The sequence below is a fragment of the Littorina saxatilis genome, linkage group LG9, assembly GCF_037325665.1.
Source record: "Littorina saxatilis isolate snail1 linkage group LG9, US_GU_Lsax_2.0, whole genome shotgun sequence".
Classification (NCBI taxonomy): domain Eukaryota; kingdom Metazoa; phylum Mollusca; class Gastropoda; order Littorinimorpha; family Littorinidae; genus Littorina; species Littorina saxatilis.
In genome coordinates this window covers 7130970-7185969 of record NC_090253.1, presented here as the reverse complement: position 1 = coordinate 7185969, position 55000 = coordinate 7130970, and the positions used below count along the sequence as shown (strand labels likewise).

General features: G+C 42.4%; 3 protein-coding genes and 1 long non-coding RNA gene across 4 annotated transcripts; 2 read left to right on the top strand and 2 right to left on the bottom strand.

The window, feature by feature from the left end:
• The first annotated feature begins 6148 nt into the window (after window positions 1-6148).
• LOC138975168 (uncharacterized) lies at window positions 6149-10365 on the top strand. Its single transcript, XR_011458534.1, has 4 exons — window positions 6149-6204; window positions 6715-6837; window positions 9189-9302; window positions 10029-10365. It is a non-coding gene; the product is annotated as an uncharacterized lncRNA (long non-coding RNA).
• Window positions 10366-13950: 3585 nt separating this feature from the next.
• LOC138975165 (uncharacterized) lies at window positions 13951-18064 on the top strand. Its single transcript, XM_070347828.1, has 3 exons — window positions 13951-14018; window positions 15289-15463; window positions 17386-18064. The coding sequence occupies exons 2-3, from the start codon at window positions 15355-15357 to the stop codon at window positions 17676-17678; spliced, it is 402 nt and encodes a 133-aa protein (XP_070203929.1). The 5' UTR covers window positions 13951-14018; window positions 15289-15354; the 3' UTR covers window positions 17679-18064.
• Window positions 18065-19080: 1016 nt separating this feature from the next.
• On the bottom strand, window positions 19081-33083 carry LOC138975181 (uncharacterized). Its single transcript, XM_070347840.1, has 6 exons — window positions 32243-33083; window positions 30763-30912; window positions 30201-30377; window positions 21186-21395; window positions 19477-19590; window positions 19081-19264 (listed from the first exon to the last, which is right to left on the bottom strand). Exons 1-6 carry the CDS (start codon window positions 32301-32303, stop codon window positions 19143-19145), a joined length of 834 nt encoding a protein of 277 aa, XP_070203941.1. The 5' UTR covers window positions 32304-33083; the 3' UTR covers window positions 19081-19142.
• Window positions 33084-36754: 3671 nt separating this feature from the next.
• On the bottom strand, window positions 36755-54485 carry LOC138975164 (uncharacterized). Its single transcript, XM_070347827.1, has 4 exons — window positions 53178-54485; window positions 42365-42795; window positions 41639-41815; window positions 36755-39323 (listed from the first exon to the last, which is right to left on the bottom strand). Exons 1-4 carry the CDS (start codon window positions 53932-53934, stop codon window positions 37710-37712), a joined length of 2979 nt encoding a protein of 992 aa, XP_070203928.1. The 5' UTR covers window positions 53935-54485; the 3' UTR covers window positions 36755-37709.
• Window positions 54486-55000: the final 515 nt, after the last annotated feature.

The following is a 55000-nucleotide window of genomic DNA, read 5'->3' as shown; positions in this document are numbered from 1 at the left end:
CTGATGAAACCATTCACAGCGCAGCGGCACGGTTGGCCTAGTGGTAAGGCGTCCGCCCCGTGATCGGGAGGTCGTGGGTTCGAACCCGGGCCAGGTCATACCTAAGACTTTAAAATTGGCAATCTAGTGGCTGCTCCGCCTGGCGTCTGGCATTATGGGGTTAGTGCTAGGACTGGTTGGTCCGGTGTCAGAATAATGTGACTGGGTAAGACATGAAGCCTGTGCTGCGACTTCTGTCTTGTGTGTGGCGCACGTTATATGTCAAAGCAGCACCGCCCTGATTTGGCCCTTCATGGTCGGCTGGGCGTTAAGCAAACAAACAAACAAACAAGCACAGCGTCCCCATTTCACTGCTGTACAGCAAACATCGTCCCCAAATACCTGTGTCTGTGTGTCACCGACTTAGTTGCTCTGCAGAGTGTGTGTGTGTGTGTGTAATACTGCCTTGCTGCAGAGTTTGTGTTATACCGCTTTGCTCTGCTGAGTGTGTTTGTGTTAATTACGGTCTGTCTGTCTGTATATTCTTTTGTCTGTCCGTCTGTCACTCAAGGGTAAGGGGGTGTCCTTAACCTCTCCTTTGTTGTCTCGGTCTGTCTCTCTGTCTCTGTCGCTCTTTCTGACTCTCTCCCTCTCAGCGGAGATCAAAGCCAATGAAAAACACACATCTCTGAAGCAGTTTTAGCTTGTGCCTCCAAATGACTGCTGTACAACAACCAGACCCCATCTGACTGCTGTTTGGGAAACAGTCCCCAATTCACTGCTGTACACCATTTACGTATCATACATGCTGTTTCTCTTTCGAAACTTGTAAAGCACTACTTCTATTTTGCAGCTGATACTGGTAAAATGTTAATACACTATGATTGTATTGAAACATTATTGTACATAAAGCACTGGGAACATTTTCAAACATAATGTGGTTAACTTCTATTTCAACTCAATGGGCGAGGGCGGGATGAAAAAAAACATTTTAGCATTTCTTGTTCTGTTACAGTGTTAAGAGAAAGATAAATTCAATTCAATTTAATTCAATTCAATTTAATACAATTCTCTCTCCCTCATTCTCATTCTCATAAATCAGACTCAAACCATCCGTTGTCAGGGTCGTGAATGCTAGCTACTGACTGGATTGGAAATACTCTTATGTCGCCTAGCGCCATATGTAACTGATGAAACCATTCATAGCACAGCGCAGAGCTATCGGTTTTTGGACGTCCCCATTTCACTGCTGTACAGCAAACATCGTCCCCAAATACCTGTGTCTGTGTGTCACCGACTTAGTTGCTCTGCAGAGTCTGTGTGTGTAATACTGCCTTGCTCTGCTGAGTTTGTGTGTTATACCGCTTTGCTCTGCTGAGTGTGTGTGTTTGTGTTAATTACGGTCTGTCTGTATATTCTTTTGTCTGTCCGTCTGTCACTCAAGGGTAAACCGGCACGATTAGCCTAGTGGTAAGGCGTCCGCCCCATGATCGGGAGGTCGTGGGTTCGAACCTCGGCCGGTGTCACGATTTCATCTTTCGCCTGTGTACATATTTCCCCCTCGATATTTACTCGAGACCGAAATGTTGTTTCCTGGTAAAATTAAGAAGAGAAATTATTTATGGACGAAAAGCATGTCAGTTTCTTGCATGTGAAAAAAATTGGTTGTGAAATTAAATAGATTTCACTCCCAAAATCGAATTCTTCGAAAACGTGTGCCGAGTGGTTACGTCCCTTGAGTAAGAAGGGAAACATTTTAGGATGAATCAAATTTCTAAGTTAAATAAAATAATTGGTTGGACAAATTTGGCCCCATGAATGTAAGGTACACAAGGTCGCTCATCAGTATTATCGAAGGGTGTTTTTTTTGTTCAGTGTAGAGTTTATACTAGATCAACGAGGCCGAAAATCGAAATATCAACACGGCGAAAGATGAAAACGTCACACCGGGTCATACCTAAGACTTTAAAATTGGAAATCTAGTGGCTGATCCACATCCCATTTTGGTGCAATCCCATTTTGCCGCCGTCCCATTTTTTTCCCCATCCCATTTTCGCGACATTTCACAAGCCAAGCGTCATTTTATAAAATTTATAATTTTGGATGATTAATGAGATGAGGATGATTATAATGATGATGCTATGGATTTCCAATTTGGATTGAGACTACGTGACAGGGCATTTTACTAACATGTCATAACAATAGCGCGACATCCCATTTTGACACCATATCCCATTTGGCCGCCATGCCGTTTCACCGTATTCCATTTATCCTCCATCCCATTGTCGCGACATTTCACAAGCCAAGCGTCATTTTACTACCGTGTCATAACAATAGCACGTCATCCCATTTTGACACCATCCCATTTGGCCGCCATCACATTTTTTATTTATTCTTCTTGCCAAGCCTCACTATACTACTATACTGCGTTATTCAACTAGGAAGACATTCCGTTTACGCCAAATTCCATTTTTGCCACAATCCAAAATGTCGCAAAATAGAGATGGCGGCAAAATGGGATGACGGCAAAACGGCATGGCGACAAAATGGAATGTGGCGCTAGTGGTTTGACACGCTGGTAAAATGACACATGGCCTATGAAATGTCGCAAAAATGGGATGGGGGCAAAATGGGATAACGGCCAAACGGGATTGCGCCAAAATGGGAAGTGGAGCTAATGGTACATGACATGGTGGTAAAACGACACTTGGCCTGTAAAATGTCGCAAAAATGGGATGAGGGCGAAATGGGCTAACGGCGAAACGGGATTGCGCCAAAATGGGATGTGGAGCTAATGGTACATGATATGGTGGTAAAATGACACTTGGCCTGAGAAATGTCGCCAAAATGGGATGGGGGCGAATTGGGATAACGGCGAAACAGGACTAATAGATCCCTTGACTTGGGGTAGTGCGACTCTGTCACTGCTAGCTTTTCACTCGGAGGAAGCGACCGGAATTTCCCAACGATGGGACATCCTAGTAATGAATTTTTTTTTTTTTTAATTCTTAAAATTAACAGAGTCGCGCTACCCCAAAAGTCAAGGAATTTCGTGTTTGTCCCTTGACTTTGGAGATGACAAGAAAATATCGGGCGCACAAACGTGATTTGTAAAATTTTTCACAACATATGTCGCCTAGCGCCATGTATGTGATGAAACCATTCATATAGCTCTGCGGGAGCTCTGCACTTTTGGACGTCCCCATTTCACTGCTGTACAGCAAACATCGTCCCCAAATACCTGTTTGTTTCTAAACAATCACGCTGGAGGTTGCATTTTATGTAATAACCTCCTGAAATGAGTTTTGACACTTTAGAATGGCATGTAAAATGACACATGGCCTATAAAAGGTCGCAAAAATGGGATGGGGGCAAAATGGGATAACGGCCAAACGGGATTGCGCCAAAATGGGACGTGGAGCTAATGGTACATGACATGGTGGTAAAATGACACTTGGCCTGTAAAATGTCGCAAAAATGGGATGGGGCGAAATGGGTTAACGGCGAAACGGGATTGCGCCAAAATGGGATGTGGAGCTAATGGTACATGATATGGTGGTAAAATGACACTTGGCCTGAGAAATGTCGCCAAAATGGGATGGGGGCGAATTGGGATAACGGCGAAACAGGACTAATAGATCCCTTGACTTGGGGTAGTGCGACTCTGTCACTGCTATCTTTCCACTCGGAGGAAGCGACCGGAATTTCCCAACGATGGGACATCCTAGTAATGAATTTTTTTTTTTTTAATTCCTAAAATTAACAGAGTCGCGCTACCCCAAAAGTCAAGGAATTTCGTGTTTGTCCCTTGACTTTGGAGATGACAAGAAAATATCGGGCGCAAAAACGTGATTTGTAAAATTTTTCACAACATATGTCGCCTAGCGCCATGTATGTGATGAAACCATTCATATAGCTCTGCGGGAGCTCTGCACTTTTGGACGTCCCCATTTCACTGCTGTACAGCAAACATCGTCCCCAAATACCTGTTTGTTTCTAAAAAATCACGCTGGAGGTTGCATTTTATGTAATAACCTCCTGAAATGAGTTTTGACACTTTAGAATGGCATGTAAAATGACACATGGCCTATGAAATGTCGCAAAAATGGGATGGGGGCAAAATGGGATAACGGCCAAACGGGATTGCGCCAAAATGGGACGTGGAGCTAATGGTACATGACATGGTGGTAAAATGACACTTGGCCTGTAAAATGTCGCAAAAATGGGATGGGGGCGAAATGGGCTAACGGCCAAACGGGATTGCGCCAAAATGGGACGTGGAGCTAATGGTACATGACATGGTGGTAAAATGACACTTGGCCTGTAAAATGTCGCAAAAATGGGATGGGGGCGAAATGGGTTAACGGCGAAACGGGATTGCGCCAAAATGGGATGTGGAGCTAATGGTACATGATATGGTGGTAAAATGACACTTGGCCTGAGAAATGTCGCCAAAATGGTATGGGGGCGAATTGGGATAACGGCGAAACAGAACTAATAGATCCCTTGGGGTAGTGCGACTCTTTCCACTCGGAGGAAGCGACCGGAATTTCCCAACGATGGGGCATCCTAGTAATGAATTTTTTTTTTTTTTTAATTCTTAAAATTAACAGAGTCGCGCTACCCCAAAAGTCAAGGAATTTCGTGTTTGTCCCTTGACTTTGGAGATGACAAGAAAATATCGGGCGCACAAACGTGATTTGTAAAATTTTTCACAACATATGTAGCCTAGCGCCATGTATGTGATGAAACCATTCATATAGCTCTGCGGGAGCTCTGCACTTTTGGACGTCCCCATTTCACTGCTGTACAGCAAACATCGTCCCCAAATACCTGTTTGTTTCTAAAAAATCACGCTGGAGGTTGCATTTTATGTAATAACCTCCTGAAATGAGTTTTGACACTTTAGAATGGCATGTAAAATGACACATAACCTATGAAATGTCGCAAAAATGGGATGGGGGCAAAATGGGATAACGGCCAAACGGGATTGCGTCAAAATGGGACGTGGAGCTAATGGTACTCGACATGGTGGTAAAATGACACTTGGCCTGTAAAATGTCGCAAAAATGGGATGGGGGCGAAATGGGCTAACGGCGAAACGGGATTGCGCCAAAATGGGATGTGGAGCTAATGGTACATGATATGGTGGTAAAATGACACTTGGCCTGAGAAATGTCGCCAAAATGGGATGGGGGCGAATTGGGATAACGGCGAAACAGGACTAATAGATCCCTTGACTTGGGGTAGTGCGACTCTGTCACTGCTAGCTTTCCACTCGGAGGAAGCGACCGGAATTTCCCAACGATGGGACATCCTAGTAATGAATTTTTTTTTTTTTTATTCCTAAAATTAACAGAGTCGCGCTACCCCAAAAGTCAAGGAATTTCGTGTTTGTCCCTTGACTTTGGAGATGACAAGAAAATATCGGGCGCACAAACGTGATTTGTAAAATTTTTCAAAACATATGTCGCCTAGCGCCATGTATGTGATGAAACCATTCATATAGCTCTGCGGGAGCTCTGCACTTTTGGACGTCCCCATTTCACTGCTGTACAGCAAACATCGTCCCCAAATACCTGTTTGTTTCTAGAAAATCACGCTGGAGGTTGCATTTTATGTAATAACCTCCTGAAATGAGTTTTGACACTTTAGAATGGCATTTAACGCTCATTGAAGTTTTAAAAAACTTTTTAACACCTAAAACATTCATAGCACCAATAACGTAATTCTAGCTCTGCACTTTCTGGCCACATACGTCCCCATTTGACTGCTGTACAGCAAACATCGTCCCCAAATGCCTGTTTTTCTAAAAATCACGCTGGAGGTTGCATTTTATGTAATAACCTCCTGAAATGAGTTTTCACACTTTAAAATGGCATTTAACGCTCATTGAAGTTTTAAGAAACTTTCTAACACGTAAAACAAAAGAGACCCCAAATGCCTGTGTTTTGAGCAAGATGGCATTTTGATACACAGCCGACCCCAAATGACTGTAAAACCACCTATGTGTGTTGTGTGTGTATGTGTGCATGTGTGTGTGTGTTTATGTGTCTGTGTGTGTGTGTTTGTGTGTGTATGTGTGTGTGTGTTTGTGTGTGTGTGTGTGTGTATGTGTGTGTGTATGTGTGTGTGTGTGTGTGTGTGTGTGTGTGTGTTTATGTGTGTGTGTGAAGCTGGATGAAGTGGGTCCCACTGTTCTTACCGGGCCTCACTACTTGAGAGGTTGGTGTGTGTGTGTGTGGGTGTGTGTGTATGTGTGTATGTGTGTGTGTGCGTGCGTGTGTGTGTGTGTGTGTGTGCATATGTGTGTGTGTGTGTGTGTGTGTGAGTGTGTGCATGTGTGTGTGTGTGTGTGTGTGTGCGTGTGTATGTCACAATGATATAAAATGTAGAAATTAATGACTGTTTTTTTCATAATTTGTTTCTTTCTATTAAACAGGGAAGGAGTTTTTTGTTGAGATGGTTTTGCCTTTATAGCATATCTTGTTGTTGTTGTTGTTGTTGTTGTTGTTGTTGTTGTTGTTGTTGTTGTTGTTGTTTTTGTTGTTTTTGTTGTTGTTCTGTTGTTGTTGTTGTTGTTGTTGATATGAATGTTGTTGTTGTTTTTGTTTTTAATGTTATTGTAGTTGTTGTTCTTCTTTCAACTGATCATGCTAAGAATATTGATTAATCAACGGCGTCATATTTTGCTGTTGCGATGCATGCTACTTATGCCTGTTATTACCTTTTCAGTCCACAAGCACAGTCCTATCAAGCTGACGTCATCTTCGCCCCCTCCCTGTGACTACTCAACCGTGGTCCCCGCGACATCCACCCCGGGAAGTACTAAAGCTACTGCTGTCTACGGGCCTACAGGTATGGTAGACATGGAAACAGACAGTTACAATGCCTATTAACAAAAATATATCGAGGGACTATAGGGTGACATATAATACAACTTGAACCTGTGATCACACAACAAGCTGTTCTTTTGAACATAGAAGGTCATGCGAACCAATAGTGTGGAATAAAAGAACTACAACATAATTTACTATGCCAAACACGTAAAAACAAATCATAGCCAAAGCACAGGAAAGAGAAACAAAATAGAAAAGGCCGTTCAAAAGAAAAACACCCTAATTCTCTGAATAATTCGGTATTTATATTGTGTGCATTCGTGTTCGTACTTTTTGAAGGTGGCCTTGGCGAATTATGACAGCGTTCTATTTCGATGTACACGTTGTCAAGGGTATACCCTCTAATAATGTTGTTCCCAACTCTGGGTGTCATGTTCTTCGTGGTTTTTACATAGAGGGAGAATCGAGACGAGGGTCGTGGTGTATGTGTGTGTGTGTGTGTGTGTGTGTGTGTGTGTGTGTGTGTGTGTGCGTGCGTGTGTGTAGAGCGATTCAGACTAAACTACTGGACCGATCTTTATGAAATTTGACATGAGAGTTCCTGGGTATGAAATCCCCGAACGTTTTTTTCATTTTTTGGATAAATGTCTTTGATGACGTCATATCCGGCTTTTCGTGAAAGTTGAGGCGGCACTGTCACGCCCTCATTTTTCAACCAAATTGGTTGAAATTTTGGTCAAGTAATCTTCGACGAAGCCCGGACTTCGGTATTGCATTTCAGCTTGGTGGCTTAAAAATTAATTAATGACTTTGGTCATTAAAAATCTGAAAATTGTAAAAAAAAAAAAAATATTTATAAAACGATCCAAATTTACGTTTATCTTATTCTCCATCATTTGCTGATTCCAAAAACATATAAATATGTTATATTCGGATTAAAAACAAGCTCTGAAAATTAAATATATAAAAATTATTATCAAAATTTTTTTTCGAAATCAATTTAAAAACACTTTCATCTTATTCCTTGTCGGTTCCTGATTCCAAAAACATATACGTATGATATGTTTGGATAGTGAACGACGAAGAAGAAGAAGATATGTTTGGATCAAAAACACGCTCAGAAAGTTAAAACGAAGAGAGGTACAGAAAAGCGTGCTATCCTTCTCAGCGCAAGTACTACCCCGCTCTTCTTGTCACTTTCACTGCCTTTGCCGTGCGCGGTGGACTGACGATGCTACGAGTATACGGTCTTGCTGCGTTGCATTGCGTTCAGTTTTATTCTGTGAGTTCGACAGCTACTTGACTAAATATTGTATTTTCGCCTTACGCGACTTGTTTACATTTAGTCAAGTTTTGACTAAATGTTTTAACATAGAGGGAGAATCGAGACGAGGGTCGTGGTGTATGTGTGTGTGTGTATGTGTGTGTGTATGTTACGTGTGTATGTGTGTGTAGATGTGTATGTGTGTGTGTGTGTGTGTGTGTGTGTGTGTGTGTGTGTATATGTGTGTGTGTCTGTCTGTCTGTGCGTGTGTGTGTGTGGAGCGATTCAGACCAAACTACTGGACCGATCTTTATGAAATTTGACATGAGAGTTCCTGGGAATGATATCCCCGGACGTTTTTTTCTTTTTTTCGATAAATATTTTTGATGACGTCATATCCGGCTTTTTGTAAAAGTTTAGGCGGCACTGTCACACCCTCATTTTCCAATAAAATTGATTGCAATTTTTGTAAAGCAATCTTCGACGAAGGCCGGACTTCGGTATTGCATTTCAGCTTGGTGGCTTAAAAATTAATTAATGACTTTGGTCATTAAAAATCTGAAAATTGTAATAATTTTTTTTATATAAAACGATCCAAATTTACGTTCATCTTATTCTACATCATTTCCTGATTCCAAAAACATATAAATATGTTATATTTGGATTAAAAACAAGCTCTGAAAATTAAAAATATAAAAATTATGATCAAAATTAAATGTCAAAAATGGATTTAAAAACAATTTCATCTTATTCCTTGTCGGTTCCTGATTCCAAAAACATATAGATATGATATGTTTGGATTAAAAACACGCTCAGAAAGTTAAAACGAAGAGAGGTACAGAAAAGCGTGCTATGCAGCACAGCGAAACCACTACCGCGCTGAACAGGCTCGTCAGTTTCACTCCGTTATGCACAAGCGGCGGACTACGGTCATTGTGAAAAAATGCAGTGCGTTCAGTTTCATTCTGTGAGTTCCACAGCTTGACTAAATGTAGTAATTTCGCCTTACGCGACTTGTTCTTTCTTTCTTTTATCGTTTATCTGTCTGTCTGTTTTCGCTTCATATCTGACAATGTACCTTGACTCCTTGACTTAATTTCACCCAGGGGCAAAGAGAACGGCCGGAGCGGGCTGTTGGGTCAAGGTCAGGTCATGTCCAGCTCACCGTGACCAGGAGGGTTTCTTCTTTGATGCCTGGGGTTCAACCAACCGTGACACAGGTAGGTACAGGGTTTCTCTGCGAATATACAATTACCCAGCTTGCTTAGTTTTAACTGCGATTGCATTTTTCTTTCGATCTATGTAGTTTCAAGGGCTGGATGTGTGTGTGTGTGTGTGTGGGGGGGGGGGGGGGAGCTGAATCGTCGAAATGACAACAAATCTAAAGTTCAACCAATCCAACGACGCGGCTGACTCCCACCCGGTTGGTAACTTTTTCGTGCACCTCGGCCCTTGCTTCCGGCCGGAAGCCACCCCACCCCCCCCCCCCCCCCCCCACCACCCCCTCCATTAGCCGGAAAATTTACCTTTTTTCTCGAGAAGAATCCAAGAATACCTCTTATCAACAGCATCCGGGGGTTAATGACCCCCCCCCCCCCCCCGACTCCCCATCTGGCCACAACTTGTATCCCTGCGTCATTTTGCATACACTAGGTCCAGCCCCGTTTTTTTGTGAAGGGTCAATTGCGAAGGTCTTCAGCACTTAATGCACGATTTTACCTGGGGCAACTTGACTTCCCAACAGCTTTTGCAAGAACTGGGGGCCGAACTATTTTGTTGATTGAAGGCTTTGACTACAACCTCTGGATACCCGGGGTTCATCGGGTGGTATTTTGTTTTCTCTTTCGTTCTCTTCACTCGCTTGATCATTGGGTAAGTTAGTTACTAGTGCGAGCTTTCTTGATAATATACACGCTCTTTTTGTCCTGCAACTTTGATTGATGCAGGGGCGGTAGAAGATGAATGCTTCGACCGTGCGCGAGACCACTGGACACAGTGTGGTTCCCATAGCAACGCTCCTGTCACCGCCTACTTTCGGCCCAATGGGACCAGTCACACCGTTCCCTGAAATCATGCCTCGTAAATGTACTCTGCTAACTGGCATTTTTCCGATTAATTTCGACATTGTCTACGATATTTTTGCTTAATTTGGTTTCAAATAGATTTGTTTTTGACATTTCTGAAGTCTCTTTGCGTGTTGTTTTGTGATGAAGCTCGTCAGAGACATCATCAATACTTTTTATTTGATCGTTTTATTTGATTATTAAACACTTCCTAACATTGCCTGCGATGTTTATGCTTGAGTTTGTGAAAATATTGCATTTGCCTTGATGGACTTCGATTAGGAATCGAACCATGTTTCACCACGTCTGGTAGCTTTCTGTTTGCGTTTCAACACAAACAAAACATGTGCGATCGAGTTTGTGTGTGTTTGTGTGTGTGTGTGTGTGTGTTGACCAAAAGTTTCTGCTGTCATTCTGATAAATAGGCTGTCCTTTTACAATTGATATGTGTAAAGCAGCAGACCTACAGTATTTTCGGATATATAAAACAAGATACCACACACACACACAGACGCACATCCTCTTCTCCCCTCTCCTCTCTATCCCCCCCCCCCCCCCTCTCTCTCTCTCTCGACCAACCACCTCTTTCTCTTTTTAGCAATACAACTGAAAGACAACACGTTCCAATAAGTGAATGACAAGATTAATTGTAATAGGTATCTTCACACAACACAGTGGGCATGTTTCCTTGGCGACCCTAGTCACTATAGGGGCGGACATGACGTCACTCTGGTTGCTCTAGTCCGACCCGAACACAGCCGAGGGTTTGTGTGGTTCCATATTGGCGTCGAATGTTGTGAGTGCGATCTGTCAAGTGATGTTTTACTTACGAGACGCATTTAAGAGGGTTATGTTCATTTCAAAGCACATTCTGCATTGACAACTAGTTTGATGTGTGTTGGCTATCTTTACGAAGAAGATGTGGTGGATATTGAGTTTGTTTATGTGAGTTTGTTTGATCGTTAAGTAACTCCAAGAACATCCATCTCAGGGGCGGATCCAGGGGGGGGGGGGGGGGGGTGGTTCCGGGGTTTCCGTACCTCCCCCCCTCCCCATCCAGCCTAAATTTAAAAAAGATAGAAAGAAAGAAAAAAGAAATAGATTTGAAAAAAAAATAATGGCTCAGATTGCACCAGATTGCTCCATTTTCCTTGTGTTTATCAAAAGTTTCCGGGGGGGGGGGGGGTGGCATGCCGGCCTTTGTCTTCTAAATGACGGTTTTTGGAAGGTAGTTGGGTAATTGGACGGCACAGGTTGCACCAGATCGGTCATTTTTCCTTGTTTTGATCCAAATTTGCTTCTTAAATTAACTTTTGGAAGGTGTATCAGGGGAACTTTCTTGGCTCTGATAGCACCAGATTGCTTTATTTTCCTTGTTTTTATCAACATTATCCCCCGGACCCCCCATTCACACCCTCAACTAAACGCTTCGCGTCGTCGATTAAAGAAATTTGGAACACCCCCCCCCCCCCCCTTAAAAATGATTTGATCCGCACCTGCCATCTAGCGACGGCTACACTTTTGCCCGGTTTTTGTTAATAACAGCAAAACTGTACGTAACGTTTTGTTTTGCGAATAATTACAGGTCCCAACATAGTTATTATGGGGGCGAGGACGCCCCCATTCTATACGGATAGTTTCGAGGTTGACCATGGGCAGCGCCATTTTGTTGTGAAATACGTCATCAGTTTGTGTACACAGGAAGTTGTGACATCCGTCACCCTATGGGAGGGGTGACGTCAAAATTGTTCATCTGTAGAAAGTTGTGAAATCCGTCACCCTATGGGAGGGGTGACGTCAAAATTGGTCATCACAGAGTTTGTGTAACACAGGAAGTTGTGAAATACGTCACCCTATGGGAGGGGTGACGTCAAAATTGTTCAACAAAAACATGATATGTCGCTTTGTGCAGGGTCAACTGCAACAAACTCAAACCGAGCCATTCATACCTAGCTGTATTTGAGTGACTTATATACCCGACATTTTTATTTCTTATCTTTAGCACAGGTGTAGGAAAAATCATGAACCAAAATGTTATTTATTTTCTAATTTAACATTTTTTTTACAAATATGACCATGGTCTTTTAAACATACAGTGACATTAAACATTGTTATGTAAAAAAAAAGAAAAAAGAAAAAAAGCTTTTGTGCACAAATCAGAAAATACATTGTACATTTTACCTACAGGCCAAACCGTGAGTGTCTGTGGCAAAGCCCGACCCAGGAAATTGCACTGATCTAAATTGTCAAGAACAGGCGCTTGCATTTGGATGTGTCCAATGATAGTAGGTTTGGTTGTGATCAATCAGAATAATGTAGGAATAAAAATGTATGACAGTTTAGTATGATGACATGTAATTCACATATGCTGAAATATGATATTATACATCATGTAATATTATTATGGCTGTTGCCATGACCATGAAACCCAACAAAGGTTTAATGTAATGTAATTCAAAATACCAAAACCGAGCACCTATTAATCTCGTCTTTGCGCGTGAAGATTGAGGCCGTCTGCCAGTAGCGGTTAGGTCATACAGTGGAACCCCTCTCTAGCGACCTTTAAAATGTTGACAAAAATCGGTCCTTGTGGAGGGGGGTCCTTACAGAGGGAGGGGGGCGGAGTCAGGGGGCCACAAAGAAAGTCAGATTTAAAAAAAAAAGAAAACAGAGAAGTTTGAGTTGCTGACGACCGTTCCCTCTGAAAGCAAACTGCTTCGATTTCATGTTTGTCCTTGGTGTCCACCAGTTCTGGTGCATGTACTACCCTGGCCAAGTTTCCTCTCAAGACATCAAAGAGACCGCCCCAGTATACTCTACAGCCTCTGGGCGAACCACCTCTCATAGCTAAAACTGGGTCAATGACCCCTGGGAAGAAGGTCAGTGTCTATAAAATTTTACTCCTAGGCCTGCGGCCAGGGGGGGGGGGGGGAGTATACCGGTACCATTTGAGAATCAGACCAAATGAGAATTGAACCATTTGAGAACATCCTTTTTTTTCAATCACTACATCGAAGGCCTGCGGCCCGGGGTTCACATGGGTTGGTTTGTTTGTTTGTTTCAAACCCACACCCATATACACACATTTCCCATTTAAACCATTTGTCGGCCCCCTGTCGATATTTATCGACTAAGTTCCTTGTCTTTCTTGTATTTTGTTTCTGAATGTTTGAACGTTGGCAGTCTATCTGTCTTTGGATTTCAGCGAATCTCAGAAGTAATATTTGAGGTCAGATGTTTTTCTTTGGGGTCACTTAGCTATGATATGACTGAAGGTGCCACCGAAAACAAAAATGCAAAGAACCGATCAGTGAATACATGCAACCCGAACGAACAGAGAGACGGACAGACGGACAAACAGAACGACAGAGAGGCAGAGAGACTGACTATAATATACATAATTATGATTGTTCATAGTTCCTCATCTACGTGATACATTTCTATAATATCCACGAGCTCCACACACACACACACACACGCACACACACGCACACATACACCGCACACACACTGCACACACACTGCACACACACACACACACACACACACACACACTCACACAACACACACACACACACACACACACACACACACACACACACACACTACGTCAGCTATTTAAATGTCACACACGAAAGTTGCTTAGCAGTAAACGTATAAACAGAAAGTAAAACTAGCAGTTCTCGGAAACATTGCGTAAAGTTCAACACTTTATCTCTGCGGTGGTGTAAATATAACGCAACGTGATTCATAACGGAAAAGCGAACCAATCCGAGAACCAATCAACGCAGGCCTCTGCCATATTGGTTTGTCTACAGGTACGACGCAATTTACTTTTCATTCTGCCGTCTCTTTTCTCTAGCTCTCAGACCGGTAAGTTGCTTCTCATATCCAATCTCTTCGATGCTTTTAACATTGACCTTACCATCTAACACTTTTTATCCGCCTCGTTTCTCTGGCTGTGTGACAGGTTAGTTTTTTCGGTAATCTTGAACCGTTTAGCGTGTTAAATTCATAGCTCAGAATCCAGTGAGATTACCGTTTTTTCTCATATCGAATCTATTCAATGCTTAAAATAATATATTGTCTTTGGTATCTAATATTTGAAACATTTCAAGCTTTTGCGATGTGTTGTCTGTTGGAGGATGCAACTTATTTTTATTTGCCGTCTCGTTTCTCTGGCTATGTAACAGGTAAGCTGTTCCGTACGTCATATGCATTGCATGGTTAAAGCTTTAAAAGACTTCAGACTTAAGTTTTAATACGTAAAACATTCCTGAAATAATACACGAACCTACAAAAACAGGACATGTTTGGTTGCACTTATTGTTGTGCCTTTCTTTGTTAAGTTTTGTTGTTGATATTTCGACCCTTACACAGGTTACTTTATCCAAGGTCGGTCGGGGTTGTGTTGACACTATTTAATTTTGACTTAGCAGCGTATAACAAGACCTGTTTGCGAATGTTTTCTGGTTAGTGCATGGCCGAAGGGGAAACAGCGACTCTCGAAAAATGGCGCTTCCAGTTTTCAAGGTCCCTGAACTACTAATCGATATCGCTCATTGCCAACTGGATGGAAGCCAAATCTGCTCTAAATATAACGTGGGAGTTTTGCACTGCTAGATATAGAGACGGCTGACATCCAGTCGCTGGGTAAAAGACGTTGGGTATAATTTATTTTTAGCAATTGAGCTGACTGAACCTTGTTATCTTGAACTTCGGGAATTCCCAGTGCAAAGATAAACTGGATCACTGCCAAACTATTACGTAATCATACAATCGATGTACTGCTATTCGATAATATCCATACACCTATTCAGTGAAACCTTTGTTTGAATTATTATTTTATTATTAATATTATTGTATTATTTGTCTGTAAAAAAAATAATCATTGCATCAGTGGCGGATCAGTTAGGGGCGGGAGGGGGGCGTAGGTCGGCCCCCCTCTGACGTCATTTCTGAAAAAGGATTTTTTTTCTTGGATAGATTTATTTGTCTAATTTCCTTCTTTCTTTATTTCATTCTTGTTGTCTTCCTTATATGCTGGCTGTGCCGGTGTTTACTGAACAAATCTTTTTTTTTTTAATATCTCATTATTTATTAATTGCTTTTTTTTAACGTTGCTTGTCTATCTATTGTGCAGGTACACACGTACGTTTCTGAGCAGCGCACAAGCGATTAAAACCGATTGTCCAGACAAAGCGTCACCATGGTGTCATTCTTTCACTACACAAGCGTCAGTGGATTGCAAGAGATCATCTCCTCTGGTCAAATAGATGAAAGCTCCCATGGCAACAACCACGCCCACTTTGGGGAAGGTAAGCAAGACGCTCTGTGTTTTTATGGTAACCATGGTCGACACTTTCTTGTACTCATCGTTGTCATCATCGTCGTCATGATCATCATTGTCACCATCATCAGCTGCAGCAGTACATTCACCACCACCACCACCACCTTATTCTTGTTCAACTTTCGTGTTGTTGTTGTTTTTGTTTTTGTTGTTGCTGTTGTTGTTGTTTGTGAAGGCGTAAATCGTTAGCAGTACAACAAAAACGCGGTTACTGTGTGTACCTTTTCATTCATTCATTCGTTCAGTCAGTCAGTCAGTAAAAATGTCAGTAAAGCAATCGGTCAGTTTGTCCATCAGTCATGTAATGTGCGTGTCGCAATTGTGTAATGGAAGTAAATGATATTTCTGTGATCTGTGAACCATAACCCATCATTCTCACGCAGAAGTTTTAGACTTGCTGCCTGGCTCTAGAGCTAAGAAAATTCTTCTTTTTTTTCACAATTTAAAACGCACAAAGATGTTGACCTGTATCACAATTTGACACGTGATAAAAACAACCGAAGTTGTGTTCTATTTTATGCCGCTTTACTCCTATATCGCACGGTGTCTTCTGCCGTAGTTTCTAAAATTCAATGATGGCTTTTGAAAACAAAAAATCACCCTCATCTATCCACTTGGACACAATCATGCAACAATCAACAGACTGAATAATAATATTTCCTGTGCCGAGTAGGAATTTTGCTTGTGTTGACTTAATTGTCTTCATATGCATAGATTGAAAAAAAATGTCAATGACGACATTAATCTAGTGTGGCGGTGGAGCCATTTTTAAAAAAGTTAGTTTTATATAAAGTGTAATGTTTGAAGGTTCAAGACTGCCATGGCATGCAGAGCTGTTGTGCTATCGCTGGCTCCAACCTTGAAAAGAATGTAAACAAGGCCGATAGCTGATGCAAGGGAGATAATCTCACTTTCGGTTTCTGCTTCGGTCGGCTATTTTGGATGATCCCGACGTTGCCTATCAGTAAAGAAGGCTAATGATGTGACTAATCAAAAACATCTAGAGTAGGAACACTGTTACATTAGCAAAGGCAGGACACTCTCCACAAAAAGCAGTCAGGATGTTGACTTGTGGTATGGGTCCAATTGAAAGAATCCCACGAAAGAGCCGGGATACATGATCGCTTACACGAAAAGGCCTCTACCTTTAAAGCTGAACATCCGTCCAGGACAAAAGCCTTGTTTAGACCCCAGTCACACATAGACGCCGCTTCTACTACGATAGAAAAGTGTCCGAGAGCGTGGCCAATCGTGAGCCAAACGTGGGAGAATCTCCATGAGTGTGGTTTGGTCTGTGTGGGATCTGCTAGGTCGGGACACTACACCCTCTCCCCACACCTATTTTGAACTGCACAAAACAAGCGTAGCCGGGTCTTGGCACAATACACTATTTTGTGATGTATTTTTTTCTTAATTTGCCATGTGCTGGATTTTGACGGCGATATGCCCCGATTTGATACCTTTTTTCAGATCGGAGTGATCGGCATGGTCTTTGTGAGGGCGTAGAGCTGTGTGACGGGGGTCTTGACTTGTTGTAGTAGAAGACCACAGAGCTAAATGTAGAGTTGCTAGCGACACCGGGTGTAGTCCAGACACTAAAACAATCGCAGCTACATCTGTCGCGCTCGCATACCAGCCGATGTTGGCCTTTAAACTAACTGTGCACTGCCCATTGACATTACCATCCTAATCTTCATTATTATGAGTTGACTATCCGCGCCTCCATACGGTTTAAATGGGTTTAAATAATGCTGTGCGTCTAGGGAATATTACTGTTCTATGTTCGTACGTGATATCTTGTATGTTGTAATGCTGTGATACACCAAACCCGAGTTTCTTGTCTTGAGATAATAACGTTTTCTATGTCTATACCCACGTATGTTGGTGCAGGTACCTACGGGACGTCACTCTCTCCGGACGAAGGCCGGGGGGAAATCGCCCGCAACAACTGGGGTCGGCACGGCAAGTACTACATCAGGAACGGCAAGATGGCGAGGGCAATTGAGGTGAAAATCCCCAGGAATAAAGTCAAGAAACACAAACGTAGCGGCCGTGACATCCTTGTCCACAGAGGACCCGTCAAGCTCAGCGACTATCCCGGGTGGGTAGAATGGAAAGTACCTAAAGAAGACTATTCTGACTACTTCTCTGATTCTGACGAGGACAGTGATGATAGTGATTGATAATACCAGGTCTGTCGACTGGATTCTTGACTACCCCGGGTGAGTAGAATGGGTGAAAATCCCCAGGAATAAAGTCAAGAAAAAGAAACGTAGTGGCCGTGACATCCTTGTCCACAGAAGACCCGTCAAGCTCAGCGACTACCCCGGGTGGGTAGAATGAAAAGTACCTAAAGAAGACTATTCTGACTACTTCTCCAATTCTGACGAGGACAGTGATGATAGTGATTGATAATACCAGGTCTGCCGACTGGATTATTTTTGGATGTAAAAGAACGATTCAGCGATAAGTGATTCTTATACATTAGTAGCACTTTATGAATAATCTTGTTTCTGCGCTGTAAATAACTCAAGACTCTTGCTTGTCTTTAGTTCACCTGCAACTCTTTCTTAGTAAATAAATGGAGTTTTGTCTACAACGGCTTGTCATATCGTTCAGAATTCGTGTCAGCTGTATCCCCTAGATTTCGGAGAAGGGTTGCTTCTCTTCTATAATAGACTTTTTATTTATATATGATTTATTGTTGGTTGTTTTCTTTTCGTAGAGAACAAAAGAGTACTAGGGTCGGTCGGGGAACCGGGAAGTATGACTTTTTAATAACGCGTTAGCTGAATCTTATTTGCTGTATGTAATTCATGTTAAACTGTGATATCGTTCTGAAATCTGTCATTTTTTTTAGGGGAGGGGTGAGGGGTGTCAGGAGAGGTGTCTGTACGTGCTTGCGTGCATCTATGTCTCTCTCTAGCTCTGTCTCTCTATATATATCTCTCTATATATACATATACATATATATATATATATATATATATATATATATATGTGTGTGTGTGTGTGTGTGTGTGTGTGTGTGTGTGTGTGTGTGTGTGTGTGTGTGTGTGTCTCAGTAGTGACTACGCACTCTTCAAAAGTCTGTCCAGATATGAAATGATAATTACAGCCATATTCTTCCCACTCATGCTTCTTCCTGTACGCCTTTATATCACTGGCTGGATCGTACAGTATACCGCACTCCATTGTGTAGCTCGTATAACAATTAAACAGTGGAAAAAAGAGTTTGTCGTGTCCTGCCGCCTTTTGTTGTGTGTGTGTATGTGTGTGTATATATGTGTTAGTGTGTGTGGGGGGGGGGGAGGCTGCGTGTTTGTTAATGTATGTGTGATAGGGTGAAGCAAATAGTCTCCCTTGTTACTCGAACATACGAAGATACAAAATGGGTAGCAATGTACTGTGTGGCAGCTCGCTTTCCCCCTGAGAAAAAACCCCGAATTTCCATGAGTTTAACCTCACCGGACTATATGAAATCTTATCCTTATCTTTATCTTATACAAATGCACACATCTGCACACACATCCAAACACGTACACATGCACCCATATCCGTACCATCACACAACAACGCATGAACTTATGTCAAAAAGAGTTTAATCGTGAGAGATAATTTTCCACCACAAAGAGTCAACACTTTATTCAGGGAACAGTGTGGCTGGTCGCATGGGGCCGGAAGTAGGCGGTGACAGGAGCGTTGCTATGGGAACCGCAGTGTGTCCAGTAGTAACGGGCACGGTCAAAGCACTCCTCTTCCACCGTCCCTGCGCATATCAAAGCAGCATGGTTTATACCGGGTACTTAACAGATGATGCAGTTCTAAATCATTAGAAAAAGTAAAGTAATGTTAGTGATGAATCAGGAATGTTGGAGCTAGCATTGTATAAAACACAATCTAAACAAAATAAGCAATCTTAGTTTTAAATTGACTGAACTAATGGGTAGTGTTACCTTCACATAGAAACCCTAAACCAACCTGTTTCACGGTTGGTCGCACCCCAGGCATCAAAGAAGTAACCCTCAAGGTCACAGTGAGCTGGACATGACCTGACCTTGACCCAACAGCCCGCTCCTGCCGTTCTCTTTGCTCCTACGCAACAATCCAGGGTCAGGATGAATCAGGAAAGCATCAACAAACATAAATGTGACCCTCCACCACGGATTGAGTCCCATGTCACCTTTGCATGATTTATATATTTTTACATTTTCCTAAAGAGTTTGTTATGCTCTATGCAGTGGTGAAACCCGTTTTAGAAAAGAGCGAAAACTGTTTGAGTTATAAGCCTGTGACTAAGGTGATCGACCCTCACACTGTTACCAGACACTCCCCGGACTTATATTAAGCCTAGGGAAGAACCGCGCGAGGTGACATGCGACTCATTTCGTGGTGGAGGGTCACAAATGGTAAGATACTGGAAAGTTTCAATTTAAAAAAAAAGACATTCACAAATGGTTTTCTTAGTTGACAGAAGGACAATAAATAAAGTGAAAACTTATCTCAGCAAGTGTTAATTGAGTCTATGCCAAGATGGTCAGAGCCATCATTGAGGCACCGACAATCAAACAAGTGCAATTTCTTGGAGTAAACACTTGTTTTTTTAATTGTCAGAACCACGCCGTCTAACGTTAACAGTCATTTTAGTGTATATTTTGCGAAACATAAAGGTTTGCACGCACTGACATGATTTGAAAAACACACCTCGCAATAGTTGACGTTTATGTCTCTCCTAATTGTTCAATATCGTCATACTGATGCTGATGATCCATTCTTTCTAGCTTCACAATTATTTGTATATCTTTTTCGCATTTATCAAAAACAGTGACAGCATTCTAAGTATACATTAAATGTTTGAATGGGCTACATCTTCTATCGTTTCATTTTCAGAATAGAACCATGGCTTCATTTGCGTATTAGTCTCACTAGACGAACTCTGGATAATTACTCGGTTTGTTTTGTATGGGTTGGGAAAGAGTGAATGCTCTCCCTTTTGTTGTTTCACACGTACTCCTTGTTCACGTATTTCATAAACACTCCTCGCTCAAAACTGGTTTATAACCTCACGTTGGAAAGCTTGCCTCAACAAAAGCATGAGTATTTACTTTTGTACAACCCATAGAAACCCGACAGAGTAATTTCCGGAGTTCGTTTTATTCAGACTAACACGCAAAGGAAGTCATGGCCAATTTCAGAACATCGTCCATTCGTCCAATTATTTAATTGCTTCTTTAGAAGAGTGTGTACTCACATCAGCATTAGCCTTATTTCAACTGACACATAATATCAGGGACGGATCACAACATTTTTAAGGGGTGGTTTCCAAATTTCTTTTAGGGACAGATCGACGACGCGAAGCGCCCTCCCCCCGAAAAATGATGATTAAAAACAAGGAAAATGGAGAATCTGGTGCAACCTCAGCCGACAAATTACCCAAGTACCTTCCAAAATCGTCATTTTGAAGACTAAGGCCGGCTCCTAGGGGGGTCCGGGGGCATGCCTACCCGGAACCTTTTGATAAAAACAAGGAAAATAAAGCAATCTGGTGCAATCTGTGCCATCATTATTTATTTATTTTCAAATGTATTTTGTTTAAATAAAACACTTGTACTTCATCTCTTTTTTTGGCTGGGGGGGAGGGGGTCCGGAAAACCCGGAAACCCCCCTGGACCCGCCCCTGCATATTTTACCTGTGGATCCAAAGATGCTGGTGATAGGCCGATCAGCAGGAGAACCACAGTGACGCCATTGTCTGGCAGCCCGCCCCAGACAGTTCTTTTCGTTGACTGTGCCGTTTTCCGCGCGTTCCGAGAAGTAGTCGTGTATAATACGACCAGCTACGGCAGGGCGGCATCCGTAATCGGCAAAGTAACACCCTCTCGCTGCAAACGTCATGGCGCCTTTGGTGGAAGAACATAGAGAAAGACAAGCAATGATACAGCCTACATATAGGGTGTCTGAGAGCACCTCCGTACGGAGGGATTCTGCGGGCATCGCAGCAAAAAGAAAGAGGGACATTTTTCTCGGACTCTAGACAGTAACGCAAGGTATCTAGACTGGATACGTGAGGAAAAAGACAGACATGGTTGTTAAAACGTACCTGCTTCCTCTGGTAAAACAACGTGAAAGTTAGCAAAGATACACCATTGCTATCACGTGGTACAAGTCTATCCTTCCACTTAGACATATGCCAGCAATCAACAGCTTGGCTTCTTTCTGTAATGTTCTATGTTTTCTTTTGGGGGTATATATGTGACCCTCCACCACGGAATAAGTCGCATGTCACCTTTGCATGATTTTCATATTTTTACATTTTTCTAACAAGTTTTGTATGCTCTATCCAGTGGTGAAAACCGTTTTAGAAAAGAGCGAAAACTGTTTGAGTTATAAGCCTGTGACTAAGGTGACCCTCCCACTGTTACCAGACACTCCCCGGACTTATATTAAAGGCATATGTACGCGCTCCCGTGTTTACAAAGTGTAGTTTGCCCATAATCGATGTCAAACGCACCATAAGACCATATAATGACGATATGTTACCATGCGCGGACCATAATACATGCATTACAGCTTGTTCTAGCCTCTGAAAAAGTGAGGATGTCAACAAAGCCGCGGTGTTAGCTCCCTTGCATCAACGTTACATGTGTTGCCAAATCTATAAATAGGACGATCCAGATCAAAATGAAAATTAACATATCTCAACATTGAAGGGGTCCTAGACCACAATATTTTGCAGGGAACTTAATTTAGCATGTCTCCAGCTGTTGGTAAAGCAATTAGCGTGTATAGTCATCGAGTACATATGCCTTTAAGCCTAGCGCAGAACCGCGCGAGGTGACATGCGACTCATTTCGTGGTGGAGGGTCACATATATCCGTATAGGTAATGCAGTATTTTGCAATATTGTTCGATTAGTGTTGACATATTTAACCTCTGTTTCGTGTCTGTTTGCAATTGTTTGTTTTAGTTGTTATCATTTTATGTCTTAGATTAAGCAGGGACAGATTGTACTACTAGGCGTCCTAAAAGCTCCATCCTTGTTCGTTCGTTCGTTCGTTCTGTTCAGGTTGGGACTGTGTTGCTGAATCCATTTCGTCACTGGTGCCTGTGCTAGCTTTCAAATGCATCTGCATGTCAGAGACAATTAACAATTAAGAGAACGGATATGGGACTTTTTCAAAAAATGCATAAAAAACCTGTCTTTTGACTTTAAAATTTTATAAATTCAAAAATGTTCATCCTACTTATCTGAAAATTGGAAGTGCTTAAGTTCAATGTCCTCCGGACCTTAAAGTATACTCATTTGCCCGTTTTATTGTATTTTTCTGTTAATTATAGTAAGTTATCATGTGTAAAGGGGGGTCAAAATGCATGTCCCTTCGACATTAGCAAAATTTCACACCTCTGTAAAACGCACAGACAAATTTTTTTATCATTTTGTTTGTTGGTTTATGTTTATCCCGTCATTATCTCAAGATAACAAAAACAAAATATCGATACAATCAGTAGTTTTGTTCTCCCAATTTTTGAAAAGTAAAAATTGCATGTCCAAGAGGTTTTGGTCCTTGCAGTTACCAGGAACCAAAATACGCAATAAAAACGGAATGCTCCCTGCTTTTCAAATGTGGTTTTCTTTACAAAAGAGTTCCAAGACGCGGAAAGCTGTGTGCAATCAGGTGGGTACATTGGATCACTTTTAGGCAATGAAATATGATTTTCATCAGTCAAGGTGAAGGATGTTTAGCTTAACAGTTATGTGCAGTTACTGGGGTTTTCCATTACACTAATTAACAAAAACATTTTGAATAATTTGCATTTTAATCGCCCATAGATTTACTTTCACATGGCGTCAAGGACGCCATCTTTTTTTGATGACAGGGAGTGATTATTATTTGAAAATAACGAATTCGTCTGTGCAGTTACTTTCTGTGCAGTTACCTGCCAGAGAAGTAACTGCATGGACCTATTTAGTAACTGCACCGAGACATCATGGTAACTGCACTGAAATGCTTGTAGATTGCATACCATTTTTATTCTATATTCTGTATTATGGACAGCCAATTATACAAAAGGGATGGAAAACCAACCAGCATAAATATAGGTATTATATAGAGTCTTATTCAAAATAAAGTAATTTACTTTACTCATGAACTGCTACAAGTTTCCTGGTAACTGCACTGACGAGTCAGGTAACTGTACAGATCTATTATAGTAACTGCAGAGAATTTGTCAAAATATGTTATTCATTTATTTTACTTTTTTTTTCAAGTGACAAAAAATACACCCTTGTTGTTGTAAGGATACGGTGCCACATTATTATGGTGGTGATGTTCCAAGTGAAAAGACAGTGGTGAATCATATTTTTCAATAAAGGTTTTACAAAGACAGTGGCAACGAAGATTTTCAAAGACAGTGATGACTCATTTTATGTTCCAATGAAGGTTTCTAAATAGAGTGGTGAATTATTTTATGTTCTAAGTGAAAAGACACTTGATTTAATCAGGCATGAAAATTCTCCGTATTTTCCGTATTTTCCGTATTTTTGAAAAAAATAAACCGTATTTTTTTTTAATTTCCGTATTTTTCCTTTTTTTTTTTTTTTTTTAATTTTTTTTTTTTTTTTTTTATTTTTTTTCTCCTAGTCATAGTTATAGTAAAATAGTTTTGGGGCCATGTTTGAATCCAATTTTAAGGCTCAGATAGCCCCAGATTGCACCAAATTGCACCCTTGAAAAAAAAAATTTCCGGGGGAGCATGCCCCCGGACCCCCCTAGAAGTCTTGGCGCTTCGCGCCTGCGAAACTTGGCGCTACGCGCCTGCAAAACTTGGCGCTACGCGCCTTCGAATTTTTTTTTCAGTATTTTTTTTTTTTTCAGTTTTCATGCCTGTTTAATGTTAAAGAATCAGTTGTTCCATTTCATGTTTTTTTTACAACTGATAGTGGGGCTCGTATGTTGCAGACGCACTCATAAATCATTCACATCTTGCAACAAACATCATACTTTGTGGTATTGTTCCTTATAATTATTTAAGGGATTTCAGATACAGAGCCACTTCAGAAATCGTTTTTTTTGTCTTTGATAGGGAATAAAAGGCTGCATTTACAGCAGACGAAATTCGTACCAAAAGCGCTCAGCAGTAAATATTCCCAACTCAGCAAATGTAAAATTCAATGGTTTACCATGCACCAGAAGTTGTCTGCTGATAACACATGCATGACATAAATACACTTATGGGTATTTTTGTGTTCTGGTATTTAATTTGATCGTTTTTAGAATTTTATATATCCGCAGCATGAAAATTCAAGATGGCGGCCTCCGCAACATTGCGTGTTTTGATTTGAGCGAAAACAACGTTTCTGAAGGTAAGTTTTCAAGAATACGCATCCATTCACCAATGTGACATCATTTTACTGTTTAATTCTCCCCTGGGGTCTGTTATTCATCGGGTGAAGCGCTGAAATGCAGAGTAATCTTGCAATAGCTCATCAAGCTGGATTGTGATGCTGATAGATCTAGATCTATCTGTTGATTACAAGTAAGGAAATCATGATCGCCACGCTGGTGATTTTAAACAGATTAAACGAACTTTGAATAAAAGGCGAGGAGAAAGAGATTGTTCATGGTATGATAAATGATTAGTCCTGCCTACGTTAAGGACTTCCATAAGGTGGGGAGGGGTAGAGTCAAAAACTGAGTGAGGGTAGGCCAGATAGTAGGATGACCAGCTGGAGATAAAAACACTCCACTCCCCATGTCTTTACAGTGTTGTGATCAAACTTTCAAAGACGGTAGGTAACAGACAAAAGCATACAGTGTATGCTAATCAAATGAGATAAGTGGTTTTGAAAAATGAAGAGGTACCGCTCTTTGAGTTTTACAATTTTGGTTTGTTGCTTGTTTCTCATCCTTTTGCTTATTTTAAGTTGACCGTGCATTGGTGTGAATTTTATTTTTACAGGATATATATACAAGACACCACATGCCGGTTCCTGGGAACAAGCGTTCTGCATTTATTCCGGTGCCACAGAAGGGAGCCGATTTCACTAGTACTACTGTATCAAGGTTTGTTACCTAATACATCTAAACAGTAAGATTTTTTTATTTGTATTAATTGGAACATGTTTGCACATCATTTGTAAGCGACCTCTGTGAATTTGATGGGTTTAACGTACGAACCCTCACTATGGTCAACATTCTGTTAGCGACTGTTTGAAGCGAATAAATGTAGCGGTCAGAAAGATTCCAGAATCAGTTGGGTCACTGGAAACTGTGTTTGTTTGTTTTTTAACCTGAAACAGTAAGAATTATACGAATTCATGAAATACAATTTTCTTTCATTTTGGTCTGTTGTGTGAAGACTTGCTAACCCGGCTTTGACCGACTCTCTGAGATAGTAAACATTATTCAAATACATTCAAATAAAAATGTCACTTTTCATCTTTTGTGTGAAGGGTACCACAGGCTGCAGATTTCCTGCACCATGGATGTAGAGGAGGCCAGACAGTCTGCTTCTCATTCCAGCTGTGTTGCGTTTTTTTCTGCTCGTGAAGTGTATCGCCACATTGCCAAAGCCATTGGCCAAGAGAAGTCACCCTGTCTGCCCATTTTGCATAGCCTTACAGGCTGTGACACTATATCGTTCTTCAATGGTATTGGGGAATCAGAAGGCTTGGGAAGTATGGCAAGCATTTGAAGACGTCACTCAAACTTTCTTCAGGTTGTCTGCTCCTCTTTGTAAGCTGAGTACCACTGACAGGGCAGCACAAGAGCTTTTTGGTGTACATTTGTAGGACAAAACCAGCAACGTACTGGGTGTAAACAGTGCTAGACGGTACCTCTTCAGTAAAAAGAGCTGCCAAATTGACCATAATCCCCTTACAAGTGAGGTGCTGCTGCAGGACATGAGATTGAGAAGAGCCATCTACCTATTAGACTTCCAAACTCTGTGGGCTGGCAGTTCAAGGCTGGAAAGTGGGAGTCATTCTGGACGAGCTTTCAAGAGGTATCCAGCGTGTGCCGAGAACTCATGAGGTGTGCCTGCAAGAAGAGCTGTACAACAAAACGCTGCAAATGCTGCTAAGAAGGACTGCAGAGCACAGCTCTCTGCAAATGTGCTTGCATGCCTGTGAAAACTGTCAGCATCTAAACTGTGCAAAAATATTATTGCACCCATTTTCATACCCCAACTCAAACTTTTATTCCTGTGTCATTTTATTCAAACTGTCTATGCCATTAAAGGCTCGCATCTTCGCTATCTGGCACATTTTTTTTTAACATCATCATTTACGCCGTCAAAATAAGGATACCCTTGACGTGACAAAGAGATGTGACAAAAACTTCGGGTACCTTTTAAAAAGCCGACGACAATTCCTGAGGCACAACTGGGTCACTGTTGTATACGAAGAGAAAGTCAACTTGATTATCCATCCAGAACAGGTTGTTTTATTTCGCCATCTTGCATATTTCTAGTGTTGTGCCATTGTACCTACTGATGTATGTGTCGATCTCACGGATGAGATGTTTATGTGTCAAATTTGAGGGATACCCAAGTCAACTAAAATCCATGTATTTTAGCAATGACCAAGTGGGTTGCGTTGAAACTTTCAGGAATGTGTGTCTACGCACGAGGCGTAGTTCAACCGTTTGAGTACACTTTCAAATCTTCACGAAATAATATTTTAAAAACTGCCACAGGTTTGTTGACTTACATCCCACATATTTTTGACTTCGCATGTATATATGACAGATGGTTGTTTCAAGTACTGCCAAAGTTTCTTTTGAGTATAGACACTTGCCGGAATGTGCTAGTTGTGTAAACACATGAGAACAAACAACGTTTTCGAAATACAGCGATTATGAATTTTAGTCGACTTTTGAGTTGATACATTACATTTTTATCAGTTTTATTTTGGGGGTACCCTTATTTGGGCGGCGGTCAAATAACCCATGTAAAGGCCACCTTTTATCTTAAAAGTGTTCCAGTTAGCCAAGTTGAGTGCCCTCAATAGCATACATTGAATATAACAGCACAGGAATGAATGTTTTCGTTTTGGTATGAACATTGGTGCAATATATTTATTTTTGCACAGTTTAGGTAATCCACAAATTCTTCAACCCTGCCACCCACACCGTCCAATCATTCTCTGCACCAACATTACATGTATTGTTTTGTTTAAAAATGTGTTTGTGTTAGTTTCTATTGCAAGAGAATGTCTTGTAGCATCAAAAATGCCTAAATACCCTTTTATTGGCGGCCATTTTGAAAATTGTAAAAAAAAACTACTGATTTCTTAATTTTTTCACGGTGGCTCTGTATCAGGTTTTGTTAAGCAAAAGCAAATGTCCATTTACGCCAAATTTGCTGTTAATCACATGAAGTGAAATATGCCTAACATACCCAACCGTTTACACTGGCGGCCATTTTGAAAAATTGTTTAAAAACTACCCATTTTTTATTTTTCGCGATGGCTCTGTATCAGGTTTTGTTAAGCATATAAAACTCTTCATATTTGCTTAATTTGGTGTTTGTTGCATGATTTGAATGATTTTGCAACATAGGAGCCCCACTATGACTCAGTTAATTAAATACGCTAGACAAAATGGGCCAAAGAAAGAGCCTATACTTTTTTTTTCTGTTTCCCCATTATCCTGCCACAGCCTTGCCCTCCCCTCCCTGCCTAACCACCATTCTCCTCAACTCCAATTTGGTTCAATAAAATCTTGTCGATTGAGCGTTAACTGTTGACTCGTATGTTTATCTTCATGTGGAATAAATTATGCATAATATATGGTATGCTATTGGTTCTGTTTCACACAAGCACAACAATATAAAACAAGAAGGGCAAAGCCCATACGACTCACATGCTTGACCTTGACATGACCTTGACCTTCAGGGTCAAGGTCAAATAACTAAACCTAGCAATGACATCATACACTAAGAACTGCTTTACACATTTTTCCTACCAAAATACATGTGACCTTGACCCAAGGTCAAGGTCATCCAAGGTCATGCAACACAAAGCTGTTAATTCAAGACATAGGAAATACAATGGTGCTTATTGGCTCTTTCTACCATGAGATATGGTCACTTTTAGTGGTTCACTACCTTATTTTGGTCACATTTCATAAGGGTCAAAGTGACCTTGACCTTGATCATATGTGACCAAATGTGTCTCATGATGAAAGCATAACATGTGCCCCACATAATTTTTAAGTTTGAAACAGTTATCTTCCATAGTTCAGGGTCAAGGTCACTTCAAAATATGTATACAATCCAACTTTGAAGAGCTCCTGTGACCTTGACCTTGAAGCAAGGTAAACCAAACTGGTATCAAAAGATGGGGCTTACTTTGCCCTATATATCATATATAGGTGAGGTATTCAATCTCAAAAACTTCAGAGAAAATGGGAAAAATAGCTGGTTTTTTGACAACATTTATGGCCCCTGCGACCTTGACCTTGAAGCAAATTCAAGATGCTATGTATGTTTTTTGGGGCCTTGTCATCATACACCATCTTGCCAAATTTGGTACTGATAGACTGAATAGTGTCCAAGAAATATCCAACGTTAAAGTTTTCCGGACGGACGGGGGGGACGGACTGACGGACGACTCGGGTGAGTACATAGACTCACTTTTGCTTCGCATGTGAGTCAAAAATCGTTTTACATACCAGGCCAATTATCGAAAACATTTTACTGATATATAAAATTCATTTCCACAACAAAAATAACCCTTTGTTTTCTAGTAACACAGTGTCTTTTACTAGAAAATGTCTGTGCTGTTACCAGATGTCCATGCAGTTTCCTATGATTGAAGAAAATGCAATTTAAAAAACAATCTGTCAAGTCAAGACCACAAAACAATATACAGTGCTCTGAAAACAGCAACAAATATAGTTAAGACATATAAAATGATAGTTTTTAACGTATGTCTGTGTTTTTTGCTCGAATGGGGTTGATGCGAAAACAAAGGGTCCGTGCAGTTACCGAATGTCCCTGTTGTTACCAAGCATAAAAGTAAAGCTATATTTAAAATAATTTATCAAATTCAGTCAATTGTGGTATAAGTTGAAAGGTTTCAACAACTTTCAAATGATCATATGTATATTTTGGCAGCAAACAGATCAGTTTGGACATTGCTTCATTTACATGCATTTGATAATGACAATTTTGCACTATTACAATTTTGTTTTAATTTGGATTAAATAATTGCATTAATAATCATACATTTTGGTATCCATTCTTTAGCACTGGGTTTGCATAGCATTTGCTATATGAAAACTTGCCTTTTGGAAAACAATTATGTAGGAAAAATAAAACTTGTTCATGGTAACTGCACAGACATTTTTATAAATGTAGTGGATATTTTTTTATTTTTAGATACATTTGCAGTTGTTATTAAGCTCGCAAATTTTGGCACAAGATAGACGAAAGGATGTTTAATAACTTTGCCTGATAAAATTTTGAAATTTTTGATGTTGGATATTTCCGTTTTGTCCGTCTGAAATCTATGCATTTTTTGAAAAAGTCCCATATATGCAACTGACATATCTAAAGGTTATAAAGAAATAATTAAAAAAACAATCAGAAAAAGCACAGATCTTTGAGTTGGAAGATTTAAAGGGCCGAGCCCAAAATAAACTTGTATTACTTCTACACTCAAAGCAGGGCATTGCACTTGTCTGCTTTAATATCTACCACACCTGTAGGCCCGTAGATAGCTGTAGCTTTGGCACTGTCCGTTTCTCCGCACCATTTCCACTGCTGTGCTGCACGTGCCAAGCATCCTTCCTCTGTCCCGTTCTGTGTGCCCAGGTCGTCCTTGTGAGTTCCGTTAGCTTGGGGGTGGTCCTTGCAGTTCTCGGTGATTAACCAGCACCCTGAGTACAGGAACAATGAACGGGGGTTTGCTCGACACAATCTGCCATTATTACCATTTCAGTGATCATCCATTACCCTGGGTACAGCAGCAATACAATGAGTTTTGCTTGAGACAATTTGCGCTCATTACCAGTTCAGTTTCGTCTCACGTTTATAAATATTCGTTCTTTAGCAGACATATTTCGTACTGTCGTTAGGTTTTTTTTCCTCGAAAAACAAACCCGTGGGGTACTTTTGAGTACTTTACTGTGTGCATAATGCGCAGGACTTGACAGTGTTTCACGAACAATGCAATCTGGTTTGCATCTGTGCAATGCTCACTGTCGAAATGTCATCATTTTAACAACATTAAAACATTGTATAGACAAAATCCTGTGCATGCACCTTCCTCAGGGATGTCTGGATACAGGTGGTTGGGGGCGGTACCGTCAGGCAGGTAGGACACACCCGGGGTGGATGTTGCGGGGGCCACGGTTGAGTAGTCACAGGGAGGAGGCGACGGTGACGTTGGCTCGATAGGACTGTGCTTGTGGACTGAGGAGAAAGCAAGAGGGTGAGCTTAAAACATGTTAAATCCGCTGTTTACTTCCTATCTTAATTGTCTTGTTTAAGATATCTAAAGGCGTTTTCTTACAAAGACAACTGTCCTGATGAATTCAAAGAAAAACAAAGCATGTTTTTTTCTTTTCTTATTCTATGACTTTGATAGAGAAAATAAGTAAGTGTGTGTGTGTGTGTGTGTGTGTGTGTGTGTCTGTCTGTCTGTCTGTGGTCGCCATACCTCAGAGATGGCAAAAGATAAGCACAAGATATTTTGCATGCACACTGCCCTGGACCCACAAATGTGCACCTGGGTTTTAGTTTCTCCAGACATTGTTTCCTTCCTCGGATAATTACCCTCCCCATCTATCAATACAGTCTATATAGTGCAAGGGAGGTAAGTCTTAAGTGTCTTAAATAAGATTGGCAACAGTAAGGTGTGGTTTTTTCTAGTCAAGTAGCTGTCGAAGTCACAGAATGAAACTGAGCGCAATGCCATTTTTCAGCAAGACCGTATACTCGTAGCATCGTCAGTCCACCGCTCATGGCAAAGGCAGTGAAATTGACAAGAAGAGCGGGGTAGTAGTTGCGCTAAGAAGGATAGCACGCTTTTCTGTACCTCTCTTTGTTTTAACTTTCTGAGCGTGTTTTTAATCCAAACATATCATATCTATATGTTTTTGGAATCAGGAACCGAAAAGGAATAAGATGAAAGTGTTTTTAAATTGATTTGGACAATTTAATTTTGATAATAATTGTTATATATTTAATTTTCAGAGCTTGTTTTTAATCCGAATATAACATATTTATATGTTTTTGGAATCAGCAAACGATGGAGAATAAGATAAACGTAAATTTGGATCGTTTTATAAATTTGTATTTTTTTTTTACAATTTTCAGATTTTTAATGACCAAAGTCATTAATTAATTTTTAAGCCACCAAGCTGAAATGCAATACCGAAGTCCGGGCTTCGTCGAAGATTACTTGACCAAAATTTCAACCAATTTGGTTGAAAAATGAGGGCGTGACAGTGCCGCCTCAACTTTCACGAAAAGCCGGATATGACGTCATCAAAGACATTTATCAAAAAAATTAAAAAAACCTTCGGGGATTTCATACCCAGGAACTCTCATGTCAAATTTCATAAAGATCGGTCCAGTAGTTTAGTCTGAATCGCTCTACACACACACACACACAGACAGACAGACAGACAGACAGACGCACATACACCACGACCCTCGTTTCGATTCCCCCTCGATGTAAAAATATTTAGTCAAAACTTGACTAAATATAAAAAATGTTCACCAAATCCAAAAACCTGACCTTTGAGGTTGCTGGAATCTTGCGTAGTGACGCTTGGCTGAGCTCTGTGCGGGGTCCGCATCGGTCAGTTCTAGCGGCCCGCTACGAGCCAATCAAAGGAAGGCGCATGCAATCACACAAACTGCCCAGAGAAGTTTTTTTTGTTGTTGTTGCTTTTAGTCAGGGGATTGAATGACATTAAAAATAAAATAACAGAAAACGAGTCGCTTAAAGCAATATCAAAACAGTTAGACAATCTGTCCGCCTCAACAGTAACTAAACTAAAAGCCTTCACTAAGACTGAGACTGTGTCCTGGCTGACCGAAACCCGTCAACCGAGACGGCGCTATCTCAGTCGATATCATTGTACTACATAACATAGTCATAGGGAACATAATTTGCAATAAACGGGGTTTCGTTTTTGCTTTGTTAGCTTAATGTCGATTCATACATAACATATCCAAATAATTTTGGATTCAGGAAAAAAAAGAATTGAACCACTTTTGTATCTATGAATGCAATTTGATTTAATAAAGCAACAAGTTGGTTCACAAATTGTTTAATCAATTGTTTAAGCTTTCAAACTGAAACTCAATTCCATAGTCCGGACCAGTTTCAAGAATATTTGACCAAAATGTTGATCAATTTGATTTTTTTGTCAAATGCGGTCGCCACCGTTCCGCCTCAACTTTTTCAACCTCAACATGACGTTATCAAAGACTTTTACTTAAAACTGAGAAAAACATCTCGGTATATTATCTGAAGAAATGTTCATGCAGAGTTCATGAAGATCTGTCTGGTGGTATTCTTGGTATCGCTCGATCTACACACACACGCACGCTCTCTATCAGCTAATTTATTTACTCGTGCATTCTTTGTTTGTTTGTGTGTTGGTTGGTTGGTTGGTTGGTTGGTTTGTTGGTTTGTTTGTTTGTGTGTTGGTTGGTTGGTTGCTTAGTTAGTTGGTTTGTTAGTTTCCTTGTTTGTTTGTTTGTTTGTTTTTGTTTGTTTATCGATATATTGATTTATTCCTTGATTCCTTTTTTGTCTGCGTTATGTTTCGATAATCGCGCAGACTTAATTTTAAGCAACACTTGTTCAGTCATGAATCAAAATCAGTGGTTTTAATAGGAACTATTCTTGTTCGGTATTCATCGAGGCAAGAAGCAAAACGCTTTTATTATATAAAAAAAAATGTAATTCGTTTCTGTTGTTAATTTGCTTGTTTGTGTACGTTTCTGTTTGTTAGTTTTCTACAAGAAGAAATGTTTGCATGTGAATAAGGCCCAGGGGTGAATTTTGGGTAAGGCCCGATGTTTTAAAGCTTGAAACTCTGAATTCAGTTGGCCAGATGATACAATGATGCATTTACGCAAGTTTCTGTTGGAACAGTTGAAGCATGTTTAAATGGCAGGCGCTTGCGTGTGGAAGACAAGTGAGTGACGGCAGCAGATTAATTTTCCTCTTGTTCCGATATCTCTTAAATTTCACCCCAAACAATTTGCTTTTCCTTCAGGTAGAGCTTACTTTTTACATTTAGTCAAGTTTTGACTAAATGTTTTAACATAGAGGGAGGAATCGAGACGAGGGTCGTGGTGTATGTGTGTGTGTGTGTGTGTGTGTGTGTGTGTGTGTGTGTGTGTGTGTGTGTGTGTGTGTGTGTGTGTCTGTGTGTGTGTGTGTCTGTGTGTGTGTGTGTAGAGCGATTCAGAGTAAACTACTGGACCGATCTGTATGACATTTTTCATGAGAGTTCCTGGGTGTTACGAATGGGTTTTATAAATTTACTTATGATGTACTCACAAATCACTCATACTCTCTATTCCAGGTTCGACCTCACTCATAACAATAATCAAGAAGGGAAAAACAGTTTAACAATTTACTTTCGTCCTTTGCATCCAAATACTACACAATACATGCACATACATCCAATGCCAACACGCAAACTATTCAACTATCAATTCTGGTCACACAACCTATCAATTATCTAACTGGCCTTTACTCGCACACACATGCATACTCCACTTTCTCACGTTACCACATTTGAGTCTTCCATGATGATGACGACGACGACGAATGACACAGGGTAAAGATGAAGACGATGTGCATAATGGCGATAATCAGGTTAACAGGACCAATTGTAGACGACAGAGATGAAGACGGTGACAGTAGACATGCTGGTATGACGAGCGACACTGGATAGACGTAGATGCTATGTTACAGTCATGCTCTCATGCTCTCCGCTGCCGAAGGAGACTATGGCGGTGGGGGTTGCCGGATTCATACTTCCTCGGTTCCTCCCTTTTGTCTCACTTCGGCAAGTCATTCACTCTATATAACTTCCATCCGTCCTCTGTGACAATTCAGGTAAAAGTGACCGGGACAGGTCACCCGTCCACCAGTTGGGGTGGATTCACAAACACTTCACGTGCAATGTGACAAGACAAAAATCCGTGGGTGTTCAGGCAGGGCCGGACTACCGGGGGGGTTATGGGGGTTGCGCAACCCCCCCCCCCCCCCCTAGCCTAAACATGTACCTCACTTATTTAAAAAAATGTTATTATTGTTTATTTTATGCGGTTTCATGCAAGGAGCGACCATTTTCCTATCTCAGAATATGACCTTCCCATCAGCTTCAGGGGGCTTCGCCCCCTGACCCCCACAAGGACCTCTGCCCCTTGACTCCGCCAGGGGGAACATCTTCTGTACCACCACTGGCACCACACCACACACCCCTCCTCTTAGCCTAGTCCGGCCCTGTTAGGCTGTCAACCCTAGCATCCATAGGTGCTTGCACTTGACATTATATTATACCCAATTAATCAAAATCATGTTCGTAACACTGGGTATGATATGCCCAGACGTTTTTTTCATTTTTTCGATAAATGTCTTTGATGACGTCATATCCGGCATTTTGTAAAAGTTGAGGCGGCACTGTCACACCCTCATTTTTCAATACAATTGATTGAAATTTTGGCCAAGCAATATTCGACGAAGGCCGGACTTTGGTATTGCATTTAAGCTTGGAGGCTTAAAATCTAATTAATGACTTTGGTCATTAAAAATTTGAAAATTGTAATTACAATTATTTTTGTATAAAACGATCCAAAATTACGTTTATAGTATTCTTCATCATTTTCTAATTCCAAAAACATATAATCATGTTATATTCGGATTAAAATCAAGCTCTGAAAATTAAAAATATACAAATTATGATTACGAGTGTACGTTCTTGCTGAAAAAATGCTTTGCGTTCAGTTTCATTCTGTGAGTTCGACTGAGCTTGACTAAATGTTGTATTTTCGCCTTACGCGACTTGTTTGAGTTTCCCTTTGGCTCAGACTGCTGAGTAAGCGTCTCTTCGAACTCGGAGATACTTTTCTTCACTTTCTGCCTCCACTCCGACCGTTCTAAGGCTGTAGATTCCCAAGTGTTCATGTGGACGTTCAAGGCCTTCAGGTGTCTCTTGCATACGTCCTTTGGAGCAGCTGGGGCCTGCCCGAGGGACACTTTCCCCGCGCGAGTTCACCGTAGAGAAGATCTTTGGTGATGCGGCCATCATCGACGGGCGCGCAATGGCCTAGTAGATAAGACGCCGGGCTCGCAAGCGGAAGGTCGTGGGTTTAAATACCGGGGAAGACAGACAGGGAGATTTAAAAAAAAAAAAGTCTCGTAAGGCGAAATTACTACATTTAGTCAAGCTGTGGAACTTACAGAATGAAACTGAACGCACTGCATTTTTTCACAATGACCGTAGTCCGCCGCTAGTGCAAAAGGCAGTGAAAGTGACGAGCCTGTTTAGCGCGGTAGCGGTTGCGCTGTGCTGCATAGCACGCTTTACTGTACCTCTCTTCGTTTTAACTTTCTGAGCGTGTTTTTAATCCAAACATATCATATCTATATGTTTTTGGAATCAGGAACCCACAAGGAATAAGATGAAATAGTTTTTAAAACGATTTCGGAAATTTAATTTTAATCATAATTTTTATATTTTTAATTTTCAGAGCGTGTTTTTGATCCGAATATAACATATTTATATGTTTTTGGAATCAGAACATAATGAAAAATAAAATAAAAGTAATTTTGGATTGTTTTATAAAAAAAGAATTTTAATTACAATTTTCAGATTTTTAATGACCAAAGTCATTAATTAATTTTTAAGCCTACATGCTCAAATGCAATACCGAAGTCCGGCCTTCGTCGAAGATTGCTTGGCCAACATTTCAATCAATTTGATTAAAAAATGAAGGTGTGACAGTGCCGCCTCAACTTTTACAAAAAGCCGGATATGACGTCATAAAAGACATTTATCGAAAAAATGAAAACAAAATTATGGGGATATCATACCCAGGAACTCTTATGTCAAATTTCATAAAGATCGGTCCAGTAGTTTACTCTGAATCGCTCTACACACACACACACACACACACACACACACACACACACACACACACACACACACACACACACACACACACACACACACACACACACACACAAAGACATAAGACATAAGACATACGACATAAGACATAAGACATAAGACTTTATTTCAACCATGTGCAGTACACTAGGGACATGTTTTGGCCAGAGTACAATCAATCAATCCATACACGCCCTTCCAAACATCGCTTGCAATCTCAGTCACACACACGCTCACGCACGCCCGCATACATTCCCCACACAAAACCCACAACAGCACACACGCGCAAGCATGCTACTCCTTAACAAAACGTGTTTAACCATCAATTGTACATATGCGTAAGATAAACAGTATAGAAGTATCAGTAAGAATTATATATGTATCAGACATCAGTTATGACGACAATAACTAAAATCACAAATCCTTAATAATTTTAAAACCAAAACATTTATTACAATACTACACTGGGTAGGTGAACTTTAAGAAATAAGGTATTTAAAGGCTTGACGGCTGTGTCTCACAACAAAATACCAGGACATAAACCTTGAGTAAAAGCTCAATTTTAACTAAGAACGGCAGTTAGAGGACTTAAGGAGCCAGGACACGCACTGCACTTGGATAAAAACTGTCTCTGAAACGCGTGGTGCGTGTCCTGATCGAGCGAAAACGCCTGCCCGAGGGTAGGGGCCGGAACAACTTGTAAGCAGGGTGCGAGTTGTCTGCCAGAATCTTTTTGACCTTCTGAGCGCTTCGGGATGTGTATATGGAGGCAATACACACACACACACACACACACACACACACACACACACACACACACACACACACACACACACACACACACATACACCACGACCCTCGTATCCCTTCCCCCCTCTATATTAAAACATTTAGTCATAACTTGACTAAATGTAAAAAGAAAGACACATATGTACACTACACCGGCTGACACGTGGGGGGGCGATCGTGGTCACTGGGCCCTGAAAATGTTATGTCGATATTCGGCGTTTTGCACGAGAAACAAAATGGCTGTCCAGTTAACGCTCGTTATCATATGCCTTGCATTCACAGTCTTGAGGTTTTTGCTTCAGAGGGGTGAGAGTTCTCCTCCGGTTTCAACGAATCCTTGTTCCTCAAATCCGATTTGATGCTGGAACTGTTGCTGGACGGGTCAGTTGAAGCAGACCGGCAGCTGCTATGTTGCACGTGCTGTGTTATCTTGTCGTTTTGACTAGAGCTCGGCAGCGAGATGACTTGCTGAGAGGCAGCGGGTTTCTTACAACCGCAGCAGTGCTGACGCCACAGGTTGTAGACTCTGTTGTTGAGCAGCAGCGTGGTGGCCAGCAGCAGACCCTGAAGTCCCAGCAAGACCACCGCGATGTACTCCAGCCAGGGCCGCGTGCCGGGGACAGCCAGCAGGAACAGCGACAACCAGCACGCCCCAGTGATCACCGACAGCCGGAAACAAGCCACGAGGCTCACGTCGTCATTCTTAGTGCTGCTCAGATGAGGTCGTCTGCGGATGTGGACGACGGTGATGATGAAGAGGACGACGTTAAGAGTCACAGCCAGGCCCAGGGGCAGGCCGAAGCCCAGGTGTCGAGAAAGGCTCCTGTGGATGAAGCAGAGATGCTCGGCTGGGTAGCCCGGGTCTCCGTGGATGAGATGGTTGCTCAGGACGGTCGCACCGATGACAGCTGCTGACAGAGAGAAGGAGGAGATGAGAGACACGCCCAGCAGCTTCCTTGAGCTCAGGGTCAGCCTGGTTCTGATCGGGAACATGATGGAGAAGAAGAGCTGCAGGGTGCAGGCGGTCATCATGAAGACCGCAGAGAGCCAGAAGAAGTGGATGAGCAGCGCCAGCACCAGACACAGCTGACGAATCTCGTACTGCTCCAGACCAAACTCATGCAGCGCCTGCGCCAGGAAGAGCAGACAGGCCATGGCGAGCGTGGACAGACCCGTGCCCGCTCTTAGCGGGGGTAGAGCCAGGTAGGTCACCACCACACACAGCAAGCTGACCAGCGAAGTGCACGTGCACACGATGGATACCACGCCCACTGATGTCCACGTGTCCTCAAAGTCAACACGCGTTGCTGTCGTGTCCGGTTGAGCTGGACTGATCGCACACACATCGGGAAGGAGAATCTTGTGGAAGTCTTCAACACAAAGGAGATAGAAAGTTCTTTGTCCTTCGCGAGTAACGTCAACAGTAATGTTACTCTCAACGAGCTCCATCTGGGCGAGTCCAACGCTGAAGTTTCTGAACTCCTCCTGTGTAAGATTAACCCGAGGACAAAAGGCGGTGTTGTGTAGTGTGGAAAAACTCAACTTGTTCACCCCCAGTAACGGGACGCTATTTCCTTCGAAACCAGTCGGCTTCAAAGCCACCGATTCGTTTTTTGTGGGGCAGCTGTCTGGAATGACGCTGGGCCAATCAGAGTCGCCGTTACAGCCAGGCGCTGGAGCGATCACCGTTACGTTAGCAGGACGCAATTTGGATCTGTCCGAGGCGTAAGCTTTCAACGCCCCGGTGAGAGAGTCAGCCATTTCTCTGAGAAGCATGAACTGGGTGCTGTGTATTTCCGTGGTAACGTCCACGGTGAGACTTCTGTTGTCCTCACAAGCAAGCTGGGGGAACGTTCCTGTGTGTTTTACGGTCATGTTTGACAGACTAATCTGAGGATGAAGAAGAACCAAGGCGTAAACAAACATTTTCTGACGAACGTGCACACACACACACACATGCACACACACACACACACACACACACACACACACGCACACACACACACACACACACACACACACAATATATATATATATATATATATATAATATATATATATATCCCATGACCTCCCTTCTTTGTCTCTGTTACTTCAGTATGGGTATATATGTTGTATTTTTATAGCTCAATAAATACATCATGGACTCCAAAAAATATATGATAGTGCAGATTCCGATTTGGGCAAAGGACTACTTTCCTCCCGACCTTTGACCTCGCGCCGAACAATGTGACACATTTGTATGAAGTTCTAAAATCGTATTGCACGGCTCAGAAAACCATATCAGTTGCACGCAAAAATGAATCTCAGAACTGATCTGATGTATGAGATGCAATAAGCAAAAGTTTCTTTCATTATGAAAGCAATGCAGGTCGAAAAAAACGAACATTCAACTTACAAGATAACCAGATGCTAGCGAACCAAAACAAAAACACGAGTACCCTCCCCTTGCATCGTTAGCAGACGACTTTTGAGAATCTGTCGGTAGTGTGTTTTGCCGGTGTGCGCCTTCAGCTATCAAACATCGGCTGTTTCACGTGTTTTGCGAGCAAGTCTACTCTTTTGCCTGGCTCTGCAGTAAGTCCACATATTTTTCCGTAATCCAGTCATATTCCTTCAAAATGCAATCAATCGGCGGTGACAGACGTGTCGGTCGCGTTTTCCTCTCACCCATACCAGTTTAAGTTCATCCATGCAAACACACTCGCAAAACAGTTTATCACGTAGATACATTTCAAATAGGGAGCAAATGGTTAAATCTAAACCTACATATTTGTTCCCTAAGATTTGCTTCTCTGTCAATAAGCCTAATTACACACGTTCGAGAAAAACAACGTGGAATCAATTCTGAATCGAGTAAGCCAAATGGGTCCCAAACCCGTTTCGCCCGTTCTGCCGACCTGAAACGCAAAACAAAAGAATTGTGCGCTTCAACTAAATTAATTTCTATTCGACTTCATTACTTTCTTGCAACTTATGAACCTTTACTTAAAGCTTTTAAATGGTCTGAAAGTAGTGTTACCGCGTACTTATCGATGCACTCATTCGTTTTATTTTTTCAGCGACGGTCACTTAGTTTAAGGTTGCAAAAGGGCTAAGTCTCGCTGGCAACAGTTTTACCCTGCACAGATCGCAACAGTGCCGCTAGTAGTCTACACTTTGTGTTTGATGGTAGAATGGGATATACAGATTACAACACTCGTGGTTTTTTATATGGCTTGTATTTCAGTCAAGACCCAGCGGGAATATCAATCGAGAGACACTCGCCAGAGGCTCGTGTCTCCCGATGATATTCATCCGCTGGGTCTTGACTGAAATACAAGCCATATAAAAAACCACTCGTGTTGTAACCTATACATATATATAATTATATATATATATACCCACCTTGTTATCATCCAGGTATTCTTAACACTGCATCATCTTCAACAATCCACTTGTTCAGAACTAAGGCCCCCCAAAAATAGGTGTGGTTAAGGTAACATAGCCAAAAAAAATAGGGTAGGAAGGTAGGCAATCACTTTTTTTTTTAACTTTTTTTTCTAATGTGTACAAATTAAACCTACATGACAGGGAAATAAGTGTGCGACTCGAGCGCTTTCGCTTTCATTGCGTTTTCTGCACTGTTTTTTTGTTTGTTTTTCCACAAATGTAATAAAAAGTTATAGGGTCGGCCCCTAAAAATAGGGTAGGTCGGGTTACCGTAACCACACCAATTTTTTTTTTAGGCCTAAGCTTATTACTGTCTTATTCATTTTTGGAAAAGCTCTTATGTCCTAAAAGTTCATTCAATTTCAGCGAGAAGTAATTAAAAAAACAAAGGTCAAATTTAGACTACACACGGAAGACATTGTTGACCCATGTTTCTCAAAGAAGGATTCATACAATAACAATGTGGGTCCACACGGCCCCACGACGTCCACAGAAGGGTATGCACGTATTTCCTTTTTTGAGAAGCTTTAGTCCGCACGGTAATAATTAAATTAATAATTTAATCTAATTACTTCTCGCGGAAATTTAACCACGGCGTCTACGGAAGGAGATGCACGTATTTGCTTCTTTGGGTATGAATATTTTTCCTTCTTTGAGAAGCATGGGTCCGCACTGCTCCACGATGTCTTCCGTGTGTAGTCGATAACCCGTTCGGGCGAAGGTTAAATACAAACATTCTTTTTATCTTATTCATCCAAAATAAAGTGCACTTACATTTTCCAGACTCATCGCAAAATCTATATACTCGACCGAATCAAATGGCGTTCGTGACGTCAACTGAAAACGGGAGCAAACTCTGAAGCCAAAGTAATTTGTGGCAGCGAAGACTTGTCTGCAGTTGTCTCCCTCAGGGCGTAAACCCTCCGCACAGCTCAGCGGTCGGCATTGGCACTGGACAAAAATAGAAATTTGGCTAACATTTATTTGTATCTCTCAGCGCTGTGTGTTTGTGTGTATGTGTGTGTGCGTGCGCGTGTGTGCGTGCGTGCGTTTGTGTGTGTGTGTGTGTGTGTGCGTACGTGCGTGCGTGCGTGTGTGTGCGTATGTGTGTGTGATACATGCTGGTTATGCGCGAAAGAGAGAGAGAGAGAGAAACAGAGAGAGACAGAGACACAGAGAGAAACAGAGACAGAGAGAGACACACACACACACACACACACACACACTCACACACACACACACACACACACACACACACACACACACACGCGCGCGCGCGCGCGCGCGCGCGACAGACAGATTAATTAACTGACCGGAAGAACGCAACAACAATCGAAAGTTCATCAGTCATAATTCATAATATTTTGGAGTTAAATTTATTTAACTTGACATTCATTATATTTACCTGCCAACCATTATTTTATTTTCGTGCAAAACGAATTTACAAGGGAGGCAATCTTAAGAAAAACCCAACAAAGCCAAGAATTGAAAGTAACTCACGTCTAAGGGATCGAGCGTCGTTCCTGTCTCACACTGTCTTCTTTCATTGGGAAGACTTGGCGCCATTCCTTCCCCTGCGGCAGAAGTGGAGCTGGGATCCTGAGAATCCAGATCCAACAAGGCGTAAAAACTAGCTCGCCCTGGGTTTCCTGGACTCTTGGCCTGATTCAGAAAATATTGCGCGACTTCAAAGTTGAAATCGTTGTTGCACAGGTAACAGAAAGCGTTCTTGTAATTCCTTTGTACGACGGATGTGAAGCTTGCGCATGCGCGTTCTATTTTGGCATCGTAGTCGCGCCACATGCCCGTCTGGTTGCAAGAGGAGATAACCGGTTTGTTGACGTACTCGCATCGGCGTGGATTGTCGGCGGCCGTTGTCGCAGTGAAACGAACGTCACAGTCTGTGGTATTGAGGGCGAGGAAATATGCCTCTGAAATGAGCATGAAACATATTTATGTTACACAATTGTAAAACAAAAGACAAGTCGCGTGAGGCGAAATTACTACATTTAGTCAAGCTGTGGAACTCACAGAATGAAACTGAACGCACTGCATTTTTTCACAATGACCGTGGTTCGCCGCTCGTGAAAAACGCAGTGAAACTGACGAGCCTGTTTAGCGCGGTAGTGGTTTCGCTGTGCTGCATGGCACGCTTTTCTGTACCTCTCTTCGTTATAACTTTCTGAGCGTGTTTTTAATCCAAACATATCATATCTATATGTTTTTGGAATCAGGAACCGACAAGGAATAAGATGAAATTGTTTTTAAATCGATTTCGGAAATTTACTTTTGATCATAATTATTATATTTTTTATTTGCAGAGCTTGTGTTTAATCCGAATATAACATATTTATATGTTTTTGGAATCAGACAATGATGAAGAATAAGATGAACGTAATTTTGGATCGTTTTATAACAAAAAATTAATTACAATTTTCAGATTGTTAATGACCAAAGTCATTAATTAATTTTTTAGCCACCAAGCTGAAATGCAATACTGAAGTCCGGCCTTCGTCGAAGATTGCTTTACAAAAATGTCAATCAATTTGATTGAAAAATGAGGATGTGGCAGTGCCGCCTCAACTTTTACAAAAAGCCGGATATGACGTCATCAAAGACAATTATCGAAAAAAAGAAAAAATATCTGGGGATATCATACCCAGGAACTCTCATGTCAAATTTCATAAAGATCGGTCCAGTAGTTTACTCTGAATCGCTCTACACACACACACACACACACAAAAACATTTAGTCAAAACTTGACTAAATGTAAAAACGATACTCACTAACACAAAGACAGCACAAAGACAAGGTCGAGTTTTCGGCTTCTTCTGGACATAGACCATTTATCCTGGACCGCCAACTAGCTCTCTCTCCGCTCTTTCTCTCTATTACGAGGTAGTGGCCTCTCGCATTTAGGAACCTACGCTTACATGGCCTTTCAGAAATCAGGGGGATGTCATATCTGGTGTCGATTGTAAACATGGACGAAGTTGCAGAGGTAAGTTCTGAAAATGCTAAAATAAACTCAGCTAAAGTGCATATGGAACATGTTTTTCGATGAGTTTTGTTAAGTTTAGTTTGGAGTTTTGGAAAATCCAGTTCATTGTCACCTCCCATTGTCACAAATAACTGGAGCGTGCTTTCTTTTCACTGTCTTCGAATCGCTGGCCTTTCAAACCGGACGCTAAGCGCCCCTGGAAGTCGAGTGTCGTAACCTCGAAGGGTCACGTGACGAGTTGGCGGTCCAGGCTATTTTGGTCTATGTTCTGGACGACACAGGAAAACAAAAAGCAAAAGCACAAAACCTACAAGTCGCGTGAGGCGAAATTACTACATGTAGTCAAGCTATGGAACTCGGCACACAATGAAACAAGTCGCGCGAGGCGACATTACTACATGTAGTCAAGCTATGGAACTCGGCACACAATGAAACAAGTCGCGTGAGGCGACATTACTACATGTAGTCAAGCTGTGGAACTCGTCACACAATGAAACAAGTCGCGCGAGGCGACATTACTACATGTAGTCAAGCTATGGAACTAGGCACACAATGAAACAAGTCGCGTGAGGCGAAATGACTACATGTAGTCAAGCTATGGAACTCGGCACACAATGAAACAAGTCGCGTGAGGCGAAATGACTACATGTAGTCAAGCTATGGAACTCGGCACACAATGAAACAAGTCGCGTGAGGCGAAATGACTACATGTAGTCAAGCTGTGGAACTCGGCACACAATGAAACAAGTCGCGTGAGGCGAAATGACTACATGTAGTCAAGCTGTGGAACTCGGCACACAATGAAACAAGTCGCGTGAGGCGAAATTACTACACGTAGTCAAGCTGTGGAACTCGGCACACAATGAAACAAGTCGCGTGAGGCGAAATTACTACACGTAGTCAAGCTGTGGAACTCGGCACACAATGAAACAAGTCGCGTGAGGCGAAATTACTACACGTAGTCAAGCTGTGGAACTCGGCACACAATGAAACAAGTCGCGTGAGGCGAAATTACTACACGTAGTCAAGCTGTGGAACTCGGCACACAATGAAACAAGTCGCGTGAGGCGAAATTACTACACGTAGTCAAGCTGTGGAACTCGGCACACAATGAAACAAGTCGCGTGAGGCGAAATTACTACACGTAGTCAAGCTGTGGAACTCGGCACACAATGAAACAAGTCGCGTGAGGCGAAATTACTACACGTAGTCAAGCTGTGGAACTCGGCACACAATGAAACAAGTCGCGTGAGGCGAAATTACTACACGTAGTCAAGCTGTGGAACTCGGCACACAATGAAACAAGTCGCGTGAGGCGAAATTACTACACGTAGTCAAGCTGTGGAACTCGGCACACAATGAAACAAGTCGCGTGAGGCGAAATGACTACATGTAGTCAAGCTGTGGAACTCGGCACACAATGAAACAAGTCGCGTGAGGCGAAATGACTACATGTAGTCAAGCTGTGGAACTCGGCACACAATGAAACAAGTCGCGTGAGGCGAAATGACTACATGTAGTCAAGCTGTGGAACTCGGCACACAATGAAACAAGTCGCGTGAGGCGAAATGACTACATGTAGTCAAGCTGTGGAACTCGGCACACAATGAAACAAGTCGCGTGAGGCGAAATGACTACATGTAGTCAAGCTATGGAACTCGGCACACAATGAAACAAGTCGCGTGTGGCGAAATGACTACATGTAGTCAAGCTATGGAACTCGGCACACAATGAAACAAGTCGCGTGAGGCGAAATGACTACATGTAGTCAAGCTATGGAACTCGGCACACAATGAAACAAGTCGCGTGAGGCGAAATTACTACATGTAGTCAAGCTGTGGAACTCGGCACACAATGAAACAAGTCGCGTGAGGCGAAATGACTACATGTAGTCAAGCTGTGGAACTCGGCACACAATGAAACAAGTCGCGTGAGGCGAAATGACTACATGTAGTCAAGCTGTGGAACTCGGCACACAATGAAACAAGTCGCGTGAGGCGAAATGACTACATGTAGTCAAGCTGTGGAACTCGGCACACAATGAAACAAGTCGCGTGAGGCGAAATGACTACATGTAGTCAAGCTCTGGAACTCGGCACACAATGAAACAAGTCGCGTGAGGCGACATTACTACATGTAGTCAAGCTGTGGAACTCGGCACACAATGAAACAAGTCGCGTGAGGCGAAATGACTACATGTAGTCAAGCTCTGGAACTCGGCACACAATGAAACAAGTCGCGTGAGGCGAAATGACTACATGTAGTCAAGCTATGGAACTCGGCACACAATGAAACAAGTCGCGTGAGGCGAAATGACTACATGTAGTCAAGCTATGGAACTCGGCACACAATGAAACAAGTCGCGTGAGGCGAAATGACTACATGTAGTCAAGCTGTGGAACTCGGCACACAATGAAACAAGTCGCGTGAGGCGAAATGACTACATGTAGTCAAGCTGTGGAACTCGGCACACAATGAAACAAGTCGCGTGAGGCGAAATGACTACATGTAGTCAAGCTATGGAACTCGGCACACAATGAAACAAGTCGCGTGAGGCGAAATGACTACATGTAGTCAAGCTGTGGAACTCGGCACACAATGAAACAAGTCGCGTGAGGCGAAATGACTACATGTAGTCAAGCTGTGGAACTCGGCACACAATGAAACAAGTCGCGTGAGGCGAAATGACTACATGTAGTCAAGCTGTGGAACTCGGCACACAATGAAACAAGTCGCGTGAGGCGAAATGACTACATGTAGTCAAGCTGTGGAACTCGGCACACAATGAAACAAGTCGCGTGAGGCGAAATGACTACATGTAGTCAAGCTGTGGAACTCGGCACACAATGAAACAAGTCGCGTGAGGCGAAATGACTACATGTAGTCAAGCTATGGAACTCGGCACACAATGAAACAAGTCGCGTGAGGCGAAATGACTACATGTAGTCAAGCTATGGAACTCGGCACACAATGAAACAAGTCGCGTGAGGCGAAATGACTACATGTAGTCAAGCTGTGGAACTCGGCACACAATGAAACAAGTCGCGTGAGGCGAAATGACTACATGTAGTCAAGCTGTGGAACTCGGCACACAATGAAACAAGTCGCGTGAGGCGAAATGACTACATGTAGTCAAGCTGTGGAACTCGGCACACAATGAAACAAGTCGCGTGAGGCGAAATGACTACATGTAGTCAAGCTGTGGAACTCGGCACACAATGAAACAAGTCGCGTGAGGCGAAATGACTACATGTAGTCAAGCTGTGGAACTCGGCACACAATGAAACAAGTCGCGTGAGGCGAAATGACTACATGTAGTCAAGCTGTGGAACTCGGCACACAATGAAACAAGTCGCGTGAGGCGAAATGACTACATGTAGTCAAGCTGTGGAACTCGGCACACAATGAAACAAGTCGCGTGAGGCGAAATGACTACATGTAGTCAAGCTGTGGAACTCGGCACACAATGAAACAAGTCGCGTGAGGCGAAATGACTACATGTAGTCAAGCTGTGGAACTCGGCACACAATGAAACAAGTCGCGTGAGGCGAAATGACTACATGTAGTCAAGCTGTGGAACTCGGCACACAATGAAACAAGTCGCGTGAGGCGAAATGACTACATGTAGTCAAGCTATGGAACTCGGCACACAATGAAACAAGTCGCGTGAGGCGAAATGACTACATGTAGTCAAGCTGTGGAACTCGGCACACAATGAAACAAGTCGCGTGAGGCGAAATGACTACATGTAGTCAAGCTGTGGAACTCGGCACACAATGAAACAAGTCGCGTGAGGCGAAATGACTACATGTAGTCAAGCTGTGGAACTCGGCACACAATGAAACAAGTCGCGTGAGGCGAAATGACTACATGTAGTCAAGCTATGGAACTCGGCACACAATGAAACAAGTCGCGTGAGGCGAAATGACTACATGTAGTCAAGCTGTGGAACTCGGCACACAATGAAACAAGTCGCGTGAGGCGAAATGACTACATGTAGTCAAGCTGTGGAACTCGGCACACAATGAAACAAGTCGCGTGAGGCGAAATGACTACATGTAGTCAAGCTATGGAACTCGGCACACAATGAAACAAGTCGCGTGAGGCGAAATGACTACATGTAGTCAAGCTATGGAACTCGGCACACAATGAAACAAGTCGCGTGAGGCGAAATGACTACATGTAGTCAAGCTATGGAACTCGGCACACAATGAAACAAGTCGCGTGAGGCGAAATGACTACATGTAGTCAAGCTATGGAACTCGGCACACAATGAAACAAGTCGCGTGAGGCGAAATGACTACATGTAGTCAAGCTGTGGAACTCGGCACACAATGAAACAAGTCGCGTGAGGCGAAATGACTACATGTAGTCAAGCTATGGAACTCGGCACACAATGAAACAAGTCGCGTGAGGCGAAATGACTACATGTAGTCAAGCTATGGAACTCGGCACACAATGAAACAAGTCGCGTGAGGCGAAATGACTACATGTAGTCAAGCTATGGAACTCGGCACACAATGAAACAAGTCGCGTGAGGCGAAATGACTACATGTAGTCAAGCTATGGAACTCGGCACACAATGAAACAAGTCGCGTGAGGCGAAATGACTACATGTAGTCAAGCTATGGAACTCGGCACACAATGAAACAAGTCGCGTGAGGCGAAATGACTACATGTAGTCAAGCTATGGAACTCGGCACACAATGAAACAAGTCGCGTGAGGCGAAATGACTACATGTAGTCAAGCTATGGAACTCGGCACACAATGAAACAAGTCGCGTGAGGCGAAATGACTACATGTAGTCAAGCTGTGGAACTCGGCACACAATGAAACAAGTCGCGTGAGGCGAAAGTACTACATGTAGTCAAGCTGTGGAACTCGGCACACAATGAAACAAGTCGCGTGAGGCGAAATGACTACATGTAGTCAAGCTATGGAACTCGGCACACAATGAAACAAGTCGCGTGAGGCGAAATGACTACATGTAGTCAAGCTATGGAACTCGGCACACAATGAAACAAGTCGCGTGAGGCGAAATGACTACATGTAGTCAAGCTATGGAACTCGGCACACAATGAAACAAGTCGCGTGAGGCGAAATGACTACATGTAGTCAAGCTGTGGAACTCGGCACACAATGAAACAAGTCGCGTGAGGCGAAAGTACTACATGTAGTCAAGCTGTGGAACTCGGCACACAATGAAACAAGTCGCGTGAGGCGAAATGACTACATGTAGTCAAGCTGTGGAACTCGGCACACAATGAAACAAGTCGCGTGAGGCGAAATGACTACATGTAGTCAAGCTGTGGAACTCGGCACACAATGAAACAAGTCGCGTGAGGCGAAATGACTACATGTAGTCAAGCTGTGGAACTCGGCACACAATGAAACAAGTCGCGTGAGGCGAAATGACTACATGTAGTCAAGCTATGGAACTCGGCACACAATGAAACAAGTCGCGTGAGGCGAAATGACTACATGTAGTCAAGCTATGGAACTCGGCACACAATGAAACAAGTCGCGTGAGGCGAAATGACTACATGTAGTCAAGCTGTGGAACTCGGCACACAATGAAACAAGTCGCGTGAGGCGAAATGACTACATGTAGTCAAGCTATGGAACTCGGCACACAATGAAACAAGTCGCGTGAGGCGAAATGACTACATGTAGTCAAGCTATGGAACTCGGCACACAATGAAACAAGTCGCGTGAGGCGAAATGACTACATGTAGTCAAGCTATGGAACTCGGCACACAATGAAACAAGTCGCGTGAGGCGACATTACTACATGTAGTCAAGCTATGGAACTCGGCACACAATGAAACAAGTCGCGTGAGGCGAAATGACTACATGTAGTCAAGCTGTGGAACTCGGCACACAATGAAACAAGTCGCGTGAGGCGAAATGACTACATGTAGTCAAGCTATGGAACTCGGCACACAATGAAACAAGTCGCGTGAGGCGAAATGACTACATGTAGTCAAGCTATGGAACTCGGCACACAATGAAACAAGTCGCGTGAGGCGAAATGACTACATGTAGTCAAGCTATGGAACTCGGCACACAATGAAACAAGTCGCGTGAGGCGAAATGACTACATGTAGTCAAGCTATGGAACTCGGCACACAATGAAACAAGTCGCGTGAGGCGAAATGACTACATGTAGTCAAGCTATGGAACTCGGCACAGAATGAAACAAGTCGCGTGAGGCGAAATGACTACATGTAGTCAAGCTATGGAACTCGGCACACAATGAAACAAGTCGCGTGAGGCGAAATGACTACATGTAGTCAAGCTATGGAACTCGGCACACAATGAAACAAGTCGCGTGAGGCGAAATGACTACATGTAGTCAAGCTGTGGAACTCGGCACACAATGAAACAAGTCGCGTGAGGCGAAAGTACTACATGTAGTCAAGCTGTGGAACTCGGCACACAATGAAACAAGTCGCGTGAGGCGAAATGACTACATGTAGTCAAGCTATGGAACTCGGCACACAATGAAACAAGTCGCGTGAGGCGAAATGACTACATGTAGTCAAGCTATGGAACTCGGCACACAATGAAACAAGTCGCGTGAGGCGAAATGACTACATGTAGTCAAGCTATGGAACTCGGCACACAATGAAACAAGTCGCGTGAGGCGAAATGACTACATGTAGTCAAGCTGTGGAACTCGGCACACAATGAAACAAGTCGCGTGAGGCGAAAGTACTACATGTAGTCAAGCTGTGGAACTCGGCACACAATGAAACAAGTCGCGTGAGGCGAAATGACTACATGTAGTCAAGCTGTGGAACTCGGCACACAATGAAACAAGTCGCGTGAGGCGAAATGACTACATGTAGTCAAGCTATGGAACTCGGCACACAATGAAACAAGTCGCGTGAGGCGAAATTACTACACGTAGTCAAGCTATGGAACTCGGCACACAATGAAACAAGTCGCGTGAGGCGAAATGACTACATGTAGTCAAGCTATGGAACTCGGCACACAATGAAACAAGTCGCGTGAGGCGAAATGACTACATGTAGTCAAGCTATGGAACTCGGCACACAATGAAACAAGTCGCGTGAGGCGAAATGACTACATGTAGTCAAGCTGTGGAACTCGGCACACAATGAAACAAGTCGCGTGAGGCGAAATGACTACATGTAGTCAAGCTATGGAACTCGGCACACAATGAAACAAGTCGCGTGAGGCGAAATGACTACATGTAGTCAAGCTATGGAACTCGGCACACAATGAAACAAGTCGCGTGAGGCGAAATGACTACATGTAGTCAAGCTGTGGAACTCGGCACACAATGAAACAAGTCGCGTGAGGCGAAATGACTACATGTAGTCAAGCTATGGAACTCGGCACACAATGAAACAAGTCGCGTGAGGCGAAATGACTACATGTAGTCAAGCTGTGGAACTCGGCACACAATGAAACAAGTCGCGTGAGGCGACATTACTACATGTAGTCAAGCTATGGAACTCGGCACACAATGAAACAAGTCGCGTGAGGCGAAATGACTACATGTAGTCAAGCTATGGAACTCGGCACACAATGAAACAAGTCGCGTGAGGCGAAATGACTACATGTAGTCAAGCTGTGGAACTCGGCACACAATGAAACAAGTCGCGTGAGGCGAAATGACTACATGTAGTCAAGCTATGGAACTCGGCACACAATGAAACAAGTCGCGCGAGGCGACATTACTACATGTAGTCAAGCTATGGAACTCGGCACACAATGAAACAAGTCGCGTGAGGCGAAATTACTACATGTAGTCAAGCTATGGAACTCGGCACACAATGAAACAAGTCGCGCGAGGCGACATTACTACATGTAGTCAAGCTATGGAACTCGGCACACAATGAAACAAGTCGCGCGAGGCGACATTACTACATGTAGTCAAGCTATGGAACTCGGCACACAATGAAACAAGTCGCGTGAGGCGACATTACTACATGTAGTCAAGCTGTGGAACTCGTCACACAATGAAACTGAACGCACTGCATGTTTTCGCCAAGACCGTCTCCCGCTCGTGGAAAAGGCAGTGAAGCGCGCTAGTAGCGGTGCTGAACAGGATAGCACGCTTTTCTGTATCTTTATTCGTTTTTACCTTTCTGAGCTTGTTTTTAATCCACACATAACATATCTATATGTTTTTGGAATCAGGAACCGACAAGGAGTAAGATGTAATTGTTTTTACATCGATAGTCGAAATTTAATTTTAATCATAATATTCATATTTCTAATTTTCAGAGCTTGTCTTTAATCCAAATATAATATATTTATATGTTTTTGGAATCTGAAGATAATTAGAAATAAGATAAAATTATTTTTGGATCGATTTCCAAAAAAATTATTTTAATTACAATTTTTAGATTTGTAATGACCAAACTCAAGCTGAAATGCAATATCAACGTCCGGCCTTCGTCGAATATAGCGTAACTAAAATGTTAATCAATTTGGTTAAAAAATGAGGGCGTGACAGTGCCGCCTTACATTTCACTAAAGGCCGGCTATGACGTCATCAAAGACATTTATCATTTCATGAAGATCGGCCTTGTAGTTTCCTCGGAATCGATCTACACACACACACACACACACACACACACACACAACCCCCCGCGGGTTAGGGGGAAGAATTTACCCGATGCTCCCCAGCATGTCGTAAGAGGCGACTAACGGATTCTGTTTCTCCTTTTACCCTTGTTAAATGTTTCTTGTATAGAATATAGTCAATTTTTGTAAAGATTTTAGTCAAGCAGTATGTAAGAAATGTTAAGTCCTTTGTACTGGAAACTTGCATTCTCCCAGTAAGGTAATATATTGTACTACGTTGCAAGCCCCTGGAGCAAATGTTTTATTAGTGCTTTTGTGAACAAGAAACAATTAACAAATGGCTCTATCCCCTCTCCCCCCTTTCCCCGTCGCGATTTTACCTTCGTGGTTGAAAACGACGTTAAACACCAAATAAAGAAAACACACACACACACACACACACACACACACACACACACACACACACACACACACACACACACATACACCACGACTCTCGTCTCGATTCCCTGTCTATGTTAAAACATTTAGTCAAAACTTGACTAAATGTAAAAATGTGTTACAATTACAGGGGTTACAAAGCGGTTTTTTTCTGCAACAACAGTTATGTTTGAGTCTGGCTTCGTCGTCACATTGAAAATGTTACTACAAGTACCCGAGAAGGGTGAGAGTTCGTGATCCAGGAAAATATTTACTAAATTGAAAAAAAGAAAAATAAGAAAATAAAGAAAGACAATAATTATGTTCACCTGACGAAGAGGTGACAGAGTGCAGGAGGTCAGCATAGCACGTGACAGCCGTCGTCCAATCAGTCAGATTGTCTGTGTGTTCTCCGTGACACTGGGCGCAGAACTTGTTCCGGTACACCAGCCCATGACTCGACGTCAAGGGTCTGTGATAGTCCCAGTGTTCGGACATCTCTCTGTTCTCGCACTTCGACTCCAGCGATCCTGCCGTCTCTTCCGCGACCGTGAACTCCGGTAATGGCTCCCCCTTCTTCATCTGACTGGAGTTTGTCCTGCTGCTCGAATCGGTCCTCGGGCAATAATTGATCATAGGAAAAAAGTTGTCGTAGTCGGCTTCTGGAATATCTGGTCTCATGTGAGATACCTCACAAGTGTACAGGTCTCTGTCTTCAGTCATCGCCTTCATTTCTTGACGCGTCAGAGTGAAGTTTAGCAGCTCTAGCTGGATGGTGTCCAACAGCTGCACGTCAGGACAACAGTCGTCATAGATGAGGCACAGGTGGTCACAGGCACATGAACTACAGGCTCGAGCTTTCTCTGGCCTGGCGCCTGTGTGTGAGAAATTGCAGCTCGTTCCGCACAACTCTGTGTGCAGTGCTACCACCTGGTGTTCAAAGTCTGGAAAGATGTCGGCTACCCTATCGAAAAGCGACGGCACGGCGGAAGGTCCCTGGGTTGAAATTTGCAGATTATGTCGTTTGACCAAAAACACAAGAAAAACGTATATCAGACACAGCGAACCAACACTCCTTTTGCTCATTTTGGATTTTTTTTTTTCTCAGAGAAGGCGAGGAAATATGCCTCTGAAATGAGCATGAAACATATTTATATGTTACAAAATTATTACAGAGAGAAAAACACACTTGCATAAACTGTGCTCCAACCGAGTTGAAATATTTGTTTGTGTTGTGATTTCAACGTGGCATGTAAACTGTTTTGCAGAACGAACTGACACACCTTGATCGTTGTGAAATAGATTTACTTTCCTCTCAGTAGAAATCTCACACATACACTCACGTGAAACAGTAAGTTCAGGCTTCTGTTGATAGCAATACAATTATACAGTCTATGACCGTTTAAAAGCCATTCTCCCGAACAGAAACTGTGCGGCTCACATACGCGTAGACCATTGAAAACAAGTAATCCAGGCGTCGAAAGTCAGAATCATTCTTCACTATACACTACTATCCAACCATGCAAATCTGACACACAATAACGCCACAGTAACTGGTGGCGTGTGATTGCGAGGTGCGCTATATAAACAGCAAACGTCCCTAAACAAGGTCAGCAACTGTCACTACAAAGCAGACGAGCAATAATATATCCCCCCCAAGGTCCCGTGTGTGTATCCAACCGGACCCAGGAGGGTGAATGATAAATGCACTTCTATCTCTGTTTGACGTAAACACACCGTTGTATAGCTTTTACCCAAATTGCACTTGCAAATAGCTCCTAATTGTGTTTACCGTGAGTGACATATCACTGTGGGTGTGGAAACAGCGGGTCCACTGTTGATATTGGTCTGACAGCAGGACTGGCCTACTTTTTGTTTTGTGAAATGAGGAGAGCTGCTGTGATACCTCCTAAATAAGTTATTGAACACCAGCCTCAATATTGTCTCATTTGCTGATTGCTTTCCTAATTCTGTTAGAGGTGCGTTGGAGTAAGGGTGCGGCACACCTAAACAACAACTACTACGAGCACTTAAACGTATCTGGTATTTGATTTTGTTGTTGTTCTAATGGTGTCTCTGACGATGTGGAAGAGTTGCTTTCCCTTGTTTCCATTGAAGCACTGAGGTAAAGCTACAACATCAGGAAAAACAA

Coding starts and splice junctions, on each gene's coding strand:
- LOC138975165 (XM_070347828.1), top strand. CDS start 15,355: ATGGTGTCATTCTTTCACTACACAAGCGTCAGTGGATTGCAAGAGATC. Junction 15,464..17,385: donor CCACGCCCACTTTGGGGAAG/GTAAGCAAGACG, acceptor ATGTTGGTGCAG/GTACCTACGGGACGTCACTC.
- LOC138975181 (XM_070347840.1), bottom strand. CDS start 32,303: ATGCGGACCCCGCACAGAGCTCAGCCAAGCGTCACTACGCAAGATTCC. Junction 19,591..21,185: donor CAGCATCTTTGGATCCACAG/GTAAAATATGCA, acceptor ATTGTTGCGTAG/GAGCAAAGAGAACGGCAGGA. Junction 19,265..19,476: donor TGCGACCAACCGTGAAACAG/GTTGGTTTAGGG, acceptor TGATATGCGCAG/GGACGGTGGAAGAGGAGTGC.
- LOC138975164 (XM_070347827.1), bottom strand. CDS start 53,934: ATGAGCAAAAGGAGTGTTGGTTCGCTGTGTCTGATATACGTTTTTCTT. Junction 42,796..53,177: donor CTCTGTCACCTCTTCGTCAG/GTGAACATAATT, acceptor TGCTCATTTCAG/AGGCATATTTCCTCGCCCTC. Junction 41,816..42,364: donor CGACGCTCGATCCCTTAGAC/GTGAGTTACTTT, acceptor ATTTTTGTCCAG/TGCCAATGCCGACCGCTGAG.